The 70997-nt window shown below is 40.0% G+C and overlaps 5 protein-coding genes across 13 annotated transcripts in view; 3 read left to right on the forward strand and 2 right to left on the reverse strand.

Annotated features, from left to right (window-relative positions):
- The window catches only part of LOC102310381 (aquaporin-1), a 2067-nt gene extending 307 nt beyond the window's left edge, over positions 1 to 1760 (forward strand). Inside the window, exons 1-4 of the mRNA XM_005912556.3 lie at positions 1 to 74; positions 184 to 342; positions 1222 to 1302; positions 1403 to 1760. The exon at positions 1 to 74 is cut by the window's left edge and continues 307 nt beyond it. Of these exons, the coding sequence (XP_005912618.1) occupies positions 1 to 74; positions 184 to 342; positions 1222 to 1302; positions 1403 to 1591 (503 nt within the window). The 3' untranslated portion in view covers positions 1592 to 1760. The remainder of the gene's footprint in view (positions 75 to 183; positions 343 to 1221; positions 1303 to 1402) is intronic.
- Positions 1761 to 6676: 4916 nt separating this feature from the next.
- thoc1 (THO complex 1) lies at positions 6677 to 16558 on the forward strand. The gene is made up of 21 exons (XM_005912554.2): positions 6677 to 6787; positions 7007 to 7080; positions 7223 to 7283; positions 7392 to 7461; positions 8000 to 8118; positions 8212 to 8260; positions 8345 to 8440; positions 8594 to 8676; positions 8750 to 8823; positions 8932 to 9040; positions 9142 to 9276; positions 9774 to 9874; positions 9982 to 10048; positions 13094 to 13144; positions 13268 to 13338; positions 13482 to 13577; positions 13748 to 13813; positions 13902 to 13985; positions 14148 to 14295; positions 14404 to 14488; positions 16156 to 16558. The coding sequence occupies exons 1-21, from the start codon at positions 6740 to 6742 to the stop codon at positions 16431 to 16433; spliced, it is 1965 nt and encodes a 654-aa protein (XP_005912616.1). The 5' UTR covers positions 6677 to 6739; the 3' UTR covers positions 16434 to 16558.
- Positions 16559 to 16832: 274 nt separating this feature from the next.
- usp14 (ubiquitin specific peptidase 14 (tRNA-guanine transglycosylase)) lies at positions 16833 to 26581 on the reverse strand. The gene is made up of 16 exons (XM_005912552.3): positions 26193 to 26581; positions 25196 to 25341; positions 24893 to 24925; positions 24693 to 24797; positions 23507 to 23610; positions 23337 to 23395; positions 23127 to 23257; positions 22924 to 23004; positions 22745 to 22827; positions 22399 to 22513; positions 20432 to 20497; positions 20225 to 20317; positions 20012 to 20140; positions 19857 to 19917; positions 17749 to 17856; positions 16833 to 17642 (listed from the first exon to the last, which is right to left on the reverse strand). The coding sequence occupies exons 1-16, from the start codon at positions 26206 to 26208 to the stop codon at positions 17497 to 17499; spliced, it is 1476 nt and encodes a 491-aa protein (XP_005912614.1). The 5' UTR covers positions 26209 to 26581; the 3' UTR covers positions 16833 to 17496.
- A 344-nt stretch (positions 26582 to 26925) lies between these two features.
- rock1 (Rho-associated, coiled-coil containing protein kinase 1) lies at positions 26926 to 58068 on the reverse strand. Of its 2 annotated transcripts, none has more exons than XM_005912551.3 (33): positions 57209 to 58068; positions 47545 to 47626; positions 45913 to 46013; positions 45658 to 45795; positions 45331 to 45506; positions 44126 to 44210; positions 42897 to 43041; positions 42669 to 42807; positions 42356 to 42447; positions 39184 to 39343; positions 38878 to 38950; positions 38701 to 38789; positions 38204 to 38252; positions 37867 to 38002; positions 36589 to 36680; positions 36228 to 36474; positions 35885 to 35991; positions 35627 to 35777; positions 34933 to 35093; positions 34649 to 34833; positions 33985 to 34054; positions 33802 to 33905; positions 33462 to 33627; positions 33248 to 33341; positions 33078 to 33166; positions 32782 to 32973; positions 32529 to 32694; positions 30796 to 30866; positions 30613 to 30701; positions 30414 to 30492; positions 30022 to 30283; positions 29302 to 29509; positions 26926 to 28554 (listed from the first exon to the last, which is right to left on the reverse strand). In XM_005912551.3, the coding sequence occupies exons 1-33, from the start codon at positions 57317 to 57319 to the stop codon at positions 28551 to 28553; spliced, it is 4113 nt and encodes a 1370-aa protein (XP_005912613.1). In that variant the 5' UTR covers positions 57320 to 58068; the 3' UTR covers positions 26926 to 28550. The 2 variants fall into 2 exon arrangements, with proteins under 2 accessions (XP_005912613.1, XP_005912612.1); XM_005912550.3 differs by having other exon boundaries at positions 26926 to 29033.
- Positions 58069 to 60624: 2556 nt separating this feature from the next.
- Positions 60625 to 70997, forward strand: part of greb1l (GREB1 like retinoic acid receptor coactivator) — a 48846-nt gene continuing 38473 nt past the window's right edge. For 2 of the 8 annotated variants that reach the window (XM_042220033.1, XM_042220022.1), the window contains exon 1: positions 60625 to 60927. The gene's annotated coding sequence lies outside the window, so the exon portion shown is untranslated. Of the gene's footprint in view, positions 60928 to 67471; positions 70248 to 70352; positions 70415 to 70997 lie in introns of those variants that run through there. The other 6 variants (XM_042220029.1, XM_042220024.1, XM_014332129.2 and 3 more) reach the window with 5 other exon arrangements.

Genomic DNA, 70997 nt, shown 5'->3' on the forward strand with positions numbered 1-70997 from the left:
AAATGCTTGGGGCAATTGCAGCCAGCGCTGTTGTGAATGGATATAAGCCTGGAGAGTCTCTTGGTGTTAATGCGGTAAGAGGTTGCACTTGTCGTTTTGGTTTTCACACAACATAAACCAGCACATTCAGTCTAATCAAGCCTAACTCTAGTTGGACTAATGGACAGTAATTGTCTTTTGCAGCTAAATGTTAGTGTAGGAGCAGGTTTTGCCATCGAATTCTTTGCCACCCTTCAGCTGGTTCTGTGTATCATAGCAGTGACTGACAAGCGAAGGACTGATGTTACAGGCTCTGCACCCTTGGCTATTGGGCTGTCGGTGGGACTTGGGCATTTAACAGCTGTAAGTGAATCGCAATCAAAATCTGTGATTTTTTTTTTTACATGAGAAGCAGTCAGCTGATTGCAATCCATCCTCCTGAAATCTGTCATCTTAGAAGGATCAGGCACACGTGCATTCATTTTATATAAAACTGCTCAGAGCAGAGCATTAAAGGGTATTATTTATTATCAAGTTGAGGGTGAATAAATCGCTAAATAGCAACTGTTTGTCAAAGCATGCCTGAACCTTTTTGCACTATTTAAGCATCTTGATCATTTTTAAAGCAGCTTTGTTGTTGTAAATCAAATATCCTGTACAGTTAGCGTTGGTGGGTGTCACAGTTTCTCTCAATTTACGATTCAATATTTTCCCTACACTATGTTACCCAATTCTGCAGAGTATTTCTATGTGCGTCAGGGTGGTGTGGCAGGGGTTCAGCAAATCACAGTTTCAAAGGCGGCTACACAAGTGTCACATTGAGTCGAACACAAGTCAGCAACATATGTCGACTTTAATAAAAGTCTGCCAATAACCGTTTTAAATAGTGTTTGCCTGGAAACGTAACAGATGCAGATAAACAAGTCAGCGCCTTGGTTGTTGGTGCAAAAAGTAGTTCAATGAAGCTTCTTGGGCTGTTAACAGCTTTCAATATCTTTGTGATTTAATACACAGTTTAAAAAAAAAAAAGTTTATTGTGGTAAATCCGGCACATCTAAAACTCATTTTCTGTAGAGCTACTGCATTTCTTATGCATTTTATAAAAAGATATATGCGAGATTAGCCCCCTACCATCGTCTTTGTGTATGGATAAGATATTCCCATTCTAAATTATAACAAAAATTATTCCATCACATGAGTGTATTTACTTATAAATGATATGCTTTGTTTTTACATTTACAGATAAGTTTCACTGGATGTGGCATCAACCCTGCTCGTTCCTTTGGGCCGGCTTTGATACTGGGCAAAATGAAAAACCACTGGGTAGCCGTTTATCAAAACGCCTTTTATCCAAAAAAAAGAGCAATTTTCCTTATCCATTTCATTTTGTCAAAGATAAAACTCATTTCTGCTTTCGTTCCAGGTGTACTGGCTGGCACCGATGTGTGGTGGCATAGCGGCATCTCTTATCTATGATTTCCTTCTGTATCCACAAACACGCAACTTTAGTAGTCGCATTGGCATCCTGGTTCACGGTCCACAAGAAGAATATGTGGAGATAAATGGAGAGGAAAACAACAGTCCGGGGCCAAGTCACTGGCCAAAACAGTGAACAATGTGAAATTTTAGCTTTTCTATCTGTCAGCATTTTATTATTTTTTTTACTATACTTTAAAAAGGCCATCAGTTTTATTCTTATTTTGCAGTGTGTGTCTTCACAATCGCCTGTTCTATGTGTTGTTTGAACAATGACTCCTTTAATAAAGATGCTTTTTAGTCAAGTTTCTCTGTGTATTCATATTCATACAGTTTGGTACTGGACAAATTTCAAACTGAGGTCAGTGCATCCTCATTTGTTATATGTATTCACCAGAATAACGCAGTGTATGTTTACATCCCGCTGGCCTCGTCAGTGCTTCCTTTACAATGCATTCCAATCTGTATACATAATTTAGGTTTTTGGCAACAATCCCAAAATCATCTCATTGCACCTGTGAAACAACACAAGGATGTGGATCAGTTAATTGCGCATACAAGCACGTTAAAATTCCTCGCAGCTTGATTAGATAGCATGTGGCCATAATGGAGATTTCCTGTTTTGCCTGTGTCATAAGAATGTCCTTTCTCCATCTGTGCATGCGCCCCTCTCACATCCCATTTTTTATGGCTCGTAGATATTTGGTGGTCCCCAAATCATTGAATAACCATCATATGACTTTAAACTCCACAGGTGAATGTTTCCCAACAGGAACCCCGTAATGTGGGGGCAGTCAGCCAAAGTTGTATAAATATATGCGTGAATTATTGTAAGCTTAAAATCCAGTCTGGATGACTGATGCGTTTGGATGCACATCCCCTCGTTTCTTGCTCCGTGTTGGATGATCATTAACAAAGTGTCCCTGTCCCAAATAATTTTACAATGCCATGCGAAGCGGTAAAGCACTTGGCAGGTGAAAGCCATGATGGAAAATCACTACCATGATGATTACAAGACAACATACTTAATGCAGCATAATGCATGATTTCAATAAACTCAAATGCTGGCGTCACAAGCGAAGAGGAAATAGCTACACAAGCTGCATAGACTGCAAAAGTAATTGTATTTCATTAGATTTAAATGCAAATACCAGAACAATCAGATAAAAAATATTTATCTGTATTCAGTATGTGGTCGATGGCCCTCCTCACTATAAACAGTAGTTAATACTATTCTTCTACATAATGTATACGAGAGCAACCACATTCATTTTTCGTGAAGCTTGTATCGTGCATCAGTGGAAAATTCCCTTGATGGGTTTGTCTCCTTTGTATGACATGATGGCACTTCTTCACATTTTTCTTTTTTATGGTCAAATCGCAGAGGCTAGTCACATGACCACAGCTAGTCAAAAATCTCCTTCCTTTGTGTGCTTAACCTCGGGGGTCAGAGCATTGTGTTTAGCCTCTTGTTTTGAAGTTTGTCCCCAAAAACACAGACAAAGCTCTTTTTGTTGCCCTTCAGGCATTTCTGTCTGAAAGTGTTCTGCAAATTATTTGGCTCCCATGTTGCCCCGATTATTCTTGGCATTGGCGAGCATTCAGCAGACCTCTAATTATATTTATCTAGACAAAATAAACAACAGAGACAGAATGTCTGACCTGGTTTAAACTGATTTCAGAGTGCAAAATGAATATTCAGCCCAAAAGCACCCAGAGAAAACCATCATTTTATAAAATTCCTTCAAACAATTTCAATGTGATGCCCTTCACTTGCAATACAGACATGAAATATGCAATTTGAGTGCTCAAGTAGAGTAGAAAACCACTATATAAGAACTGGTCCATTACTATTACCAATAAATGTAAAAGTGTTTATAGGTTATTAGTTTAGTCTGAGTGTGTCTTTTAAAGTAACTTTCACAAAGATCAGGAAACATTTAGAAACCAGTCAGTGCAAAATCCTACAAATTCAAGTGTTCACAAGCTTTCTTGTCACTAACTAAGTGCTGGTCAGTTTGTGAAGCTTGTAGATTAGGTTGCCGGATTCTAATCTTCAAGCGAAGAATTTCTTACCAGTGCTTTCTGCTTTTTTGGCAAACATTCAAAAAAAAAAAACACAGCTGTGTCAGAAAGTGGGTGTTGCTGTGAGAGGGAGTGGAAAGGGGTTGCAGTTAGATATCTGGGGAACTGTGCACAGAAGCCTGTGTGAGAAACAAGGTGCCAATGAAAACTGCAGAGGAGCACACTTCTCACTTCCCCTTTTCATGACCAGTACGACAACGCAGTGATTAAAATGATCCCTCAGCTCTTTCTACGTGACACTGCTGGCCTACATTTTCACAGCTTTTTAGTGTTTTTTCCAAACATCAGCACAACAATCGTAGAACCAGTTAACAGACATCATAACAACAGGGTTTTGTCGAAGCGAGTGGCTGGTCCCGCATCTACAGAACTCCATAAGTTTAGAGTCTTTGGCATGTAAATAGGCATGTAAGACAAGAGATCAACACAGGACACAGTGTTCATGCAACTTGAAATGAACGAAATGAAGGCAGAAGAAATTCACCAAACGCTCGCTGAATGCCCAAGGTGCAGGGGCTTGCTATAACTCCAAAACAGGGGTGGCTATTAATATTGCCCACCCCTGCTCTATTATATCATCTTTTATTGCACAAACACATTACATTAGATACACATGCATTAACCGGATGCTTATTTTTCTTTATGATATATGTAAATACAGAATAAAATCTGTCTTGTATTTTACGCCACAAAGTAATACTTAAAGCAGCTTCAATCTATGAATAAAACAATGACAGACTGGATCATTAATGACTGACATAACAGCTCACTGTTCTGTGTGACCTTTTGAACAGTAGATCATATCAACGCATTCAAGTCCCGCAGCCCAGTAGTTGCAATGTCAATTGTATGGCCACAACACACGGAAATGTTCCTTCACAAAGACACACATGCACAAAACACATCAGCATGACTGCAGTGACCTCCGTTAGGTACTCATTAACACTGAATGCCAAACCTGAACACACTGGCCTGTCCCTGACCTGAACTCTAACTACGCAGGACGTCTACAATAGAATTTTAATTTCAGTACCACCTCTATGCTTCAGGTATAGAAATTAGGGTAAAAAAACACTAAAGGGACTTTGACCAGGAGAGAGTGAATGTCAAACATATAGGCTAAGAGCACACACATATACACATGCACCTTATGGTCTGTGTATGCAAATGGAAACTGAGCTTTTAAAGGGTCCAATTTAGAAATTTAAATGGATTTACAAAGTTTAAAAACTTCATTGAAGTTTTTATTATTTTATTATTTTATTTTATTATTATTTTTATTATTTTCATGCACATATAAAAGTATAAAGTATAAAGCATGTTTGTTGTTCTTGACAAATTTATTTGAGTCATACGGAGAAAAATAATATTGTACTTTAGACCTCAAATCTCTTCATCTGATGGTTTTATGCATTTCTAGACTCACTGTGATCTGTAATGCACATGCAATAAGACATACTGTTGAATCTGAACTTATTTTATTGTTATCCAACCGCTTCAACATGTTTTCTAAATAGATGGTCTAACAAATTGGAACTTTTCCTTACTTGAATTAAAGGTGCGTTGTTATGCAATTGTTTTACTGCTCTGGCCCATTTGAGATCAAATTGCCTTATATATGGTCCATTAACTAAACAGAGTTTGACACCCCCCTGCTTTTAACTGCAACGTGGGACTAAATGGTATGAAACACTGCCACCTTCTGGGCTAACTTGGGTTAACCCACATGGCTATACTGAGGGCAATCTGTGACTCCCAAGAGTCACAGGTTACAAAGATTAAACACATACACCAAAAAAAATGTCTTTCTATTCCAGATTCTGAGGAATCCGAAATGTTGTTTCCACTAATCTCCATGGCATATGCACTCTTCAGATATAGTTTTCAAATAATGTTGTGCATTGGAAAAGTTGAACTCACCATCCTGCTTTTTTCCTAAACTAATACTAATGTAGACTTATTTAGATTCTTTTGTAAAGGGGCTTTGGGTTTCTTGAAAGGCAGTGTATAAATCTAAGCTATTATTTTTAATGTCTGCATACACAGTTTGAAAGTGGAGAGAATAACTGAACGTTGTTCAGTCACAGTGGGTATGGTCAGAGGTTTTATTTGTACCATACTTGCACCCAAGAATGCTACAGCAAGGCTCATGTGTTCATTAGGGTTTGCAGTGGATTTGCAAAACCCTTCAGTTCGAGCCAAAAAAATGACACATTTTCATCAGTGCAACAGCTTTTTTCATGGCTTCTTAAAGCAAAAGGGGTGCCCAGGTCGCCCAACAATCCACCAGCTGCCTAATACCACACAGAAGGACATGCACCCAGAGATGTTTCTGCATTGTGCCACTTTTAGTAGGAATCTAGTCTGAGCAAAAGGACGAAAACCTTTTCGTCCTTTTGCTCAGACTAGATTCATGAAGAAACAGATAAAGTGTATATTACAAGGTAAATGTTCTATTTCATCTGGAATTTTGCATTCAGCAAGAAATATTAAATTATTTCTTTCATACACTTTGGTTTTGATATGACATTTAAGAAAGTCACATATCTCCCCATCCCATCTTCATGCCCACTTTAGCATATGTGCATGAAATTCAATAGCTAGGCCTTTTTGTAGTGGCCAGTACTGACACATGTTGCCTTTGCTTTCAAGGATGTAGAGGGTAAACCACCTTGTATGTTTTCAGTTTTCTTCATAGCACAGAAAAGTTCATATAAATGTGAAAAAAAAATCGAAAATGTAGAAAAAAGATCAAATCAGAGGAGACAAATAAATGAAAGTTTGAAAGGAGAAAAGGGAAAGGCCAGAGGAGAACTTTTTACATACTCAGTGTATGCATGAGATTCATGTGAACAGCCTATGTTATCTTCATCTGGTTATGTTCTCCAAAGGCTCCTGGACCTCCATTATTTCTTAAGTCCTTGTTATGACTCTCATGCACACTAAAAAGTGTTAGTTTACCAACTAGGCAAATATGATGTACTGTGAGGAAAATATTTTAAAATTACACCATTACCATAATAATTTGCATGATACGACTGCAATTGTTTTTAATGGTGGAAAGTGCGCTGGAGACATAAATTTTTACATGGCACCTTGACTGTAATTAATTTTAAATCCTGCACCGCTCTCGACCTTTTCCCACGCTCAAAGAAACCGGAACAACTTTATCGGCACTTCCGGTTTCCAAAAAGAGACGATGTCGCCGTCTTCATTTAATTTTGTCGACGCTAAAGACAAATTTACGGTAAGAAAACACAGAACCGCAGCAACTTATAAATATATGTGCAGTCATATATTTTAGATTACAGTTGAAATCCTAGCCTGGGTTTGTTAATGTAGCATGTCGCATGTTGTTACTATAGCAGGTAACAGATGAAGCTAAGCTAACGCAGATGCTAACCAACGATGTCGTTTGTTTCATGAATGTTTCTTCTTCGTCTTCTTCTTCTTCACACAATCTCAGGCGTCTGCCGTCCAGGCTTTGACTGGAAAAAGCATCAAACCTTTGATCAGTATTTTTAACCAGATCCCCGGCAAGTAAGTGAAGTTGTTAGTTCTTGCTAACTTATTGTAATGTAATTACTTATTGTATTGTAATCATTTCTGTTGGCTATTATAACCTATAATAACGGAGGAAGGGATGCAACCTTACTGATCGCTTGTTTTTCTCACGTTACAGTGAGGCGGAAAAGAAGACAACCCTCGATCAGGCTCTGAGGGGAGTTCTTGGTGATCTGATTGTAAGAAATGCTTTTTGTTTGTTTGTTTCTAGTACGCGTTTGTTCGCTTTTTTAAAAAAAATGAAATTACCCTCAAAATCCTCAAACGATATCTTCAAATGTTTCCAGGTTGAGCAGAAGGCGAGGTGTGATGACTACCTAGCTCTCATTTACCTGAGCATTGATGGCGTTACAGAAGGTATGTTACTCATCTAGGGGTCTCATAAGTAGATCCAGGTGATACACTGATTTTTAGGATAAAAAAAAAATGAATAGTTTATTCCTTTTGTGCCAGGGAACAAAACCTGTACCATAAATAAAAACAAAAACACTTTTGGATTAGTCTTTTAGCTCTTTAGTTCTCTATCTTTGAACATTCAGCCAGTGCAAAAATCTGTGACACAGCATATGAACATCAGCCACTGCCTTGTGAATGCCAAGTTATTTCCCATTAGTCTCATAGCATACATCACTCAAAATAAACACATAGTAGCATGTGGCTGATATATGTATTTTGGACATATATGTGTGAGAAATCCCGATTGCACATCTACTGAGGCGATTTGGCAGGTCTGTTATGCTGTGGGGGGTGTTTACAGATATGCTTCTGATCCACTTGCCCCTTTTTATTTATGAAAAGCATGCATTTTGTAAGCAGACTGCTCGGGTAATCTTCTGTAAGTCTTAGAGACAATGTGTCATGTATGAAGAAACTTAAGACTTGTGTTCCACTGCAGGTATCTGTTCTGCTACGACCCCTTTCGTCCTGCTGGGAGACGTGCTGGACTGTCTTCCTTTGGACCTGTGTGACAAAATCTTCTCTTTTGTCGAAGAGAACGTCTCCACCTGGAAATCGGTAAATAAATTCCAGCTGTTGAGTAAAGCCCCCGACAAATTTGCCCTGCGTTGATCACATGTTTACCAAAGCTGTGCTCTATTTTTCTCACAGAACTCCTTTTACACTGCAGGGAAGAATTATTTATTGAGGATGTGCAATGGTAAAGAGCTTATCTCATCATTCTGTGACATATGAAGCTTTTTATCTTTAAAATGCAGAGCAGTGTATTTTCCTGTCTGTGTAGATCTCTTAAGGAGGCTGTCCAAATCACAGAACACAGTTTTCTGCGGGCGAATCCAGCTCTTTCTGGCACGTCTCTTCCCTCTGTCTGAAAAATCAGGTAAGAACAGCAGTATTTTATCATTATAAATAAATAAACCAACACAAGCCTTTTGAAGATGGGGAGGTTTGCAATCATTCATGGCACTCTGTCAACCGCATTCACAGCTTCTCTGATCGAGTGATTGTTCTTTTTATTTTGTTTGCTTTCCAGGCCTAAATCTCCAGAGCCAGTTTAATCTAGACAATATAACAGTGTTCAACAAAAATGAACAAGAAAGCACTCTCGGCCAGAAGGTAAAGATCTGATTCTGAGCACTTTAGAAGTAATCAAAAACTGTGAATGTTAAATGTGTCACTGTGTTTATAGCACACAGAAGAAAAGGAGGATGGTATGGAAGTGGAGGAAGGAGAAATGGGGGAGGATGATGGCCCTGCACCGAGGTAAGTTAAAGGCTTTCTCAAGAATAAATCACAAGGTTTGTTTCTTTTGTTTATTTGTTGAAGTAAACATTTTGATCGGCCCTTTATCTGGTTTAATTGTTATTTCAGCTCCATTCCAATCGACTACAACCTGTACAGAAAGTTCTGGACACTGCAGGACTACTTCAGAAATCCAGTGCAGTGTTACGATAAATTCTCATGGATGACATTCCTTAAGGTAATGCACCTTACCGCAGATGCCTTTCCTCCTCATTTTTAAGATGGCAAGTATCCAAGTAGATGATTAAAAGTCAACGATCACTCTTTTGTCCTACGCAGTTCTCAGATGAGACTCTAGCAGTATTCAAAAGCTATAAGCTGGATGACATGCAGGCCTCTAAGAGGAAGCTGGAGGAGCTGAGAGCATCAAGTGGAGAACATGTTTACTTTGCCAAGTTCCTCACAAGTGAGAAGGTGAGAAGACTTCATTTTAAATTTCCATGCTACACTTAGTTTGTAAACCTCAAAGTTCTGGACCAAAACAGAGCACTGGGTAGGAGGAGGAAAACGGTAACGGCTGCCAGCTGTTTGCCTCTAAACAAAACTATCATCAAATATTAACACATGTTGATAAGCTTTTGTTGCCTTTGGAGTTCTACAGTGAGTTATTGTAAGTTTGAGTAACATTAGTCATATCTTCACTTGTCAAACACACGTAGGATAAAACATAGACACAAACAAATGTTGAAATGGCTAACAACGTGTGGCGCGCTGACAACGTTTGTTCCCTCACTGCTGCACTGCAGGCTCCATATCCATGGCATTTACTGCTTGTTTTGCTCATGCTGTGTCATTTGCTTTACGTTTCTGAGTTTGCTGTATTTATCTACATGTCGCTGATCTCCATTAAATATTTGTAAAGATCGGAGTTGCACATTACCTCACTTTGTTTCTTTCGTCTTTATCTCCAGCTGATGGACTTGCAGCTCAGCGACAGCAACTTCCGGCGGCACATACTGCTGCAGTACCTCATCCTCTTCCAGTACCTGAAGGGTCAGGTCAAGTTCAAAAGGTGAGCAGTGTCTCAGTGCTGACCTCGTAAATAAACTTTGTCTGATAAAGTATTGGTTATTCTGAAGTCTTATTTGTATTGTTTTTAATATTTTTCTCCTCCTGCAGTTCCAGCTGTGTTCTGAATGATGACCAGGCTGCGTGGATTGAAGAGACAACTAAACTGGTCTATCAGGTGAGTCCTAAGTTATGCTGACACACACAAATGTAAATCTATAAGAAATAAAATGGCCAAACTCTCTATAGAATGAATTTTAATTTTAGTGGAGAAAAAAAATGTCACCCAACAAACCACCCTGAGGTTTGTGCAACAGTATGCTATATAGGTACCAAAATGTCACAGTATTAACTGGTTGCAACAGGTGGCTGCTCCTCATTGAGCCTGGTTCTCCTGGAGGTTTCTTCCTGTTAAAAGGGAGTTTTTCCTTCCCGCTGTCATCAAGCACTCGCTTATATCAGCTCGTCTGATTGTTCGGAGTTTTCTCTGAATTATTGTAGGGTCTTTACAAAGTAAAGCACCTTCAGGTGATTGTTGTTGTTATTTGGCGCTATTGAATTAAACTGAATTAAATTATTCATGTTGTAAGTTTAGGAGAAAACAAGCAAATTATTCCCAGTTTTCATTTTTATTTTAACAAATATCAAGTTCATTTTCAGATAAGTATTGAATCAAACAAACAAATAACCCTGTGTGTGTCTATGTTCATGTGTGGGCTTGTCTGTATGTGCAGTTGTGTTTATGTGTCTGACACTGGTACTAATCTGTGTGGAGCTTCATGAATCAGAGGTGGATAGCACATTTAAACGTGTGTGTGTGTGTGCGTGTGCGTGTGTGTGTGCGTGTGCGTGCGCGTGCGTGCGTGCGTGCGTGGTTTTTAATTTGATACCTCCCAGATGTATGTTGTTTATATATTCTTGGGATTATAGCTCAGTTTGTGAGCTAAAATCCCTGTGTGGGACAGGCAAAAGAGACACAGCACGTTCATTTCACAACTGACATTTAGTTTTGTTTTTTTGTTTTTTTTATCACAGCGGGTAGAACAAAAACAAAGGGAGTTTGCACTCAAGCATGAAAGGTGACAGCCGAGTCCACCCAGTTTTGCCTGCAAGCATGTGATCCCAGATATTGTAAACATTAGCCACATTGTTTTGGGGGCATTGTCATTCAGAAATGAAACCAACACACTGGGTCTTCAGTTTGCTCTTGCAGCCAGCAGCAGAACATTTGGCATGATTTCCTCATATCTGACTTGTTTTCATTCTTGAGAGGAAATGACTCTGGGAAACTGCAGCTGTTCATTTGGAATTTAAAGTGTTGCCCCTGTGTTCATTCCCAAATGCATTTTTTTTTTTCTACTATTGGGTCCGCTGTCTGCAACAAACCATTTCAGCTTCCTGTAGGCTGGCCTCTTTTTAAGCCAGTTTTCTTGTTTTTATCCCTCTCTGCCTTGATTAGACTTAATTTTCCTTTTTGATAAAGTTTGTAGTTGGGGGCTGGATCAGGTGACCCTGAATCCTCTTTTAGTTATGCGGAAATAGGCTTAGGCTTCCCATGATGCACTGTTTCTTTTTCACTTACCTAGTGCTATATAAGCACCTCTGTGTTTATACACTACTCTGCATTTCCACAGTGTGTTTTGTCCTGTCTTCATTCCCCCACCCCTAAAGAGTGGCAGCCTGGTTCTGCTGGAGGTTTCTTCCTGTTAAAAAGGAGTTTTTCCTTCCCACTGTTGCCAAGTACTTGCTCATACAGTTGGTGATTGTTGGGGTTTTCTGTGTTATTGTCGGCTCAGTGTCTTACAATATAAAGCACCTTGAGGCAACTGTTGTCATTTGGCCCCACTGAAGCCTTGTGCTTTTTGCTCGCAAGAATTACTGGTGTGAAGTTAATATTTAAACTTTGGCCACGTTTAATAGGCATGCACCACTGTTACAATATATGTATGTACCGTATTTCCCGGACTACAAAGCGCACCTGAATATTAGCCGCACAAGCTAAAATCAGGGGAAAATCCTGTTTTGTACATACATTAGCCGCACCTGACTAAAAGCCGCAGGTGTTTCAATGTTGACTTATCATATGTAAGAGAATATGCACAAAGCGAATTGTCAGGAAAGAGATGGCTGTTTGGAGACACACCCCTTTTATTAATATTTTGAAAAACAAGTTATGGGTACATATTTGCATAACTTTTTAGGTATATGTACAAGTAGCGGTAATTACAAGTACGAAACATGTACTGTGCTTCATAAATGAGTAACAAATGTAGTACATAACAATAACCTACAGCACACCAGAAAAATAGATTCGGACTACCTTTTAGGCTCAGGTGCAGTGACACGGCTTTAACAAGAAGAAAAGTCAGTCATTCACCATCTTTCTCTTCTTCCTGCGCACTAAAACCACCAAAGTCCTCTTCTCCAGTGTCGGATACGAAACAGGCTCAGGATGGCTTCGTCATCCACTCTCGCTTCTTCCTTCGTTGTCACTTTCAAAACCAAAGAAATCCTCGTTGTCAGTGTCAGAGTCGAACACCCTCAGAAGGGCCGTGGCGGTGTCCTCCTCTCCATCATGCAGCAGTCCAGCCCTTCGAAATCCGTTGGTGATCGTGGATGTTTTCACACTTTTCCACGCTGTCAGATTCCACCGGTGGAGTTGAGCATAACTTGCTTTTCGCAAGTTTATCGCCGCTCGTCATCCACGCCTCCCGCTGAACGCGTAGCGCTACTTTGAAGTTTGTTTTTCGCGCTACTTGTACGGCACTATGTTGCCTGGCGGATGGACATGTGACCAACATACCACTCTTGAACCCCGATACTGTGTGTCTGATCACATGCCCTTCCGCCAGGCAACGTAGTGCCGTACAACAGCGGAACAAACAAAACAAATCGTCTTACGATATGACAAAAATCACGGACAATCCATAGAAAAGCCGCACCTGACTAAAAGCCGCAGGGTTCAAAGCTTGTGCAAAAAGTAGCGGCTTATAGCCCGACAATTACGGTATATGAAAACACTAGGGAAACCCTAATAGGTTCAATCTAAGTGGATGTCACAACAAGCTGTAAATCCTAATTTTCTGTTCTGTGAAGGAAAAAAAACAGAAATGGTCCTTTCTCATATTTTGTGCTCACCTACCTACTATGTAAAAAAACAAAACGGTGGTGAATCACGACTTTCTGTTATAAATCCCCTTTAATCTGTGCTCTGCTCTTGCAGCTGCTGAGGGAGATTCCTCCTGATGGTGACAAGTTTGCTGCCATGGTTGAGGTAAGCCATGCTTTGGGAATACCAGTATGATTAAATGAAGCTTTTGTTTACGCGCTCACAGCTTGTCAAGTCTTTTGTTCTCTATACACTGGTCCCACTATAAATGTTCATTATCTCTGACAGCACATCCTTAACACAGAGGAGAACTGGAATGCCTGGAAAAACGAAGGATGTCCGAGCTTTGTGAAAGAGAGGTACAGCAGTGTAATGTTTTGAAGTAGCCGTCCCAGATAATCATTTTATTTGATTTAGGGTTTAGTCAGTTTTTACAGCAGCATGGAATGCTGGATAGCATGCCAAAATAACAGGTGGTCCCACTTGTTTGCCTCTTTAACAGAACAGTAGATGACAAGCCCAAAAGACCCACAAGGAAAAGACAAGCTCCAGAAGACTTCCTTGGAAAAGGGCCAGACCGGAAGATTTTTATGGGAAAGTATGTGCTTGAATCTGGGGGTGGGATGGTGGAGTGGTGTGAAGTGTGGTTTGGTTTTTTTCGTTGGTCTTAGATTTCTCTCTGTATTGGTGTCCATCCTGCTGAAGTATTGTTGGAAATTTAGTGAAACTGTAAATTTTGGTCATTCAAGCTCTTCTCTTGTTTGCTAGTGATGAGTTGACCCGGCTGTGGAACCTCAATCATGACAACATGGAGGCCTGCAAGTCAGACAGCAGGTTAGAAAAGTCCTGAAATGAGTTCACGTTTGGCTTTTTGTATATACACCCTACATTTGTTATTTTACAACTGCGGCCTTTCTTTCAGAGAGTTCATGCCGTCATTGGATGAATTCTTCGCAGAAGCTATTGAACAGGCCGACCCAGCCAACATGGTCGAGGAGGAGTACAAGTAAGATGGCTTTTACAAAACCTTTCTTAACCATGGAGGGGGAAAATCCACTATTCCATCTCCTACCTGAGACTTATTTTTAATTGTATTTCTTTTATTTACTTTCCATATATTTACTATTTTCCTGATGTCTTTTATGTCTAATCCTGTAACTCCTTGTAGGGTTGTGCGAAATGCAAACTATGGCTGGCGGGCTTTGAGACTGCTGTCCAGGAGAAGTCCACACTTCTTTCAGCCAACAAACCAGAAGTTTAAGAGCCTGGCAGACTACCTCGACAGCATGGTCAGCAAGTTGGCCAAAGAGCTACCAGTAAGGATTTTATTTTATTAAAAAAAAGCAAAAACAAACTGGGAGTTTCCATTAGTCCATGAACCCATCCCTTTTCTTTCTTTTTTTTTTTTTTCTCCGTTCATGAAGAAGGACATCCCATCTGAAGAAATAAAGACAGGAGAAGAGGATGACGATGATAATGGAGACAATCTGCTCAAAGACAGCAATGACAGTAAGTCATCACATGTTCTGTATTTCACTCTAGATGTTTCTGACTTCACATATGTTTGTGTGTGTCAGCACTTAGACAAGGAAACTATTAGTATTATTAGATCATCCAAACGAAGGACCAGTGAGCTTATGTCATGGTGAAGTTCACAAGAATCACTACTCCTCCTATTATTTAGAATTTAATCAGACTTACAGTTAAAGATCAACTAATGTGTCTTCAGCTGTGCTTAAGGTCAAGGTCACCTTTGTTGTTACACAGGTGCAGGAATCGCTACACCTTGATTGTCATGATTATAAATTGAGTGTTTGTGTGTATTTAGACACAAATTCTGTCATTGGGTTAATAAAGGCTTAGGCATTCTTCATGGGAACCCATTCTTGGGTTCCCATGAAGAATGATATCACCCAGCATGAGGTTTCTCGACGTTGGTAAATTTTTGCACGCACAAAATGAACGAGAAAGAATCACTTTGGCACACATGTTGCAAACCAGTAGTGTGATGTTAGGAGGTGATGATCAGGATCTTAGTGATCATGATCATGGAGGAAATAGTCCTATTGGTTGGGGACTTCCTGTCACCATTATCAGTGACATGGCCACTGCTATCACATGATTTCATGCTTTTTATTGCATTTCTTTTATTTATTGACCGTGTTGTCATAAATCTCCTGACAATTTCACCTGGTGGAGAATGGTTTTAATTTGTCTCGGATGTGACTGTTTGACTTCTCAGTAGATTTTAATTCTCATTATTTCTCATTCTCGAGCAACTACACGCTTCATATGTTACGCTAACCTGTGGTCGATTGTTGGATTTCAGTGAGGTCAGTGTTCTAAATCAAACAATCAAGATGTGATTGAAGCAGAAGACAAAAATATTCCATCCACTGTAGTTAATGGAATAGAGGCTCAGATGTAACTGGAGCGGTCCGTTCCCTGGAAGCTGATCACTGAAAGCCTTAATGTAAGAGCCAAAGATTTTTCAATGCAAGTGAAAGAAGCCATCATTAGGATGAAGAGGCAAAATAAATTGTAGCAATTAGTGATGCCTGTTTGAGATCCAGGTATTAAAAACAGTAAATTTAAAATTGTTAGTTTGTCTGATTTAATTTTGAGCCTCGGAGAAAGGGAAGGAGCAAATGGGGGATCATTCATAAAAATAGCTGTTAAACCTCTTGAATTGTAGCTGAAACTCTACTTCAATCACATTTTGATTGACTTTAAACCCACTGTGGTTTCTTTAGAGAGTGAAATTACAAAAATTGTGTCATTGTCCAAGTATCTATGGACATGACTGTACCAGAAAGAGCAGGTGTTACTGATTTAACTTGTACTACTATATGAAAGTGATATCAATGAGCTAAAATGGAAAATACTGGACTGAAACAGAATTTGCTTCTGTACCTTTCCCCTTAATAACATTGCATATTCAATTTAACTATCAGTATGTTTGCTTTCCCTCTTTCATACGCTTAATTTAAGATGATGAAAGCATGACCCTCAGTTCCAACTTCACACATATTTCCATCTTAATGTCTTTAATCCAACTTGACCTCTGTATTTTACAAGCTCCCACTTCCCACAATGAATTGAGTTTATTGTGTTAGCGCAGTTCCAAGCCTGGAGCAGAGAGCTATTTATATCCTTCCTATTCCATTTTCTTCAAGGTCCGAGCATTCAGAGCAAACTTGTGACGAACCAGCAGATGGATGACGTAGCAGCCAAACTGGGCGCTCAGTGGAAGAACCTCGCTTCTCATTTTGAGATGAAGGCGGCAGAGTTGCGAGAAATCGAAACGGACAGCGAAGACGTCGACATGCAGGCCAAACTGCTGCTGGTGGCCTGGCAGGACAGAGAGGGAACACAAGCTACTGTGGAGAACCTGGTCGCAGCTCTGAACGCCGCAGGTTTCTCCCAGATTGCAGACGGCCTCAGTGAGGCTTAAAATCTGTATTTCCAGAACATTGTTTCACTTTTTTCATACAAAAATGTTGGAAACTAGTTTTTATATGTCAGATATTGGTTTTCCCCACTGTAGAGATTTCAATAAATGTTTTCGCCTTGTAAAAAGTTTAGTAGCACGTTTGTTTTGATACACAACAATCTCATTTTGGTGTAACACTTTATTTTCACCACCTATGAAACGAGTTCAGTCAATTAAGTTATTACAGAGAGTTGACGTTCAGGCCTTACAGACTGTGGCAGGGCGATCGGGAAAGCTGCACGGAGAAACAAGGTCAAGCACAGCATTTTTTTTTTTTCTTTTTGTAAAGGTATAGATTAAAGTCTGAGATCCGCATCAGCAAGAATGACGTTCAAAAGCTTATTGAGCAAACCATCACGGTTGAATCTCAAGCCTTTATTAAACCGCACACAGTTCACCACAAGGGCAACATGTTCTGAACAGTTTCCCCACACACCTCCCTGAAAAGAGCATTAGTGAAGATTTGGCAGAAAGAACCTCATCTGTCAATACATTTCAGAACAATTACAGGAGATGATGTGAGCCAAGCACTTAAAAGACCTGAGATTGAACCCAGATTACCCCGAGGGGGCCAACAGGTGAACAAGGGCAAGTCTTTACAGTGTTTTGTAATACGTCAGAGACAGCTTGGCTAGGCATTTCTGTACAAGATTAAATGACTAGAGAGAAACATTTTGCTTTAATGATATGAGCACCTCATCAAAGGCTTTAAAAAATATACAATGTGTATAAAACATTTAATGAAACTGCAGCGCTAGACTCAAAAACCTCTTGAGGATCCAGTCCAGAGATTGCCTCTCATCATCTCTCCATTTTCAAAGCCCACTGTGGTTGAATATTTAACACCATTTGACAGAATTTGTTTACAAGCATCTGTGTTGGTTACAAAAGAAAACAAAAAAATTAAGGTATTCAAATCTTTAAAGACACCAGTTTTATTGCACATCTATGCAGACAGTGCTTTGAAATGGCAATTTGTGTGTATATTGGATGTTGTCTTTGTCTTCTGAGAAGTCTGCCACAGCTATTGTTCCTCTTCAAGTATGTCCAGCCGCCGGGGGCCATACAGTAGAACATACGCTATATGCCAGTCTCCGCCACCTGACAGTCGCAGGATATCCTCTGGAGACACCACACTCACCTTGTCATCGTCAAACTTGACCCACTCATCTGTCAGAACGACACCAGAAGACACGACACATGAAGCGCTTGCACAGTATAAATTGACTGACTGATGTCAGGTGCGTGCCGATTACTGTCACACAAATGCGATTACCTTCTTTCCTTTTGACCCATCCCACATAGTGGCCTGAGGAGCTTGAGCGGCCTTGGTGCGTCAGCACAGCCTGCAGGTCGTAGTAGCCACTGTTGTTGGAACCAAGGTCTACAAGAAGAAAACGTGCCGTACCTTTAATTCTGACTCGTGAGCAAAAGAAAAATATCCACACAGAGAGAAAAAAAAAAAAAAAAAAAAGCATACTCAAATTTCACTCCAAAGATTTCATGACAAAAAAACATAACCGCGTTTGTTTTGACAGGAAAATGAAAGACGGGTCCAGCAATTTATTTAAACGTGGAAAAACAGAGTTTGTACCATTCAAACAAGCTTGAAATATTTGGTATGACCACCTTTATTCTTGGACAGCCTGACCTGTCTTTGGAGCTCTATTGTAATTTCTTTAAAGAGTCTTTAGGGATAGTTTTCCAGGTTTCTTGAAGGACATTTACACCTCTTTCGATCTTGGCTGTCTTTTGTTCGATTCTCTGTCAAAATGATTCTACACTGCTTCAATAATGTTGAGGTCTGGACTCCGGGGAGGGCGATCCATGACTGATAGTTAGGGGTGGGTTTAAAACTAATTGATTTCCCTGATTCAAATTGATTTTAGTTTGAATAATGAAATATCGACTCATGAAATCCATTTTTAAAAATAAATGTATTTTGCCAGAATCTCAGGTTAAAGCTCACGAAACCATTTCAACAACCGCCAAACAGCTAAAACAGCAAACGATTAAAGAGCAGGTAAATGGTGTCTGCAAAAAGATGTAAACACAGAGCACGGATCCACCCCGATGGCACGTATGCCGACATCCCGGGTGTTGAAAGCCGACGTCTCACAGATTCTGAAGCTGCAGGTTTCGTTGCTCTCAGACCAAAATTCACTGAACCAGCAGCAAGAAGATCAAAACTACACTTCACGTTTAGAAAACACTGTCATGAATTCCCTCTTACTTTTGCCATTTTGCTTCCACCACAATAAAATAAATAAATTTTTTTTAAAAAGCCACACTTCCTGTACAGTTCTTTCTCTCAGGAAGACCAGTTTACCATAAAAACAATCTGTTTTCTGCATTATTTGCTTGCTTATTATATAGCAGTTCACCATTGTGTACAGTATTTTCGCCTGCTGTTTTTTGCCTTAAAAAAAAAAAAAAAAAAAAGGACCCAACAAGAGAGCCTAATTTCTGCTGTTCAATACAGAAGAAATGTAAACTTTTACAAATTTTGCCAAATTGCAAAATGCTTAGCAGTGCCTCTAATCAAACCTCTGTAACTTTGCTCTGCTTCACTTCAGCAGCATCAGGTAATGTTCATATGTTGATTCATGGTTTTCTTCAGTTTTTGATCTACTGCAGAATATTTTTAAGGTTATCTGCTATAAAAACCAGGCCAGGAAAATTTTCATGTTTTTTTTTTTGCGTTTTATCATCAGTTACTTTGACACAAAGGCATCTGCTTGATGCTCACATCTCTGCTGAAGTGTCAGAAGTGTCAGCTTTCGATAGATAGAGTATTTTTCACCGCCATAGCGACAAAGCTATCAGACCCTTTCCAGACGATAGATCGTGTTTTCAAGCTTGCCATGTTTGTCATGCATTTGTCCAGTTTTCTAATTTTTTGTTTTTTAAAGGACGCCCTCTTGGTGCAAAAATACTATTTTATACCTGTCAAAATGTTATCTTTGGCATTTTTTGCAGATTCAAGTGAACTTTGCTTAGTTGACAATACTAGTTCATCACATGAGTTAGGCACCTTTTTTATGCTCGAATGATTCATAAGTCAGTCTTACCAAAAAAGTAAAATAAATAAAAGTAAAAGTCCTGTACTGAATGTCCTTCTTTCTATGTGTAAATTGAGTGAAAAAGCAGCCAATGTCCCAGGATAAAAGACCTTCAGAAAGCCTGGAGAACTGCTGCTCAGCCTGGCTCCTTGGAAACGGGGGTGATGACTCGAGACTTTGTCCGGTAAGGCAGGTGAATTTGTAGTGCATTTACATTTTTTCCCCCCCATCTACTTCCAACACCTGATTTCTTTAACTTATATTGTAAATGTATTTTTTCTACTCATGTAACGTTTCCTGCACTACTGTCACAGGTACATACCCTCTGAGAACGAGAAAGGCTCATATTTCACTTCTTTTGCTGCTTCTGCCTTCTTTATCAACTAGAAAAGAAAATCAAATAGAGTTTATGCTTTAAATAGGAGTTCATCTACTCCTAAATGTGTGTAAATGTCATGGCAAGCTGATCTGCTTTACCTTTTGCTGCTGTTTCTCTAGCTTCTTGTCCTCGACCTCCTTAAACTTTGACCTGATTGGTAACATCTTTTCCTGCAGCTCGGCAGTGCACAGCTCATAAACATCCAACATGAGCGGGAACTTGACATCCTAAAAAAATATACACAAATTCTGAGACTTTAGATCCTCAGCTACTGTGAGCACTGTAAGAAAGAACTGCAGCTGAAGACAAACCTTTAGAACTTTTGCATTGACAGACTCCTTCTCTTTGTAGAAAAACCTGACCATCTGAACAGTCAAGTAAGCAGGCAGGCGGCTAAGTTTTGACTAACAGGAGGAAAGAAAACCGAAATAAATGTCATACTCAAGTCCTACATTCACACAGTCCTGCAGGCAGTTTCAAATGACAAAAAGGAATATAAGAGCGAAAAGAGGACTTACGGATTTTATATACAGCGCATTTCTGTTCAGGGTCGGAGACATTTTTGTGATTTCTTCCTGCAGTCTCTGTTGGGGCAGAAAAATCAGAATTTAAAAAAACAAAACAAAAAAAACCAACTTGATCAGCTGTCTTATCATGTCTTGTGATAGAACATATCCTCTTTACTACACGAGCGTGTAACCACCAGTATCCTTGCACCTGTCCAATGCAAGCCATTTCATTTTGCACAAATCTTCCAAGTTTGTGCGGTTTTTCCTTCTGATGAAGTACGATTGGACCAACTCATCCATGTTGTAACCCATGCTGATTGACAGGCGTCCTGGCCCAAACAGCTGGAGTGGATCAGCATCTGCTAGAAGCATAACTGTGAGTCCTTCCCCCTGCAGAGGTCCTCTAATGACACTGCAGGGGTTGGGTGTATTGAGGATGGCCAGGAGTGGGAGTAAAGGGAGCTGTTGAGGAGTTTTATGGAGTGGTCTGGTAGATATCACCTCTTTGTGGACATGAGCAAGACAAAAGAGATGCTGGTTGATTTCCAATGTGAAAAAAAGAACTGTGACTAAGCCCATTACCATCATGTGTGAGGAGGCTGAAACAGTGGACTACTACAGGCACTAGGGTGTTCACTTGAATGGCAGACTAGACTTAAGGACCAAAAGTGATGCTGTGCGAAAGGGGGTGAGCAGACGCTACTTTCTGAGGAAACTCAGGTTCTTTAGTATCTGTAGCAAAATGCTGGAGATCTTCTACCATCCTGTGGTAGTGAGTGTCATTTACTTTGCTGTTGTGTACTTTGCTGGGGGACAGCATCAGTGCCAGAGATGCCCCCACGATCAACAACTAATTCACAAGGCTCGAACCATTGCTGGTCAGAATGTGCAGGTGTCTGAGTCAGTGAAGGACGGGAGGTCAATGACAAACTGCTGTCCACCATGGACAACCCACCATACCAGCTCCCCACTACAGAGGCAGCAGAGCTCATTCTCATTTGGACTGATTCAACCCTTCTACCATAAAGACCACTTCAGGAAAGCATTCCTACTATTCTCTACAAGACTGTATAACAGTTCCTGTTCTGGGCAGGTAAACACACGTGTCAGCATGCAAGAAATCACATTTTTCAACACAGATTTCTATACTATAGTTTCCTGCTGCAGTTTCTTGTGTTTACATATTTATTAATGACATCTGCAGTTGGTCTTATTTTTCTTTAACTTCATGTTTTGTTTTGGTTTTGTTTTTCACTTTTCCCAACTTTTATTTAACTTTTTTCCACAACAAATACAAGACTGGTTCACATCCAAAATAACACTGCACAGCACTAGAGTATTATAACATTATGTCCATAATTATTGTCCATTAGCATCCAGTTTACAGGTTACTCCCAGTGCTTCCAGTGGTTTCTTCCATTTGTCCACAAAAATTCGGGAGCTCCAATCAATATAATGTCCCAACCTGATCAGAGTCATAACATCAATGATGAGCGACTTCCATAGAGAAATGGAGGGAGGCTCAGCCCCCACCCATCTCAGCATAACTTCATGTTTTTGTTTTGTTGCATATAAATATTTTGCACTACCTCACATTATAAGCCCTTCACTGTCAGCTTGTGGTACTACTTTTTAATACTTTTACAACATTGCTTTTATCGTATTGTGTTCTATTGTTTTCATGCTGTTGTAACACAGTAATTTCCTTTGCGGGTTCAATAAACTGTCTGTCTTATTGGCTTGTTATGTAGGCCCAATTAGCTGATATGTGCCTGTGTATTGCACTCATACAGTTTGTGAATGAATCAAGCTTAGCATTAGCTCCTAACTGTAACCATAATAGTCAAAACACAAATGTTAAAGGTTAAAAATGTCCAGTCCAAAACCACTGTGTGATCTCAAGGTGGCTATATGCATCTTTCATACCATCTATGCACATCTTTGCACACAGACCTCAGCCTTTTCATGATACTTACCAGCCTTAGTCCTGTTGCCAGGTATTTCACTTCTTGGTTGATGAAGCAACTGAGCTGGAGCTGGCTTTCCTTGCCCTTGATTGGTTCCTCCTCCTCAGACTCTGTGCATTTCATGCTGAATAGTAGAGTTAAGAAGAAGCCCGGCTCATTAATGTTTCACCTCTAGATTTTATCTCATTACCAACAACTATGAAAGAACAGTGCAGTCTTTTAAAGTGAAACTTATACTTGTGTGTGTGTGTGTGTGTGTGTGTGTGTGTGTGTGTGTATATATATATATATATATATATATATATCTCAAGTATTAAAGTGCACAAAGATTTGATTGACAAAGACAGAAGGATACCTAGTTTCAAATTCTACACCAAAATACTGGTCGATGAAGTTCTTCTTTGCAGAGGCAGAGGCAGCTCCACCCTCAGATTCAGTCTGAAGATTAAAAATAACAAAATTTTCTCATGAATTTATGAGACAGCCATAATTAGATTACAAAATAACAGATTTGGTGGGGGTTTTAAGCATTACCTCCATGGTAGTCTCTGGTTCTAGTGGCTCCAGCTTTTGCTGAAGCACTCTCATCATCTGCAGCCAACATTCATTGGCATCCTGAATAAACAACAAAGCACAATAAATGTCATGAATTTGCTGCCATTATGAGACTGAGTTAAAGACACGTCACATGGCTAATCAAATTTAACAACGCAGAACCATAATTAAGAGTTTTTCACCTGCTGGAGGTACTGCCCCTGATCCCCCTTCTCAGCAAACTGTGGAAAGGCCATATGGAGGAACTGCAGCAAAATAATGGGAGGGAGGCTGGACGAGGTTTTATCCATAGTCTCATATAAATCACGAAGGGCTAAAAAACAAAGAAACCATTTTATTTGTATCAGTAAATTCACGACATTAATATGTCTATTTTTTGGCATGCTTCACACCTGCTGTGATGTACTGAGATGGTGCATTTGCCCCTGAAGATCGCAGAGCACCTGAATACCTGTAGCGGGAGAGTGATGTGAGGTGAACGGCAACTAAAACCAGTGGTGGTGAAATTATTCGTAATGATCTGAACACGTCACCGACAAACAGTAATAGCAGTAAAAATGACCTCCTGAGTGCAGTTTTGAGCTCTGGCACAGAGCGTAGACACTGCACTGTGGCGTTCATGTAGCAGGTGTTGCCCAAGTTCGTCAGTCCACAAGGCAGCTCCATCTGACAATGACAACATTCACAGTGGCATAGGTTCATCTCAAGGTATAACACTACGTGTAGGTAAGGGATACATAAATTTAGTTTCATTGTAGATCTGGGACTGTGCAGAAGGGACAATACAGAATCAACACATTACATTGAGTCCACTTCTTCTTTATCAAGTATGGTCATCTGATCTGTTCTAGATACATAAACTGTCTTTTTTTAAAAGCTCAAATTTGTTGAACTCTGTCCTTTCAATTCTTTTGGCGCGTCCAATTTCAGAAACGTTAATAAGTTCACACGTCAAACTCTATGAACCACTAAAGAGGCTTTGCTCATTTCTTTAATTTGTTCTTCCCTCCTGCCTGTGACCAAGACATCAATCTCAGTACTTCATGTTGCTGGAGGAGCTTTAATAAAAGACGCACAAGTGTATCCTTTTTAGGAAGTACTAAATAAATAAGTAAATATAATTCAGAGCAGCCCTAAACATAAACAAATATAAAGAACACTTGCTACATCTGAAAGTGTAAAATACAGTTGCACTATGATGCAGTTGTGCCAAACATGAGATTTGAATAAAATCTCCTTAAAAATGGGGCTCCAGAGGATGCATCTCTCTCTCTCCCTTTTTTTTTTTAAATGGCTGTTTTATCCACCAACTTCTCTCTCCTCATGTCTCTTCCTCGCCAATTCTGCTCACATCCCTGATGAGAGGAACCGAGGATCCACAGATGAACAAACTCATAATGAGAAAGCGGGTCTTTTGTTTGCCCATTTCCATCTTAAAGACATTTACCCAGTATTTATCATGTGGAAGTTTGTAATTCATACTGTATTTTGAGTCTGCTGCATATTTTCTCTTCAGTAAATAAATTATAAATTCATTACTACACCAAAACACCTAGCTTGCAAATGTCTCACTGAGCCACACACACAAAAAAAAGTTTTTAGTAACTAAATGATTCTGCACATTTAGTTTACCATTTTATACTTTATACTCAGTACATGAAAGCCCAATTCAATCAATCACATCCACACTAAAAGCTGTAATTGTTATATTTGTTCACCCCACAGTGGTAATTTTCAGGATTACTCACCGCTGAGGCCAGCTGCTCCTCAGTCATGTCCTCTACAAACATGGGTCGGACTGCAGGCTCCTCAGGTAGGGCATCTGCTGAGCCCATCATCAGCAGGGTCATTCCCTTCAAAAAGCAGAGAAATATTCATTTCAGTAATTTATGTGAAAATTTTGTGATGAAGCTCCCGTAAAAAACCACTTGGTATATGCGGTACTCACATTTTTCAGCTTAATATTTCCCCACTCGTCATCCTAGAATTCAGATAAAACATTGATTAGCAACCTTAAAATGGATAAGGTTTACTCATCTTACCTTTAACTTTACCTTATTTGTTTCAAAACAAATGAAAAGACAAAACCAATCCTATAATTAATCAAAAAGTCCCTTTCATTTTTGTAAGAGCCATAGCACAACCTTGAAACTGAACCGAAACTAAGCATGTTTAAATTAAAGGAACTATATGCGCTGGTGTGGTTCTCTGAGGATCTCCTTTTCTAGATTTTGGATGTTTATATTAGTACCTTGAGAGTGCCTCCCTTCACCATGACCTTCTGTCTGTCTGGCTGAACTCCTGTCAGGGCAAAGAGCTGCGCCTTGAACACCATGGGTGGTTCCTCAGTGTTGAGCTCTACTGCATCAAACTTCTCTTTGCCCCATTTCACATTTACTGAAAGAAACAGAAGCACTCAGTGTCAACATATTAGCCTTTCCTGGTTTGGGAAACAGTGACATGACACAGCACCTCCTTAGCATCAGGGTAAGTGCTCCAAGGAATAAGGCACCCGGTTAGTCAAGCTGACTGTCGGTGAATAAACACAAAGTGGGAGCCAACAAATATGCAGCAGTCTGAATGTCTATGAACCGTAATAAAGGCGCTCATTGGCGATTATAGAAATCAGTATAAGATCACTGACACAAAGAAAACAAACTGAGTGATCGCATGTCTTCAAGACGCAGTTGGAGTAAAGACGTATAACTGTACACTATGATTTAGCTAGCTTTGTTAGCAATGCTATCCTTTATAGTAAAAGGCACAAGTGCTCCCAATTCTGCTAAAAAATTTATAGGGAAATGTCTTCAGCGAGTAAAACCACAATTAAAGTGGTGACATTGCGGTGAGAATCAGTAGCTTTACATAATTAGTTAACTCACCTTACTTATTACCTGCTAACTGGGTAACTAAGCTAGCTGACAGCAGCAGACGCTCAGTTAGCTTGGACAGCTTTTTCACGTACTCAGTAAATAACGTTAACAAACAGCAAGCCGGATACAGTGGTGTAACAATTCTGTGCGCTTCCCTGTTTCAAAAAAGTGTCTTCTGAAATAACTCTACCACTAGTCTAAGAACAAGATGCTGTCAAGATAGCATGCTAACGGTTGTAGGCTAAATGCAAATCATGCTACACACAGCTAAGCTAACATGCTAATGTAATTTAAAACTAAAAACACGTGTAAGGGTTCCCGTTTTTAAAGTATTTTCTCCTTGGTGATAATCATGCTGTATTAAAAGTACTTTACCTGTAAACACCGGCATATTTAGAAACCTTTAATATCCTCAACTCGCTATTTTTCCTGTTTCGGTCCACTGGGGCGCGTATGAAGAGTTGCTAGTTCTCGGACTGAACTTCATTCAAACAGAATGACGCTGCAACAACACGCTGGGAACTTATCGATGCGCTCCGACATCTGCTAGTCGCCCTGCTGGCCTGCAGCAACATCCGAGATACACACACCCAGATCATTCAGACTTCTTTAATTACAGTATTTATAAGGCTGTAACTACACGGATTTCCAAGTGTGAGTGAATGATAGTTATCTCACAGCAAAGAGTGCACTGCTCTCACTGTGACACCATAAATAGACCAACTTTGGGGATGGAACCCCTTTGTTCCTTCCACTCCATATGATTAAAAAACACCAAGTATTTATTTTTTTTTTTTTAGAATATAAAAGCACAAAACTACAATTAATTGTGCCGCTATAGTTTAGTGATTAAGCAGAAGACCAATATGGTGAACCCTTGTGCAAAGGCCTGGGTTTGACTCCACAATAGGACATTTCCTGCATGTGTGCTCTGATGTCCTGTTCAAAATAAAAGTGAAAAAGGCCCAAAAATAAACCTGGTGAGAATAAAAGTGTCAAGATTAGCAGAATTAAATTAGCATTTAAAGATGTGTTTAGGGGTCCTTGAATCTGTCCCAGCTGGCCTGATACAAAAACATAAATGACATCTAAAGTGAAAACTACTATACAATTTATGACAGAGATATGTTTATTGACATATCCATCAGTGCGGATTCCAATGCAATTTAACCATGCAAATTATCCAAGACACGAGTAGATCATAGTTCCAGTGCTTTTTGTTTTTAACTGAACAAAACGTTACACATAAAAAGACTGTGGAGGTATTCCATAATCCTTATGTCTCTCTCATATTATACACTGTGGGGGTGTTTGCATTAGCGGGACATTACCATGTTAGAGAAAATGACTTGCAATCGAGGACAATCATTGACACGGGCTTGTTTTTAGATACATCCTCCTCAAATTTATGATATGAACCAAGAACGGGGACTTTGTTTTTACACAAACTCTATTGCTATGTGTTCATAAAGAGGTAATCTAATATATTTATTTATATATATAATTTTTTATATATATTCAAACCAGACAAAGCAAGTTCTGATAAAACCACACACTTGTGGCAAATTCTTAAAAAATAAATGATGGAAGAATTCAGATTTGTCTTGTTTCAACAAAAAAAAAAAAAAAGGAAAGAAAAACATATGGCAGTAAAATCAATATCCAAACGGTAAGGCACTAGGTGGGCCAAATGCTACACCTGTTTAGTCTTCTACAAATAATTTACAGTCAAGTCAAACAGTGCAGTTTTACATTTGTTAACTTAATGTTTTCCTTTTGAACCACTTATCTATGAATCAATGTAAGGCAATACATTACAAAGAAAAAATACACTGAATACACAAAAAAAAAAAAATATTACAGACAATGTACCAAATAAACAAAAAAAGTTTTAGGACTCCTATATACCATTACAATGGAATTTTCCTTATGGCTTGGAGCAATAAAAATAATTATAATAAAAACAATGCATAGATTTAAATGATGATCTTGCATGCTCCTCACTCAATACTCAAAACATCTAATACTCATGTCCCAATACGTTGTCCCAAACCTGATATAACTGACTTGCAGAGTGATAAGAATAAAGGCAAAAAGGCCAGAGACGTTAGATGAAGGCATCAGTCATTAAAAAAAACAACAACAACAACAAAACCAAAACAAAACAAAAGCATACTTGCATTAAAGCCCACGTTATCCGACAGGTGGGGGAAAGAAATTACTAAATAGATATCAATTTTCCGCCCCTGAGACACAACCTTTCGCCGCAGATCTGCAATCCCTGTATGACAGTACCTTAAACTGAACACATACATGCAGCAGTCCCAGCAAAACCCCCTTTTACCTTCCAGTTTCCATTCCAACTCTCACATGATATGAAGCACAGGATGTCTACATGACAGGAGTCCCTCTCTCCCTCTGTTGTCCATCTTTAGATCAAGACGTGTGCGCCATCTTCTGGTGAAAACGTAGAGCTGCAAGTTTGCTGAGTTGGTCAAGTGACTCCCTCCCCTTGTATCAGGCTTTTTTAATGTCCACGATGCCTTGTGTCTGAAGTGTGTTGCAATTTCTCCAGCGTTGGTTATTTGTCAATATACATATATTTTTTTTTAGCTTTGTTTTTTTTTTGTTTTTTAATGAATTATCTATGCAATACAGTTTCTTTCCATTTTTGAGGATGAGGAAGGAAGGGAAAGTTTAGAGTCCAGAGAAAAATCCCAACGGTTCAGATGGTTAGCTGAAAGAAGAAGAGAGACAGGTGTCCAGTAAAAGAAAGGCCTTTTCAAAATAAAATAAAAAAACCTTCGTTAGTAACCCAGTCTAACAACAGAAACAGAAAAGCTGGCTTACAGACACTATAACACCTTTTCATGATGTTTGACCAGTAATGTAAAAATCCTGAATATTGGTCTAATGAGAGTTGCCATGTAAGAATATGAAGTTAGTAACTGACCCCAACAACACATTAGTGCCAATTAGAAAATCCCAAGTGTCAACTGCACAGAGCCCAAGAGTCAACCAAGCAACCAGGAAGTGTCTCTTGAGTTTGAAACACCCAATAACACAATTAATAAATAGACAAGTTTAAAGTCATAGAAAAAAGTCTGTTTTTTAAAAACGCACACACACACACACACAAAAAAAACTTTCTGAAGAAGTTCCTGTCAACAAGTGCTCGATGTTGTGTCTGCTGCTTGGAGGGTGGACTGCGCTCTGCTACAACACAGGAGACAAACAGCAGGTCACATGACTGACTTGACCACATCTCAGCCCACAAGATGGGTTTGAGGAGAGAGAGAAAAAAAAAGGCTACTGACTGCAGCACACCCTGACTGACTGCCTGAAGAGAAAAAATACTCACGTTTTATCCCAGTTATCTAAAGTTATTTCACCATTAGTGAAAATATGTAAACGCAATCTGAGTTAATAAATAAATACAAATAAGGTCTGACGAGATGGGTTTATTTCAAAGTTATCAAGTTACCTCAGCTTTCCTGTATTGCTTTTAGGGTTCTTGCGGAAGGATTGGTTGGGTCCAGAGCGAGTGGACATGGACCGCGGCGAGGCTCTTGTGAATGTCGACGGCGGGGTCTTGGGAATCTTCTTTCCGAGGTGGCCGATCCATTTCTTCTGCTCGTCTTGGGTCAGAGCCAGCAGCAGCATGTCCCGGGCAGAGGTCACGTCGTAGTTTACTGGACAGGATGACACAATCAAGCCTTAAAAACATGACCTCGAACTATCCAAGTCCTCCAAATGACTTTGTTTACACATTAGCAGATGTGTGGTACAAAACCTGATCGTGCCAGTGGTTTCACACTATTTCACTGATGAACAAGTGGCAGTGACGTGTCAACATAAGCTGGAATTTGCCAAGGGAGGACGAAACAAGGATGTAAACAACGCAGGATTTAAAATACTTTCTTTCAACAAAAAGGCCTCAAGGATATAAACAATGTTTATATGACTGATACTGAAATTAAACAACAACAAGAACTCCCTTAGAAACCTCTGAGTTTAGCTGCAACAATAACCAATTTGTCCTGTTTACTTTGAGTATCCCAAAATGCTTCGTCAGTGAATTCCAACTTAGAGCCTGTACATAAACTAGAAAACACCTTCAAGGATTTATAGATACGGACTGTTCATTGTCTTAAAATGCTCGTGATACCAGCTTAGCCTGCAGAGATAAGAATTTGTGTTTTACCTTTGCAAGGAGCAATAACATCCTCCTTTTTGTCGAGGTGGTCCTTGTGGCACTTCACGTGGCAGCGGCGACACTCCAGGGCCGGAGGCGGCTTGAAGACGTGCCACAGAGGCTTGGCACAGGCCTCGCAGTTTGAAGGGAAGTGATATAACGTGGGGATGAACTCGTGGCCTTTGTGTGGGAGACAGTTGGTCTTGTCGCCCTGAGGGACTGTCTCTAGATCCGCCTCCTTCCTGCACTCTCCCTCATTAGCATACAAAATCTGAATAGTTAGAGAGAGATAGACAGGGCCTCGTTTCTGTGGCTGAGCAAACTCTATTCATGACTGCATGGAAATGTGAACATAAAAATAAAACTGCACATTAAAAAAACAACAACAAAAAAAAGCCTACCTGGAAAATCCTTGGAATCTCATCAGTCTCAGCTCGGTACACATCTCCTTGCGTGACTGGCCTCACATGAAACAGTTTGCTACACAAGAAGGTAAAAAAAGAGGAGAAATCCATTAACCTTTGTTACTTGTTTTCTTCTCTACATTTTTCAAGAAGACCGAGCTAGCAAGAAGAAGACGCCACAAAGAAAAACACTTACTCGATATCCAGTACCATCGAGGGGTTGGACTGCTCCTTATCCTGCTCGTCATTGTAGAACAGAATCTTCTTACTACTCACCACCACATACTGCAAATGTTGCAGAGACAAATGAGAGGGTTGGTGAAACCTCTTTCTGCATAATGAAAAATGTGAGCGAGCAAAGGAACCGTGCGACACACACCTGCTTCTTCCATCCGTATCTTTTGATGTTAGCACGATTAGGAATAGACAGCCAACCCTCCAATCTGGACTCTGAAAAGCAGCAAAGAAGAAAAACATGAAAAGAAAAATTCTGCGCAAGTATTTAGAGACACTAGATGAAGGCCATGCAGCAAATCAGGTCCAAACTCAACTGGGGAGAAAAATAAAGAACAAGTCAATAAATAAATGAATAAATAAATAAAACGCTGGTGAACTCCTCGGGAGTTTGCCAGCGTTAAGGTTAAGTACACTGGAGTAGGTGACAAGAGAAGACTGTAGCTATCCCAGGCTGCAACTTCACACACCCATGCAAGAAGAGAATATTAGTATGAGTAAGGCCTTCTTATAGCATGCTAAGAGAGCATGTAAGACTGCAAAAGTATGTTAAAAATCCTGATGTAGTATTTGTGCAGCTGGAATTCAATTAGCTTGATCACTCGCTCCTTTCACAGAAACAAATGTGTGTTATCTTTATTCAAAAATGAAATCATAAATGCAAGTGCATGCAGCTGAAACAACACAATCTAAACAGGTTCAGTAGGGAAAAAACAAAAAACAAAAAACAAAAAAGTGGGATTTGTCTACTACATGTGAGATCGTGAGGGAGGTCTTCGTGTCCAAACGAGCAGCGATTTGTGGTGAGCATGCCGACACAGACACAAGGGTGTTGCGTGTTTGAAGAACACGTTTGTTCCAGTGTTTGGAGACATTTAAAAGGTGCTGAGAGTGACGCGGCAGACCTCACACCGGGTGTTGTGTCAGTAAACTTTGTTCTAATTTGGCTGCTTCACTGCTCAGGTCGGCCTCGTGACATTAAACAAATTCACTCCCAGCGCTCTCTCTTAATATCTCGTCACTGTTAGTCATTACATTATTTTTTTCTCCTCTAGAGCTGATTCACTCCCCACACTCTGACAGGCTTCTTTCAAAAGTGCTGTTGAATTCTCCCAGCAGATATGGCCGTCACACCTCTGGCAAAACAATACTTGAGAAATTGGGTGGAGGGGAAAAAAAACAAAAAAACAAAAAACTACAGTACACACACATACAACAGCAGCAACGCAGGCCGGGCAAAAAGGGGCTGATTCACCGAGTTACTCACAGAGGAAAAGGAATGGAAGTTACAAAGATAAGAAGAGCAAGGAGAACCAACTGGGCATGAGGGAAATAAAGAAGAGATTGATTTAACCACAGCTACCAACAAACATGAAAACAGCCAGCACAACATATATTCATACACATGTTAGATGTCATTTAAGAAGGTGATGCATTAGAAAGAGAATTAAGTGAGTCAGTACAGCTGCTTCCCTGCCTTCTAACACCTTACTGTACTAAACTTAAACTGCTTGGAAAAAAATCATTCACATGATGCTCTAAATACAGATTCAGATCTTTTGGCTCACCAACTAAAAACAACACATTTAAAAGAATAAAACCTGAAAGGGAGACTTATTTTAGACGAGACAAAAGTCAAATGTGTCAAATAAACCAAAACAAAAATCATATTCAGAAGGTTATACTTGAGGAATCGAGTCCTCGTGGTACCTACGCTAACTGACACAAACAAAGTCAAGTTAAGTTTTCAACCAAGTAAAATCCCACACCGCATAACTTCGTCACCAGATCAAAGTTCACGAGTGTAGGTTTATTTGATTTTTAACTGTCACTGTGATCGATAAAGGCAACAGCAGCTGTGACGGGCTGGGAACATACCTGCGATATTACTGTCCGTCTCGTCTGTCTGCAGGCTGGTGACGCTGGAGTTATCCATGCGCTGCTGCAGGTCGTTCAGTTTCTCCCGGAGCTGCTCGATGTCGCTCTCCTTGCTGTCCAGCTGCATCTGCAACTCGTTGCGATACGTGCTTTCCTCTGCCAATTGCTGGTGGTAGGAAGGTCAAAGGTTAAAACCAAATAATAGTCCACAGATCATCATACTGGGCCGCAGCGCAACCAGACGTTCACGTACCGCCTGCATCTCGCTCAGCTCCTTCTGGTATTTGATGGCCATGTGGTTAAACTTTTCCTTCTCCTGATTAAGCTCCAGCTGAAGCTTGCGGTTTTCCTTCTCCTTTTTCCGCAGATCAGCTGTGCTACCCTTCTTCTTCTGGTCCAGCTTCATGTCTTTACGATTCATGATCTCTGCCAGTTTGTTCACCGCCTGACGGATGGAAAAGACCGAACAGTTGAACACATCGGCCGCATCTCTCCACTTGTTTACAGGAACAGTATGGAGTAACTTCTCGAAAAGTAAGAGGCTCTTACCTGAGTCTTCAGTGTGCGCTCTGTGTAGAGGATCTTCTCGTAGGTGGCCTTGGTTGATTTTTCAATTTCTTCCTTCTGAGCGACATATTCTGAGAGAGACAAGGGGAATAAGCTTGTACATCGACATTAATTACAACGCGGAGATGTGCGCATCATGAAAGGCACAGTACCTTCATCCTGAATACGAAGCTTTTCACTTAACTCCGTCTTCTCTCTGCTGAGATTCTCCACATCTTTGGTCAGAGTTTTATAGGATTCCTCAAGCTGTGCAAAAATATGAAGATGTTTATTTTCTCTACTTTAAGTTAACAGAATTAGAAATTGAGCAATGAATATGAGTGTGGGAATAAAGAAAATGCTGTCAGTGTGTGTTTGAAGGCTCACCCGTGCAATAGTAGCCTCTTTCTCCCCAATCTCCTGCTTATGCCTTGTCACTGCTTTCTTGTTCTCTTGGCTGAGCTCGAAATACTGCTCCTCCTGAAGCGCCCGAGCAAGCTGTTCTGACTCGGCCTTGGTCACTGTCAGATCCAGCTGTGCAGACAAGGAATCCCTGTGTGCAGGAAAAAGGAAGTTTGATTTTAAAAAAGAAAAAACCTCATCACTTGAATTTTCCCCTCATCAAACAGCAAAAGCTGAAAGAAATGAGGAATACTTACAAAAGGTTAAAGGTTATTTAGATATATAAGAAGGCTGCAATATGCATGAGGAGAACCGAGCCTCTTACCTTTCGTTGCACAAATCCTGCACCTTCTTATTAGCCTCCTGTATCTGCCGGTTCCTTTCCTCAATCTCCTCTTTTAGTTCTTTGACCTGAGTTTTGTAAAGCGTCTGAGGGAGAAAAAAACGAGATTAGCTGGAGCTTTTCACATTAAATGAGCACGACAGAGAAACTGTGACATATACTCACAGAAAAATACTGTTCAGCCTCAAGCTGGTCCTGAAGTTCCCTCATCTGTCCCTCGTTGCCTCTGTACTGTCTGTTAGCACGCCAAAACAAATATGTTAGATGTTTGATTTTTTTTTCTTTAGTAAATCCAACATGTATAATATTTTACACAGCAACCAAAACACTTCAGCCAGGAAAACAAAAAAGAGACCTGACATCTTAATTCAGCCTAGTCAGCCGACGCAGTAGAGCAAACTAGCCAGAGGATTAGCAATCAAGTAGATGGAGCTGGACTGAGAGTAAACGCTAATCCTGTGGTGTAAACACTGTAGCAGAACAGCTTTGAGAGTCACGCTCTAAGCTGGAATAACAGCACTTTTATGAAAATAGGAGGGAATTATAGGGCAATTTACACCCCGACTTCCAAGGAGCATTACTGGCCAGTGCAGCAGTAAGAGAAAATAAGCCCTCCTGGCTACAGCTACTGCCAGTTTGTTTCCAGGTTAAATTAACTGACACAATGGTGCAAATGCCCCATTTCATGTATATATAACTATTAATCATCAATTTTATCTCCATCATATTTGATAATGTTTAAGGCTCTATAACTAGTGAGCAGACAACATGGATAACATTTTAAGAGAAAAACAAACATTGAGTTTTCTAACTAAAAGGTGAAACTTACTTGGACAGCTGTGCCAGCTGAAACTCCAGTGAGCGTTTACTTTCCAGTGATGTGTTGATCTCTTGTTTGAGCTGTTTCTCTGAACACCTAAGACGGTCCATCTCCTGCATGCGGGTCTTCAGGTCGTTCTGAATCTGGATGCGTTTGCTTGACTCCTGCTCTACCTGAATCTGCAGATTCTTCACCTGGAGAAGAACGAGAGGGCGGGAAAGAATTCTAGGAATCACGGCACTGAAAGAAATAAAACGACACACAAAACTCCATTGTGAGGATCGCTCAGTTACCTCATCCTCCAGCCGTTCCTTCTGCTTCATCAGCTGCTCCATTTTCTGCACAGACTGCTTAAGGTCAAACTCCAACATTGAGCACTGCTTCTCAACCTCCACCACCCGGCTCTCTGCCCTCATCCTTGCTCCCGTCTCCTCTGACATCTTCTGCTGGACAGCTGGAGAACATATTTGAAAAAGCAGTTAGTGTAATGGCTGTTTGGTTTTCGGGGATAACTACCATTTAACAACTCTTCAAGTTCACTTCAGATAATATATGCAGGAATGAGGGAACAGAAAGACGGCAACAGGTTTCAACTGGCGTCTGTTCAAAGCTCGAAGATTGCATAGAGACATTTGATACAGAAAAGCTCATTTTAATTTTTTCTTTTTTGTATGTATCACCAAGCTGAGCCGTCTGGGTGAATCTTTTGCTGTATCATTCTATTGCAAAAAAAAACCCTGAATATGCAACAAGGCAATGTCCTAACACGCTCATTGCTTTGCACCATGAATTCCTCTCACCGAAAACAGAACCTGGAGGTGACTTCTTATAAGATAGTAGAAAATAACCATGACGCAGAGAGAAAAGGTAATAATATTTGAGACAAATAGAACAGTCAAAGCAAAAAAAGAATCTTAATGATTTGAATTAGAGGGGGGGAAACACAAGAAGTGAAGCAGGGCATGAGCGCACGTAGGCCTGACATACCAGACATGGCAGCTGATTTGGCTTCTTCGATAGACTCGTATTTGTCAGTGAGCTGTGCCCGCGTCACCCTGTGCTCCGTCTGTTCTTGCTCCAGACGCTGCTGCAAGGTCTTCAGTTTGTAATTCAGGTCTATCTCCAAATTGTTCTTTTCCTGTGGCGAGGGAAAACAACAAAAGAACACAACAACAAAAAAAATCAAACAACTTGCACACGTCTACAAATTGGATGCACAAATACCACTCAGTGTGACATGCATACCTTCTCCAAATTATTGCTTCTTTCCTGGGCCTGTTTGCGTTCCGCCTCCATCTTGGACAGACTAAGCTTCAAGTTTTTGTTATCCTCCTGCAACCCCGACAATCTCGCTAAGAGTGAAAGATAAAGGCAGACAGTTAAGACATGAAGCTGGGTTTTTTCCTCTTTTTTTTTTAAAGCCTTTTAAAGTAATTATTTCATACCAATTCAATTCTACTTTGGACTTTTAAATATGTATTTTAACTGTATGGTAACACTTGCTTTTTCAGTTATCAATAAGTGAAACTGTAATCTGGTCGAGCTATCGCAGATTTCACTTGTTTTCGAAGTGATATATCAGTGTCACCTTGCAGCTCCCTGATCTCCTCTGAGTCCTGACTGTAGTTCCTCCGTTCAGAGTCCAGGGTGCTCTGTAGAAGCAGGAGCTCCTTCTCCAGCTGCGCCTTCTCTCCTTCTACTGCGCGGCTCCTCTCCTGCAGCTCACGGTTCAAATTCTCCAAATGTGCCATTGACTTGGTCATCTCTGTGTGGCTCTTCCTCAGTCTCCCCGCCGTGTCTGACTCTGCACGCAGCAAGTCGTTGGCCTCTTCCAGCTGTCAATCCAAAATAAAAATTAAAGAAAAAAATCCAACACAAAGGGAGGGAAAAAACATTTAATGTTTTGTCCTTCAGTTTCCAGAGTGTGCATGCATGTGTCTTCTGTATACCTGATTCTGAAGCTGGGTAATCTTGTCATTTGAGGCTTGCGAGTTCTGACTGATTTTCTTCATATCTTCCAACTGCTCCTTCAAATTTGACACTAAGGGGAAATAAAGGAAATAAAGAATAAGAAAAAAAACTCAATCAACCTCATTTAAGCTCCTCTTTCCAATTACAGCAGAGTTAGATTTAGTTTCCCCAGTATAAATTATTTTATGTCAGCAGCCTAGAGCCAACACACATCATTAACTTTATTATATGAACATTAGATTTTACCACTACATAATAGCAGCTGCTTGTTTAGCTATGGGTGTGTTTATAAATGTAATGTGACATGGCTGAGGTGCCTTTTAGTAATTCATTATTCAGTAATTCATTTTTTTTCTCCAGAGTGATCAGACTAGGAGTGTCTGAGGCAGGTTTGTCTTTCTTCATTTTTAGACTTTATGTCTACAAAAACTATTAACTTTGGACAGCAAATTACTGCTAAAGGACTGAAAGAAAGTATTAGCACAAAGAACTTTCGTGACTTTTTTGTGTTTTTCTTCAAAAATAAATAAAATTAAATGTATAAAAAAAAAAAAAAAGAGCTGATAAGAGTAATTTCAAGTCAGAAGCCCATGTGCAGAAAGTCAGCAGTTAGGAAGATGAAGACGGTACGAGGTTATCAGGTAATCCAGTCAGCACATTAGGCTTCATCTGATAAAAAAAAAAGTACATACTTCATCTTACTCAACAATTAAAATTCTCCCCAATTTTGCTAGTACTGGGTTGAACACCAATTTGCCTTTAGAACTTCTTTCATTCTTCATGGTGCTCGAAACATTCCTCCGACGTTTTGCTCCATATTGATACGAAAGCATCACACAGTTTCTGCAATTTTGTCGCCTGGACATCCAAATTAAGAATCCCTCATTCATCAGATTCCAAAGTTGCATTTATTGGTTTGAGTCCTCCTGACTGTGGAGGCCATTGGAGTACAGTGAACTTCCTGCCATTTTTTTGCGGACCATTCTCTGAAACATCCCAGCTCATCTGGCACCAACAAACAAGCCATCTTCAAAGTCACTTATATCCCCTCTGTTTCCCATTCTGATGCCCAGTTTGAACTTTAGCAGGTCATCTTAACCATATCTACCGGCCTTCGTGCACCGACTTCCTGCTATGTGATTGATTAGATATTTGCATTAACAAGCAGTTGAACATGTGTACCTAATAAAGTGACCAGTGCGTGTATTTTGCAAGAAGTCTAACTCATAACCTCAGCAGCATTTCATTAAGTTCACCTTCGTTTTCCAAATTCCGTCTCTTCTCTGACTCCTGGTCGGCTTTTCTTTGGTACTCTGTGAATCTGTGCTGCTGCATAAGCTTGTCCTTCTCCAGCAGAGACAAGCTGGCATCGGCGCTCTTCCTCAAGTTTGCCTAAAGCGAGGAACAAAAGAGCAGCTTTGATGTGGATGGGGAACAAGCTCTAATCTAGCCACTGATCTGAAACAGTAATATATTTGACTTCATAGCTTGCTAGCGACACCACACTATATTAACAAAATCAAAGGAGTGTACTGCAAAGCTGATAACAGGAATTTATAATGCGAGGAAGAAATATTTTAAAAAGGCATTTACCTCTTCATCCAGCTCTTTCATAATCTTTTCAATCTTGTTGTTTGATGTCCTAGGGGCAACAAGAGAAAAAATAAATAAAAATAAATAAATAAACACTCTGAATGTCTCTCACAGAGATGAAACAATGAGGCTGAAGTTTGTAAAATCTTGTGAAAATTGTTTCATGGAAAACTCCAGTTTCCTCATAAAATCACAGAGGCACCAAGGGACAGAAGACACTTTGGGACCATGTCGTTATTAAGTGTCATTCAAGCTTATACATACCATTAATCCTCCCACGAAACAAAACTTTTTTTAGAGTTTGCAACTCATCAATTCTGTTCTCATCAGGCTCAACGTTTTTGCAAGATGTCTTTAGTCAGACTAACAGGCAGACTCATTTTCCCATCGTGGATTAAGAAATTTACATCTTCATTCTTTTCCTTCAAGCCGAGGCTTTGTCTTAATCTGTATTTTGGAAAGTGGCTATGAACGTAAGACAAAGGATTATTCCATACCTGCATTTCTGCTCCAACTCATCTTTCAACTGCATTTCACTGTGCAGCTGCTCCTCTAGCTGGTAGATTCGTTTTTGCAGGTTCTCCAACTGAACAGAAACATTCCATTTCAACTGATCAGATAAAGTTGCAGACATCCAACGTGTCAAAGACCTTGTCTTGAAGACTTGTACTCACATGACTCTTATCTTCTTTTGTGGAACTGCTACGCTTGTCACTGCTCTTCGTGTCAGCGGACCTTCGCAAAATGCTGGAAAAAAAAGCGTTAACAGACAATGAACTTTTCATAAGTCTGTGACATTTACTCTGAAATTTGTTGTTGTTTGTTTGGCTCCATGGCTAAAGCATCCTTGATGCACAATTAAAAACCTGTATTGACATAATATATACAGGTATAAATATAAAAATTCAAGAAAGATGAAGGGAAAAAAGCAGAACACACACATAATTTAGTGGTACAAAGAACAAGTCTGGCAGACTTACTGTTGATTACTGTAATAGGTGAAGCCTACAAACGGGAGCTGGTTGCCCACAAAGGCCTTTGGTATGGGAAAGGTCTCCTCCTCTCCCCGATCCTCCTCAATGTCATCAAAGTTACTGGTGTCAGTGTCACTGCTAAGTTCGGGGACTACAGGGGCAGCCGCTGCACAGTGCAGCAAAGGAGACAACAAAGAGGGGGGGGGGGGCAAGACACACCAAATTTTATTATACATAAAAGCCTCCATGTGTTAGAGGGCATGACAAAAATTCAGAGCACATGTTTTAGAAAACACTCCTAAAAGTGTGGTCTTTCACTACAGGGAATAACATAACACAAAGTCAGTCAATGTCCTGATACCATTCAAGTTTTGTTTAATATTAATTAATAAACACCAGGGATGTCATGAAAACTGATATTTCAGAACAAGTCAAAGCCAACACTGTGATTACTTAGTAATAACATAAAATAGTTTGCAAATGCAGCAACAGGTGTGGTGTGACTTGTGGGAAATTTTATATGGAGGAAATGATGAAGATCATCATAACAGATGAACTACACATTGAATTTAAGCTATGTTATAAGATGTACAGGGTGGGCCATTTATATGGATACACCGTAATAAAATGGGAATGGTTGGTGATATTAAAGTCCTGTTTGTGGCACATTAGTATATGTGAGGGGGCAAACTCCTCAAGATGGGTGGTGACCATGGTGGCCATTTAGAAGTCGGCCATCTTGGATACAACTTTTGTTTTTTTCAATAGGAAGAGGGCCATGTGACACATCAAACTTATTGGTAATGTCACAAGAAAAACAATGGTGTGCTTGGTTTCAACGTAACTTTATTCTTTCATGAGTTATTTACAAGTTTCTCTTTGTTCACAGCCATTGACATGTCGAAGAGGTTAACACGTGAGGAGCGGATCGAAATTGTGTTGATATCTGGTGAACGCAGTAACCGGGTCATTGCAGCAGATTTCAATGCAAGACACCCTACGAGACCACCCATCTCCCATGCTACAGTTAGCAAACTGCTTGCTAAGTTTCGTGAAACTGGTTCAGTGTTGGATTTGCCAAAATGTGGACGCAAGAAAACTGTCACTAATGAAGAAACATCAGTGGCTGTCCTAGCTTCATTCAGCAAGAGCCCACAGCGTAGCACTCGCCGCATGTCACTGGAGAGTGGCATTAGTCGAACATCCCTTCGGCGGATATTAGCTACTCACAAATGGCACCCTTACAAACTCCAGCTACTGCAGCATCTCAACGAGGATGACCCAGATCGGCGCACAGAATTTGCAGAATGGGCAAAACAAAAATTGGAACAGGACCCTCAGTTCACGCAGAAGATTTTGTTCAGTGATGAGGCAAACTTTTATGTGAATGGTGAAGTTAACAAACAAAACCACCGCTATTGGTCTGACACTAACCCACATTGGATGGATCCCTCCAAGACTGTTGGAACAACAAAAGTGATGGTTTGGTGTGGTATATGGGGTACAACGATAGTGGGTCCATTCTTCATCAATGGAAACCTCAAGGCCACTGGATATTTGAAATTGCTACATGATGATGTGTTTCCCTCTTTATGCACTGAAGCTGGCACGTTCCCTGAGTTTTTCCAGCAAGATGGTGCACCACCACATTATGGGTGCCAGGTCCGAGCATTCCTAGATGAACAGTTTCCTGGAAAGTGGATTGGTCGTCGTGGGCCAGTTGAATGGCCCCCAAGGTCTCCCGATCTGACCCCCTTAGACTTTTATCTTTGGGGTCATCTGAAGGCAATTGTCTATGGTGTGAAGATACGAGATGTGCAGCACCTGAAACTACGGATACTGGATGCCTGTGCTGGCATTTCTCCTGCGGTGTTGCTATCAGTGTGTGAAGAGTGGGAGAAGAGGGTTGCATTGACAATCCAACACAATGGGCAGCACATTGAACACATTTTATAAGTGGTCAGAAACTTGTAAATAACTCATGAAAGAATAAAGTTACGTTGAAACCAAGCACACCATTGTTTTTCTTGTGACATTACCAATAAGTTTGATGTGTCACATGGCCCTCTTCCTATTGAAAAAACAAAAGTTGTATCCAAGATGGCCGACTTCTAAATGGCCACCATGGTCACCACCCATCTTGAGGAGTTTGCCCCCTCACATATACTAATGTGCCACAAACAGGACTTTAATATCACCAACCATTCCCATTTTATTACGGTGTATCCATATAAATGGCCCACCCTGTATAAGTACACTTATAACTGAATGATAGTTTCAGGCTAGAAACACATAATGTTCACAAAGACTTATCCTGTACAACTGATTAAAAAAGCTGATTAAGTCAATGTTAACACTATGATCAGTATTTAAAGAGCTTGCATTTAATGTTTTAACAGTTAGGAATCATGATATTTCAGTATTAATTTCTACTGACAACCATATTTCTGATATCCTATGGCTAGTACATACTGAAGCAAAGTAAGTCTATTTTTTAAGTGCAAAAGCTTAAAAACTAAAATGTTCATTTTTTTTTTTAAAATAATACATGCAAACTAAGTCATTTATATAGTCAGTTAGCCCAAACCAAATAAAATTTCTTGGCTTCTTCTTATCACTGTGGTATATTATAAATATTTAAATCTGCTGTAACTATGATATAATTATCTTTTTCCCCCTCCGGAATGACTTTTTTCTTTCTTTGGAGACCCTCTTAAAAACAAGGGAAAGCAGCCAGCTAGTAGAGCTGGTCAGCCCCTGATACACGAACGGGGTGGGGGTGGCGGTGGCAACAAAGTGCTGACTTCAGTCTAGTAAAGTATTAAATATAAAGCCAGTAAAGAACCGACTATAGCTAGTGGATTTAGCACTACATTTCTAATCTCTCTTTGCTCCAGTGTCAATCCCAGCGCATTAACATTTGCTTTAAACTGCTTTCCCCATTGTTGGCCTCAAAAATGCTGCGCTGCAAGTTATTACTCTGAGCAGGAATCACGTTTAGTCTTAGAAAGGATACTGAATGAATGGCTCGTCTACAAGAATTTCCTGCAACTGTCTGCAGTAGGTCAAATGGAAAACATGATCGCAGGATCCATGATTGCAATAACAGTGAGCCGCAGCCAAATTAAAAGGGAGTTGTGAAAATAATCCTTAACATTAAGAGTGAAAACATTCGTACTCTCTCTGATGTTCTCCCACGTCCACTGGTCATTCTTGAAGAAGGGATGCCTCTTGATTTCATCTACACCATTACGGCCGAGTCGAACATCCCTGTGGGGGTCAGGAGGAGAAATTTAGTAATTTCAGCAATTCTGTATGGTAATGTCAGCCGAAGACAGCAAGTATCTGAATGCAAAGAGAGCCATTATCTCTGCTATTAAGATTTTTTGTTTTTCACAGAGGGTTCTCTACATCTGAAAACAATTTATGCAAAGAAAAGGATCTCTGACAAAAAGCTTCGTGATTCGCTGCTCGGTCTGTGGCCATCTAACCTGTCAGTCAGGAAAGCACAGATCAGATTCTTGGCGTCATTGGATATGTCGCTGTCATCAGGGAAGGTCAGCGCATTCTTGTGGTTCATAATTTTGCTATAGGTCCCCACTAGTGAGTCTGCATAGAAAGGAGTGTCGCCTATGCACGGGACAAACGAGAGCAACAGGTAAGTAATATGTCTGGCTCTAAATATGTAAAATAAGTCATCTTTCAATGCAAATACTCACCAACTAACATTTCGTACAGAAACACTCCCACTGACCACCAGTCGCACTCTCTGCCATAATACCCATCTCCTCCTTGGGATTTCAGTACCTCAGGTGAAATGTAGTCTGGAGTTCCCACTGCTGTGTCACATCGTACCATACCGTCCTGAAGGGCACGAGCATCATAAACATTAACAACTCCAACACTTTACTTCAAAAAAATTATCATTATTACAGGGATATGGTAAATAGACTCATTCTTATATAGCACCTTTTCACTTTGCCAGAGCACTCAAAGCACTTTACACAAGATGCCTCATTCACCCATTCATATAAGCACTTAAGCACTTTTGTCTATGCTTAAGTACTTTCTAGCTAATATTCACACAGACTCATACTCCGATAGATGCGTCAGAGAGCAATATGGGGTTAGAGTCTTGCCTAAAGATATTTGGCATGCAGACTGGAGAGCCAGGAATCAAACCACCAACCTTCCAATCAATAAATGACCAGCTCTACTGAGCTACAGCCAACCTGCCATCCCAGTAATTACTATTATTAATGTTGTTGTTTATTTAATTCTATAAAAGTGGATGAAAACAACGACTAAGTGATTTATCAGATTTTAACCTAAATTACAATTTTGGCTTTCAACAATTAGATCAAAATAAAACTATGATAATAATACAAATACTCTTCTTGCAGTGTTATTTGTATGCCAGCTATGTCCAGACACTTAAACTCAGCTATTAATCTTTAACTCCTCGAGATCTATCTTGAAGTAAAACTCTTAAAGTAGATTTATGCGATTTTTATAAAAATGTTGAGGTGTCGAGTATGAGCTGCAAATAATCTAAAGCATTATTCACATCTTTCTGGCAACAAAACCGCCTCCCAGCTTTCTAAGTTAGAATTTTCCCCTCTCTCTAAGTAAACAATTAATCAACAGGTGCTGAGCTAAAGATCTGACAATAAATTCAGAACGGGTCCCCAAAAAAACCACCTCGACACCTCCACCTCATTTTTCCTTATACAAGGACACATTCTTAAAGTTCAGTAACTCCATACTCGTTGTTAAGATAATGTCTAATATTGCTCAATAATCAAGATTAAAATACAGACCAGAATAATCATGACTGGGATTCTCACTATAACTGAGCAGCATTAACTTACAACACAGAAATTTTTAAAATAATCTTATCAACATCATCTGACAATATGGCTGTGTTGAAAGAAAGTGAATCTGATACCTTGTTCATTTTCATGCAGGTCCCAAAGTCTGCGAGCTTTAAGTGGCCTGCTTTGTCAAGCAACATGTTATCAGGCTTGACATCTCTGAGGAAACAAAAACATCGTTAGACATCAGTTCAAGCACGATGCCAATAAAAACATCCAAATCAAACACACGCATCACAAGGAAACTAAACTCATCCAAAACATTCAAAGGCTTCAGCAGCGTTCTCAGGCTGAGCCGATGCATGGGCATTAGCGTTAAGGTTAGAGAAACAAAACAAAAAACAACACAGTCAGATCTGTCTGAACGCTGTAGCAGCGACAGATCAGATGGCATGAGGTATGTGGGCAGCTGTTAATGAGAATAGTGTTCATGTTTCTCTGCACATCGTGCAAATCTGAGCACGTCAGGAAATCCTTTATACAAGCTGTTATAAGACCATTTAATGCACATTAACGTTAACTTTATTAGAAATTAACATTGTTTTGCTGTTTGGGATGTGTTGTGTCTGGGTTAAAGCTGCCGTGGAAATGTGATTTCCTGCAAAAGGATTAATAAAGGATATATCCATCTAAAAAATGCTCTACTCCAATTAGAAGAAAACTGATGGAAAAAAAATTCCACCACTGTACCCAGTAATGTTATGAACTCAAAGTGCTTCAGGGCTGTTGTGTGGAGAAACAATTTGATGTTCAGATGCATGCCATACTTGTTGCTCTGCTATTGACTATATAAAGCTCCCTCTGGCCCACGCCATTTCACACATTGGCAAACATGTTTGTTGCACTGGATGCCATGAGAAAAAAAAAAAAAAAAAAAAAAAAAAAAACAGTGCATGTCTACCCAACTTATCTTTAGCAATCTTTTACATATTAGAAAGAAAAATGAAGCTGACAGTGTGGAAAAATGTTTTGGGTTTTTTTTTTTCCAAAGTTCTGAGAAGCAGTTGTGAAGTCTCTTAAAACCGATAGCACCTAGCAACGTTACTTCCTGCTTATTACAATGCTTCCTTAGATCACAGGTTGCCACCAAACCTCTTTGATTACGCTACAAATCTCACACAATTACAACGGGAAAAAATGCCTTGTGGGGAAAAAAAAAAAAACAGAACTAGAAATGACGATGTAATGTTAATAAGTCTTTTTAAATAACGAAAATAGCTTCTTTTTCAACATATATGAACACCACAAACAAAGAAAAATACAAATGTTGTACTGTCACCTGTGAATGAAGCCCATAGAGTGGATTCCATCCAGGGCCAGGACTACCTCGGCTGTGTAAAAGCGAGCCCACTTCTCTGGGACGTCATAGTTGCTCATCAAGTTTACCAAATCACCACCAGGCATGTACTCCATCACCATGTAGAGGTAGCGGTCATCTTGGAATGCAAAAAAGAGCTGTAGAAGGACAGAATTCAAACAATTAGGAAAAGGATTCAAAAGTATCCCAACAATTTATGTCAGACACATGAATGAGGCTGGATTTATGTGGTCTGAACCATGTCTGACTAATAACTGCATGTTTAGACACTCCTCTGTCCCATCATACCTGAACGACCCATGAACTATTGGCAAAGGCCATGATGTCCCTCTCCTCCCAGAAGAAAGCAGAGTCTGACCTCTTGATCATCTCAAACTTACTCAGCAGCTTCATGGCATATACTTTGCTTGTCGCTTTATGTCTTACCTGAAAAACGATAATGAGGCAGCAATCAAGTCAGACTTATTCATCAATGTGCTACATTTATAGCTACTGCGCTATTCAAAGAAATAAAGAAATAAAAAGACAGAATGGCACTCTTACCAACTGCACCTCTCCAAATGCACCCCTCCCAATAACTTTAACCACCTCATAGTCCTCCGCTTTCATTCGCAGATCACGAATGTTACTAATCGTCTCTTTGTCTGGGGGGGAAGAAAAAAAAAAAACATGCAAAGTTACCAGGAGAAATGCACAAAGCTCTTGTTATGGTGTTGACCTTTGAGAGAAGGTGTATCTCCATCACTGAGGGATCACAGCCTCCCTGTTTATGCAATCTCAGAGGTTACTTTCATAGGACATCCACATTGTTGGCAAGCAAAGCAGAACAAGTTGACAGCGTACTGCAACTGCACAGCTGAGTGACGCCGTTTAGGGAAAGTTTGTTGCTTACTGAGAGTTGGCCTTTCCCTGATGTAATAATTCTAGCTCCCCTTGGGGAGTCAGTATCCACTGTTCAGCCAAATTTGGTCAAAGCAGTACTAGTGGGATAATTTTCAATTCACATGACTCACAACTAGCACGGGAATGCATGGAAAAGCGGGGTGCGGGGGGGCATCCAAGTTCAAGTGATCTAAAAATAAAAAGAAAGTACTAAGCTATTAGAATAAGAACATTTGTGAGTCATTTCCACCACGCATGAGTTCCTGGGATCATGATCCCTACTTGAAAAATCCCAGGCAACCCTGAAGACATAAAAAAAAAAAACATGTTTAGAAATGCAACAAATAGGAACTCCAGTTACTGTTATAGATAATATACCGTGTGAGTATATCTGCTCACGAGGCCGGGTGATGGATTAATGTCAGTAGGTCTTGGCATACATACAGTAGAGCAAACAGCTGATTTGATTGTGGTGCAAACCACAATGCATGGCTGGGGATTCAGAGCTAGAAGTGCTTCAGGCAAGTCATGCTACTGAAGATCACTGTCTTGGTAGATAGCGCCATTATTCCATATCCATCAATGCCTTTCACGAAAATACGGAACCAAGAGTAATTGAGAAGATGCCTAATGGCAGTTTTTGCCTAGGGGTTTACAGTAGGTCACTTGATATTCAAATATGACACGTTATATTCTAGTTGTCCTCAAAACTTTTTAAAAAAACCTGTTAAGAATGCACAAAGAGTTACAACATGCACCATGACATTAATATCCTGCACAATCTTAGCAGTATCTCATGCATTTCTGATTCATTAAGATGGACACTTGAGATCCCATAAAAACCACCACATGATCAATACAGTATGAGTACAGATTTGAGTGCAAATTCTGGGGTACACACTATAACTCACCATTGTCCCATATATTAAGTGCTGGAAATTGAGCAGTTTGACCAGATACATTAAGGAAAGAGAGAAACCTTTGATTTATAGATTTTTTTTTCATCATATTTATAGCAGCTTCCCCCATTCTGGGGACACAGTGAAAAAGAGAAGCCAGCCTTGACAGACATCAGGCGGGTCACCAACCATTTATGAAAGCCCCTTTGTTGGGGACACTAAACAGCAGACACCTATTGTGTCCAAGCCCACATACACGCCGTGACCCAAAAAACTGCTCCTCCCCCCTCCCTGAATCTAGGCTTATACCCATACATAACTGTGAACACAAATAGTTAATGAGAAAGACACAGGGAGCTCTCATAAGGGGGAAAGCTTGATGCAGTGTACTTACATCTATTCAAAAAGTTGTCAATACTCTTGTTTTTCCTCAGGGCAGGGAAGTCAAGGTCATATACCAGTGCATCCAAGCCATCCTGGAAGAAAAGCAGAAGGGTGACCATGCATGAAAGCAAAATTAAAAGGCTGCTACAACGTCACAGATCGGTCATCTCACACGGCATGAGAAAAGCGAACTTTGAAACCGCTCTGTGCAGAAATGTCTGCATAACACTGGCAGTTGGCTTCCAGTCTGGATCATGTTACTGTTGGGGAGCACTTGAGCATTTTGTTGAAAAACAAAACAAATTTTAAAAAAAGTTTTAAAAAGCATGACTTGCATATTGCATGACACTTATGACGGGGATGCACCAGGTTATCGGCCAGTAACTGCACATGTTATGACATCAACCAATGGCCGAGAGTTTTTCTGTTCCAGTTTCAAATGTGAAGACACAGGGAGCTCTCTACCAAATTGCAACTTTAAACATCAGAATTGGAATCAGATGAGAATTTTGCATCCATAATGTTTAGCACCAACATAGTGAATTCAAAAACATTATCTTTGGTCAATACAATTTTTGCCATCTATAAATGAATGCAATGACTTTTTTAGCTTTTGTCTTTTCAAGCAAAAAGTATATTATTCCAAACTGACATCACAAGTTTGTATAAGCAGTTGCAGCATCACGGATGCAAAAAAGCTAAATGTCAAAAGAACCTAAGAAATATATGTAAGTAATGACGACTGCACACTTCCCTATCATAGGCATTACAGCGATGTTCCTGGCCCTCCACAGAGTCATAACTTGATTACCATCATCTCTGCTAGGGTACGACTTGGATCAATGATTGAAAGCAAATAAAATAAACAGACATAAAGTATTTGTTGCCATTTTGTTTACAGTACAATTTTTGTGATTTCAAGAACTATAAACATGGAGAGAAACAGTCTTGCCTTCGGCTAGGCTACAGCACAAGTGCCACTGGCAGGGTTTAATCTAATCTTCCATAATCCAGAATGGCTGAAAAAACACGGGCACACAAACCCTCGAATGTACGTCAACTGTTATGAAGTCCCTCGCGCAGGTGTGAGCCAGATGTTTTCAAGGGGTGAGCTAACCTACATATGCTTTCCTTTAAAAAGGTCAGAGGTACATGTTCCAATATAAAGCTGGTAAGAGCTACAATTAAAATATGCAATAAAATGTATTTATTGGCCAAATCATCTCTGAACTTTCCATCATAGCATGAAATCTTGTCATTCCCGCAGTGTCTGTGTTTCTCTGAGCAAAGCAACGATGACACATGGTGAATCAGCAGCTTGGGAATCCTCTTAAGTCACTCTGCTGTTTCTGCTCAACAGTGGAGGACACAGACATAAAACAAGCAAGTGCCCTGCAGGATGGGCGGTACAAGGAAAACGCAGGTGGGAGGGGAAAAGGAAAAAGTAAAAGGTGTAGAATGGTTGTTAGGAAGAAGAAAAACAACTTCAAAATTTACCAGGACAGAACACTGGAAAATTAATACTTTGGAAGCTCTTCTGCTCAGTTTAGAAACCTTCAGAAGTCAACATTCAGGAGAGAGTATTTACAGAAGAGGCTGGGAGGGGGAAAAGAAAGACGCCCTTTGAGCCATATAGTATCCAGCCAGCTTACACTGGGAAAAAAAATGCTGAAGAACTGAGTCCTTCAGGACCTTAATCACAAGGCTTTGCGCTCAGCAATGCACGTTTGCATAACTTCCTGCCGCAGAAAACTCTGGACAGCCACAGTAACATTCCTCAACAGGACTGTACACGTCAGAGAGCTATTTTAGTTATGTGGCCAAGCAAGTTCTCAACAAAAAAGTGAAGGAGAGGAAAGAGAAAAAATAATAATAATCTATCCCAAGTGCAGAGTCACATAGAGAGCCTCATTTTCAATCATCAGCACAACTGTAAAACACTATGACGGAAAGGCAGAGGGAGTGGAGAGAGCTGGTGCATGTTGTGCTAGCTAGCCCAATAGGAGAACAAATAAAGGAAGCAACAAAGAAAAGCCAGCCATCCTAAGGAAACACCAGAGCAATAACAGAGCCAGGTAGGGAAAATACAAATACAATATAGGATAAAATCATGAAACAAGAATGTGAAAGCTAACTGATTAACAAACAAAATAATGTCAGTTTGATAAAGTCTAAATGACCAGCACTGGCTGTGAGCATCGGTGTCTGAATTTCGGCATTTGCATGTTTGCTGTGGTGTCACCTATCCTCATAGAGAGAAACTGAGGGCAAGCTGATATAGACATACCAGGAGGAACAATATATATGGCATTTTAATCAACTGGCAAACTATTAATAAATAAGGTAGCTTAGCAACATTAAATACCCCTAATGGATGTTTATGCATTGATATACAACAGAACCTAGAATTAATGGCCTTCCACTCATGAGCGATAGAGGAAGTAGGATGACCAACCAGGTAAGTGTAGTCAAAATAAAATTGTAAAGCAACAAAACAGTGTACAAGTGATTTCCTGTATGCATGATTTTGCACGTACCATGAAGGGGAAAAAATGGAACTACTTTAACAACCTATCAACAACAAACGGCAGTTTTAGGGCTACAGCTACCGATTATTTTCGTAATCGATTATAGGACGACTGCCGTCTACTCTCAGCAATTTAAACATCATATTAGACTAAGTTCAAATTTCATCTGCGTATACTTTAATTTTAATTTCTACAGCTTTACTGCAGATATTTTACTGTGTAAAACAAATGTGGTGGAAATGGGGGTTTGCTACAAAATTCACTTTTCTTCACATTAGAGCTTGCTGAAGAGGTGGTTTGATTCTCGCCACGTGACTCCTGCCAACTTTTTTCCCCGTAAAGGTTATTATGGCAATTGCTGCAGTTTCAGACACTTTTGTTTCACTCCATTCGAGTTTACCGTCTCAGTAGCGGCTACGCGCTTTGTGTATGTAGACAAAATTCGGCTACATGTTTAACTACTTACATGGTGACAGCTGAGGGCTACAAAGTTAAACTGCGCGTCGAAGCAAAAACATTTACACTGAGGAATTTTTTGTTAGAAATCGATTTAATTGATGAATCGCTGCAGCCCTAGTCTGTTTGCTGAGCTAAAAGGCTTCTTGGCCAGCTGTCAAAGTGGAGAAGTTGAGAGCTGTCTTTTAATAGGAGCAAAGTTGTTAAGAGCCCTTTGCTTCAGTTTTATTCTGATAGTGGCGTAGACAGTGGCACTTGTTTTGCTCTGAAGATCCACTATAAGCTAGAGGGCTACCTTAACTTCATACACAACCACACTACCACCGGATTTAATCCAATATGGCAGGGTTGAAATGGAATACGCAACTCGCTGACAGAAGAACTTGGGGAAATATAAATATTTGCAGAAAAGAAACTTAAACAGATTTTTTTTTTTATTCACTTATTCAGCTTTTCAGCAACACCACACAAACACACACATTAACATAACCATTTATACCACAGATAGAAAATAAATCTGTGGGAAACTGATTATCACCGCACAATTCAGCATTGGGTGGGAAGCAGCATAGAGAGGTTAGACTGTGCCGACTACAGCAGAGCAGAGCATCCAGATCACCTGCACATACATGTAAGACGGCCAAGCAGGAGTCATTTTTGTCACAATTTTGTCACAACCTTTAATAACATGCATCAAGAGGACCACCAGTGATTTTTATATTCAGCCAATACCAATAGCCAGTTGCAGCTTCCTGCACATTGGAGAGGCATCAAGACTTGTGTAGCTTAACAGTGCATGTCATGATAGGCAATTTCAAAGAAAACTGTCAGAATCTGAGAAGTGCTTTACATTATCGGGGCTTGTTGCCAGCTCTCTGAACTAATGTGGATTGTAATGCTTCCAAAGTATTATCACCGTTCCACCTACACAGCTGTGCTGCCAAGGAGAGAAAAAAACAAAACACTGCAAGATGACTGCAACGCCTGGCATGAATGGAGAGTTTGGAAAATACCGCTGGAAGATATCCCTTGAACTTGTCAGCACATCATGGATCAACCCATTTATGCGAGTCTGTTTTCTTTCAGATGAAAATCATCAACTCAAACAACAGACACACAAAGACCACCTAGTGGATTTCAACCAGCTCCTATTGCCTGTTTGGTGTCTGCATATTAAATTCCTATTTGCAATACAGTTTTCATTGCAAACTGCTCCAGGCTACAGTACCAAATATGAGGCTGTTAGTACAGGAATACTTGAAATACTTTTTCATCATGAGTAATTTAGAATACTTTGCAGTAATGAGCACTTTCCAGGCAAACTGAATGAAAAAAGGTGCACACACACTATAAATTAACACCAAGGATCCAAGTTGTTATCATAGCCTTCAGCCAAAAGGCAAAAATGTGACACTATTAATTAAAATGATACAATTACTGAGATTATATGCTGCTATGAACTTAACAAGATGTGCCTGCAATCTATGTTATAAGGAAAATCACAAATACGATTAACTCAACTCGAAAGGGGCTGGGCAGTAGCCGTGCACAGGATGTTTTATTATGTGGCAGTCTTGGGAAAAATTGCAAGGAAAACAAACCAGAGCGTGAAGTTTCTGCTGATGCTGCTTCAGCCAGTGGGTGACACATCCCTGGGATTACTAACTAATCATATGAAAAACCGTCTCATCGCCCTATTCATGAAATGCGATAGTTATGTTTAAAATAAATAATTTTTAAAAAATGTATGGTTATACGGAACACACCAATGCATTGGCTGACATTACATATGATAATTATTTCCTTTATATCTTAATCCTTAAGGGATAAAAATACACACACACACAAGCACAAGCTCTTTTCCAGACATTAAAGTCTGAGTTAAAATTTCCATGAGAGACTCGGCCACATCATCCCCTCTCAGCATGCCAGCACAAGGCATGTGGACCGGCCTAAGTTGAGCCCTTCTTCTCACGTCCTTTTCTGCCACCTCTTCAAGACAATATGCTTTCCACATGTGAGCAGCTGAGCAGACAGCCTATTCCACAGCGGGGTGTGCCCGTGTAAACGTGAATGTGATCATACAAACCAGTGAAGCCATTCAAAGCATGAAATAACACATCACTTCCTCTCAGGTAAAGACATTCCAAGAGAGTTAACGCTGATCCCTCTAGTACACTTAGAAACCACCACTGAGACTTTAGCTGGAGTTTTTCTAACCAAGCACTTTGTCTGGACTACTTCTTACACACTCTGGCTGCAGATAATATCTACTGACAGGAAATCCCATGTGCCTTGAGAGACTGCATATCTAACAACTCTGCTGGATAAATGGCTGTGACAGTAAGCCCAGGAGTGGCAAAACAGGGGTATTTGAGTTTCTTATGAGGTCCCAGTGAGCGAGAATTACTGTCACAAAAGCTTTCATGTGAAAGTAGAATGGAGTAATTCCAACAGTGGCCATCGCTCACTGGTTTCCAATGACTGAGCGGTGGATTCTCAAGCAAAACTGTGCTCCTCTGCCTGCACGGCACACGCCAGCAAATGACCAGTTCATTAAAGGAGGGAATATAGACCACTATGTACGCAGGAGCGCCCAACGGGCATTTTAGCCCTTAGTAAACAAGACAGATTCTGAATGGGCTCATTTCAAAAAAAAGAAAAGAAAAGAAAAAAAAAAGAAAGAGGAGTTCCATTTTTAAAAGATTGGACCATTTTAGTATGCATTCCTGCACATAATCAGTCAGTTGAGGGAAAGCACTGCTACAAATAGCTCAGTCAATTGTTGTTCCCATAACTGAATAGCTGAGGAGAGCAGTTTACAACTGACAGCCCTGAACCTTCTGACAATAGGGGTAGATGAAATGCTGACCGTAACCTTCACCACAAATATGTTTTCCAAATCAAGACGATACAGTTCATTATCAAAAAAGCTCCAGACGGGTGTTGCTTTGTTTTAAATTCAAAACAAATCAACAGAGCCCACACATTTCGCGTGCATCTTCCAAAGTATTACATACCTTACTTAAATACCTTTGTTACTTCCGGGGAGCAATGGACAAATCAAACTTAAATGAATGCTGTAGGTGATTGCCCCCATGAAAATACGGCCACTGCAGTACTTTTTGTCAGAGTTACATTAGCCCTGCAGGGGATGCAGCTGTGAGAAAGAGCAGATGCAAAAACAACCGGTGGTGCATTCAAGGTTCCTGCATTCACCAGTGTCGCCTTTATGGTGAAAAGACTGATTTTGTTCATAGTATATATTTGTCACAATTAACAAATGTTCAACAGATAAATGGCACATGTGATGCTGTGGTTTAGAATGAAAGGTCATTACACAGCGCAGTTTGTTTTGGTTGACTAACACAAAACAGAAGTAGCTTAGAGGACTGGTATATCATGATAACAATGGCCTGGAAAATCTTGCCTTGTCATATACCCCTTACACAGGCCTATATGCTAACTGAGAACACCACAAAAGGGTGAGTATTATGTCCTCCTGTCAAAAAATCTCTGGTAAATCTAGAACGACACTGAATTTTGCTGCATTATCAGTGCAAGACAACACCTTAAGAGGCAGGGCAGGTCCATTAAAGGCAAAGGTCGTGAAGGCAGGACAAGGATTCACTGGCTGTTTTTCAAAAGTTGGGCCTTGGCAAATCAACCATGCAAGGAAATCAGAACGCAGGCCACAAACATGTTTATGCTAGACGCTCAGAACAACTGTTTTTCAAGGTAAGCTTCTATAAGGCCTTGTTTTATTGTATGATAGTTTCCCTTAATTGGGCTATATCCAGCATTAGACCTTAGTCCGAATTGGACTTTAAACAATAAATACAAGTTTTCACACCAGCTGTTTTTATACCAAAGTTTCTTTATCATTTCATTATAAGGCATAAGAATCACTCACTCAGTTCTGATGTTTTAAGACCAAATCTAAACTAAGTAGAAAAAACTGGCTGATGTTGACCTCCAAATGTGATTTCAACAAAATAAATCTCTTTGTCTCATACTCATCTAAATGTATAGGAATCTCACCCCAAAGCTAATTTATCTATTGCCATCTCCTACACGAACTGAAATATATGCAGCATTTCTGATTTTAGCTCACACTCTAAATCAAAGTCAGAGCATCCACCCTGACGTGCAGTACTCGCACAGTCGCCATCGTATGAATCTGGTTTATTGGCCTTGCCGTTTCCTGTAATTACTCTTATTACAGATTTAAAGCCCAAATAACAGATGAAAGAGGGATCAAACTCAGAGGCGCTGACGTAGTCCAAGTGTCAAAGGAAGAACGAAGATGATGGCAGGAAGCCTTTATGTAGTGCACCTCAATTATCGCTCACAGCGAGTCCTAACACATCGATTCATTTATTATAATGCACTAGATGATAAACAGACTCCACTTTAATACTCTAGCGCCAAGTGCGAGGGTACCTGGGACATTTTTCAGTACTTTGACAAATACACAACCAATTTTCATTTTTCTAAAGACTTCGATACAAACCGGTCATTGCTGGTTGACAGAAGAATAAAATATATTAACAATGCTTAGACCTTTAATGGCAACTGAGCTTTCACATCACAATGTCAGGAATTCTGTCTGTTCAGATTGGCTCTGTAGAAGCCAATGTAGAGCACAATGATTGGGGAGGGGGCTGCCCATCTAGATAAGGCTCTCTTCACTCTGAGCAGGATTTATTTAGCGGGTGAAGATAAGGGCAGCAGGACTGGAGAACAGTGAATGGTTATGCAAGCCCAGAGCTGAGCACTAAGGTACAGGCCAAATGTCACCATCACACATATCACAGACCAAGCTCCTATAAGGGAAAAGTGTAATCCCAACGGTCCTATACTTCAGAGTGCTATGCCAGGTACAGAAACACAGCCAGTAAAAGGCTTGCATTGTGCATTCTGATGGAGCCTATTACTCATAGCCAAGCATGTTGGCTGTTTCATGCGTTAAATGTCCTGATTCACAGCCCTCAGAAACATGAGTCTTCAGTCCACATAATTTTGGTTTATGGGTAGAGAGCAGAGCCCACACCCAGCTACCTCAGAGCTGCCTGCTTGGGCTCAACTCTCCAGACATGCAGAATGGCTCTGGGACACACAGGGAACTCCAGGCCAGTCAAAGACAAGAGGTTATTTGATTAGCATGGAATTTTATTAAGCTGTGGGTGGAGTTGCATGGTGGCAGAGAGCGCCTCAGCAAAAGGCCTCCATTCATTGATCAGGGGCGATTGCAGAGAGGGGAAGAAAAAGAAGAAAAAAAACGAAAAAAAAAAAACGAACAACACCCTTGTGTGTGAGGCTGCCAGTGGGAACAGTCCCCACAGCTTTTTGCCATTAGAAATGCAGAGCATGTGCACCTCTAGGTGAGTTTAAGAGCCCCTTTTCTGCAACACGATGGGAGGTCAGTGCTAAGCAATTTTTCTTAACTAAAGACCACTATCTGTAGCACCCTGAACACAAACACTCTGGGATGTGTGGGTGGGGTTTTGGGACAAGCCCCTTTTCCTATAGGGCTTTCCTTACTTCATTTGTTTAGGACATTAGTCCACTCCTATATCATAAAGTCAAGAGGAATCAATCAAAGAGCCACGTAGCCTCAAGAACTATTAGGATATACATAATAATATGGGAACTGTTTATTTCTTGCCACTTCAGTGGTGTGCCCAAGGCGAAAAAGTAGGTCAGACACGAAAACCCAAAACATAGGTTTCAAGTCAGTAACTGGAAATTCAAGGCAAGTCCATCCGTCCCCCCAGCCGATTACCTACACTCATTTTGATTCTACCACAACAAACATCTGAGCATAACCGCTCCCTTTAGTCACAAAGACGCAAATCCGTGCGAAAACACGCAGCACGGCTGTCACTGAACCTGAAACGCTCCTCATATCAACACACCCTCGACGTAACAACATCCCCTCCACGATGAGTCAGTTTCTGGGACTGCTGCACGTAATAAAAACCAATAAAGGTGTTGCTCCAGGCTGAAGCACGTGGCAACAGCCGCCTTTCTTTTAAGATAGGAGTCATTTCGTGAGTTGTCATCCACAGGCAGGAAAAACTCTAGCCAACAGGTGTACTGATGCAGCTGAAGCTCTGCAGGTTAAAACAGGCTTGAAGAGGGCCTATCACTTTATATGAAGCTGAAACAAACAACACATCTAACTGGTCACCTTTTAAATGCTCTAAGCTGCACACTGGTGACCAAAAATATATATATCACAATCGGTTTGCAGCGCAAGGCAGGAAACTCACTAGTTGATGGGTTTTAACTTGCCTAAAACAAAAATATTGTAACGAAGTGTGTGTCTCTGTGCCATCTGTCCAACTTCTTAGTCATTACGTTACAATTATTCGTTATTTTTATTTTAAACTAGCAGAATACCGCAGTTAAAGATTGTTATTTCCACCCTATTATAGTGTGCGTTTTTGCCTTCGATTTTGTAAAGTATCTGGAGGTGTTAAAATTAATACCCCTAGTTTTTACATGCCAGTGCACAGGTGTTCAAGCTAACTAAATGTCTGTATATTCTGTGTCAGCAATTCTTCAGTGACAAGATGAAGTGTGCTGGTCTCGGAAAGAATTTCTGTTCCAAGGACTACACTGACCCCGAAATTGGCTGAATCGCTATGTTAGCCACTTTAGCCCGCTACTATGCTACAAACTTACCAGCAGACAATCCGTGTTTATTTCTGACTTTGGGTCTTTCAACATGGCATCGATCTTTTCAAATCGAGCCTCCATCGTATCCCCAGCAGACATTTTTGCTGCAAAACTCATTCCCGACGTTGAGTTATGAACAAAACAGCCCAATGGCGAGTGGCTAGCTAGCTTTAGCAGCTAGCGATAGCTAGCTAGCTAGCCAAATGTCCCTTTCTTCTTCTGAACTTTCCGCCGCACTTCAAAGAAAACACATCGTTCTCCTGGAGCTTCCACACGCTTTAAGGTTGCATTGAACATGCAAAAGCCACATTTTCGGATTTGAAGTATGTGTCCCCGGTACGAGTGGCAAACAACTTTAGTGGCAAAGATAAATGTGGCGACAGATTAGTCAGCCTCCGTGGGATGCCGCTGAGGATAAGGGCTTAAAATGTTGGTGCATCCAAACAAAAGGCAGTTAAAACGTGAATGCACCGTCTCTCTGAAAAAAAGCACAATTTGTTGGAAAGCTAGTCCTGTGCCGTTCCCATATCTATGCCAGGCCCCTGCAGAAAATGACAAACCAATCTGACAGCTCAAAAGTAGAAGTGGTGGGAAAAAAAACTTCTGCTTCTTCCAAATTTCGATGAGTGTAAAGACGGAGTCGTTACAACGTTTAAAGGCAGTCCATCCGTAGCGTTGCGTGCGCTGTCACTGAGCCTCGATTGCCTCCCCGTCCGAACTGCTTTATCCCTCAGATGGAATACAGACAGATTGGGTTTGATGTGTGTTACTTTTCAGAAAACAATCGCAGACGATGCCCGATTTTCTCCAACAGTCTAGCCAATATGTCCGCCTTCCTGTTCAAACACCCCTGAGAAGATACTTCAAATGTCAGGTACTGGGCATGCGCAAGTCTACATCACAAACTGGAAGGCAACACGTTGCTGCTCCCAAACGTTAAAAAGTTGCCTAAACGTTATGATCTCACTGAAAATCTACCATCTGAGGAAGAATAAACTTAAATTAAGTTTAAAATTATTTATCTTTAATGTTGATATATAGAGATTCTATTTGGTTCTTTTTTCTTTTTTTTAAAGACTTTTAGAAATACTGTTGGTTAGACTGTTAATAAAAAATAATGGTCACGACATAAACAGCAAAACCATTCATCCGAATATCCATAGGAAGTACTATAAACACTGTATCTAAATGTTATGACAATTACATAATAATAATAATAATAATAATAATAATAATAATAATAATAATAATATAGCATATTAGAAATAATATATTTAGAATAATTTTATTAATTGTGATGAATTATATATTATTACTAATCTATATATATTATAATTATATAATATATATTATTATTTAATCTTGTTTCTGTATGATCTGACTAGATTAATAACTGCCAATTTTTTTTTTTTTTTTTTTTTTTTTTTTTTTTTTTTTTTTAAATTGGGAGTATAATTTTTACAGTTAAAGCTGAGCTTTAACTAGCTTAATCTATTCTCCACTGGCTTACATTATGTGCAACAAAACCACACACTCTCAAAATTATTCTTTCATAACTAACATGTACAGTCAGTTATGAAAGTTTACATAGACTCATCTTGCCCATAACTGTCATGGCAATTTGGAACTTTTACTTATTTCTTTGGATGGTTCTTTTTCCAGAGTGCAATGGTTGAGCAGCATACATCTAAAGAAACACTTGGGTGCGCAAATTTGAATTTATTTTAGATTTTCTCTACTCCACACAGTGTCAAGAGTACATATACAGGCTCAAATATATACGTACACTCAGTTAAATCTTTTAATAAGTTGTGCTGAGGTTCAACAGTGTGTTAAAAGACATAATCTGGGAATGTCTCTTGGAGCTATTTCTAAACAACTGCAAACTCAGATCTGCAGTTCAAACCAATATACTTAAGTGTAAGTTATTCTGATGTATCATCACCTTGGCTCATCTTCCAGACTTTGGCTTTCACCCTCACATGAGAGGAAATTGGTTAGGATGTCCAGGAACAACCAAAAGAGCCAAACAAGAACCACCAAGGCTACGGCCTGGAAAGTTTTGGAATACAGTGAAGCTTTAGAAGTGTTACATTGGCATGGACTGAGAAGATGCTGACCAAGAAAGACCTTCAACATCTTCAAGCTTGACTGAAATTTGCAGCTGCCCACATGGGCAAGCCAAATGCTTTCTGGCAAAAAGTTTTATGCTCACACAAAACAAAGACTGGGATTTTTGGAAGAGTAAAGGTGGGGTTTTAAAACCTAAGAAACCTATACCAGCTGTCAAACATGGTGGTAGTAGCATCAGGCTTTGTGGCTGTTTTGCTGCCAGTGGCAGCAAAGGTTAAAATATCAATACTACAGGCACATACTGGCACATTACACAAAGTAGATGGAGTAGACAGAATTATGCCAATAGAATAGAAAATTCTAAATAGATTAAAAAAATATTTCTTTCCTAATGTTTCAAAGTAATTAAATATGTTTGTTGCACAACCATTCTACCTTGGAAAATGTATAGTATAGATATAAGAATACATGTTCCTGCAAGGTCGTTATAATTCTGGGAAGCCCCTATATGTCAATACAGGTTCTAGGAAGAGGTGCATTTTGTATCTAGCCTGTCCGGCAGTGATTAACGCCCTCGGCCTATGGATCGTGCACATATGCACTTCTCTCTCTGATTTAATGTCTGTTCATTTGTTTCCTGTAAATGCTGCACATTTTTAAAAGCGCATCTATTGCACAAGAATTGTTTGCTGTACTGCGTAATAACTTGAGTGCTTACCTTCAATGTAATTTTTTTTATTCTTGATGTCATACGACAGGGGGCGATGTTTTACAATTTATCGAGAGAGCTCACTCGTTTTCAAGAACTTGAATAAGCCCATTGAGCTTGACTTTATGACAAGGGGTGCAAAGTCCACATGTCGCGTATGTTTCGTATTCATATTCCTTTATATGACCAGAAGTATCTATCAAAGCTATGCAGCATTATTAAGACCATGCTTTCGTGTACCCCCAATGTATTAATGATTTGTACATACAGAGGGATCTGACAGCATTTTGATCTGAAAACCAAAAGCAGGTTTTGAACAGTTTGCGCAATCACCATACAATCACCTAAAGGTGTAAGTATGCATGTTTTAAAAAAAAATGCAACTTAAACATAACCTTCATTTTCAGGTGTGTGTAGATGTATGTTCGTGTTTCGGTGAGATTGTTGACTCGTTCTTTTCACTTTCTTGGCATGTTTATCATTAGTCTTTCGTGCAAACTGTTTATTTTTCTTATATCTGCGAATCAACCGAGCAAATATCATGCTGTCGACGCTATATTGTAACGTAAAGTTAGTAGTACCTAATATAGTTCTTGCACGTTTAAACTATAATAAAATAAAAAACAAAAAACTACTTATACATATCGTCGATGGTTACTATTCATTTACTAGCTTTGGACGACCTCTTTTGCCTTTTTCCTCCCATTTGATAAACAAGCGATCACAAAGAACAACCTTAGCCGAACTTCCGCTGATTTGAACCAAACGGTACGTACTGTAGCTTCCTGACGTCACGTTGTTGCTTCGTCGGCTGTGATCAGCTGTGAGCAGCCGAGCGCCCAAAGCAGCAGCAACGTTGGTACTGGCGTCGGAACCGGAGAGCGCAAGTTTACACACGGACCCCAATCCCCGTGGAAATGTGACTTTCTGCGTTACATATAAGGTAGGCTACGTTTTTTTTATTTCTTATTTTCCTCGAGGCCTTAATTTGTTTTGGTGCAGTATAATTGGCACAAACCAGCAAGCCTTCTAAATCGGGATGTCATTGATGTTCAGCTGTAAACGCTGGCTCTGTGTGTGTGTGTGTGTGTGTGTGTGTGTGTGTGTGTGTGTGTGTGTGTGTGTGTGTGTTTATATCTTTGTGGCCACCAAAAATTGGAAGTTTGCTATACTTGTGGGGAACAACAGCCCTTGGACCATAATCCTTGTCCTCACAGGTTGGAAGGTTGTTTGTTTGTTTTTTTGAGAGGTTTTAGGGGTTACAATTGGGTTATGGTTAGGTTTAGGATAAGGGATATGGTTGGGCATTCATTTTTCATGGTTAGGATTGGGGTAAGGGGCTAGGGTAAGCATTATGTCAATTAGATGTCCCCACAAGATGTGTGAGAGAGAGTGCAGCCAAGCTTTAACATGATCATTTTAGCAATCAGTCCATTTATCCACTGTGATTGCTTCAGTACTTGTTGGTAATTATTCATTGTTAGGAAAGCCATGCCGACTGTGCCTGGAGCCAGGTCACTAATACTTGTGCGTGTGTCTGCTGAATACTGTTACAGTTGCCTAAGGCTTGGTGTTGAAACAAGCTTCAACAGCTTAGATAAAGTCATATCAGATAAGAGTGAGCAGCAGGTTTATGTGGAGCCTGTGCATATTACAACATTCTTCCATCCACAGCACATTTGGCACTGTACCAGATGCACGGGGGTGCTTACAGTAGACTTTCTGCTTATTTTTTACTGCTTCACAGCAGGAACTTTACATGAGTACAGTATCACATGAGTAATCATTCATTTGTCAATTAGCTGGGTGGCCTGTCTTGCGTGGAGCACGCGCAGCCCTGTCAAAGAGGACAAGGAATGGAGGGGTCAGGGGGGCTCTGAGCGCTGACCATCTGGCCCTTGGGGGGCTGGTTTCCTCACTGGCTGCCTTTGTTCCTGGTGAACAATTGGGACTTAATCTTGGTGGAGATAACTAAGGCCCCATGACAGCATTCGTGCACTAGGACAGGTCTCTCTCTTTAGCCTTGAAGGAGATGTCTCTTTCTCATGTTGCTTTGTGAAGGCTCTGACTGGCTTGCTTTCAGTGACTTTTGCATCTTAACTTTTTAATCTGCAGTCTCAAGTAAAGCTTTAAAAATTTCTAAGCTGTTGTTTCATTAAACACCTGAAGGTTCCCTCCCTTTTTCATAAAACCATGCACATTGGATCGTTCAAAACTACAAATTAAGTAAGATGCACCTCATTTCTGTTTGCCTTCAAACAATGTCCTATTTAAAATAATAACGCATCTTATTTGGGCGGAGCATTATCCGACCTTTTCTTTCCTTACGATGCTGGTCTACCTTCCTTTTCTTCCCCATCTTCTCATCCATTGTTTTATTGTGTTGGAAACCTGTTATGAGGCAAAGAGGTTTTCCAAAAATGCAGCATGACATTTCGCTTGTGAAAAAAAAAAAATTAACCAAGTTGTGGATAAATGACTATGTCACATCCATTCGTGCTCAGGCAATTGTCACCAGGGTAACAGATTGATTTATTTTCCTGTTATTATTCTCTCACTGTAATTTTTGGGGCTCTGCTTTTGGTGTTCATGTCGTGTTGTTTACTCAGTTGGCCTTGTGCCTTTCTCTTTTTTTCCTTCACAAAGAAGATTTGTGTTCATATGCTGTTATGATAAACCGGGCTCTGTCAGATCACTGAGGGTTGTATTCACTGTCATAACAAAAAGATTCAAACCGACTGACTATCCATTTAATCAGTAACACAGTGGATTCAGATTCCATGGTGGCTTCAAGCAAATTTTATATACCGATCAATGAAACTAAATCAGATCATCCATGATACCAGTTTTGAGATCACAAAAACACCTCCGGGGGTAACCAGCAGATGTTTCTGTTGATCCTTTCTGAAGTACTTTTCAGTGAATGTGCCCTTTTCTGATCACGAGTGCAGATGGCACGAGGGACAAAATCCCAACTAAAGAGATCAGCACTATTGTTTTCACACTTCTTCGGCTGCAGTGTGACAAGCCCCAGAAAACAGGTGGTCCTCAATATAGGCGCCATTCATCAAATTGCTGAGGCAGAAGTCATGACCCTCTATTCAGGTTTTATCCTCATATCCCGTGTTGTCAAAACGATTGTGTCACCAAAACCTGTTCTGTCATCAAAAACGTAGTTCATTAAAATATCAGTGTTTCCATCAGTGCCACAGCAAGAAAAAGTAAGCACTAAAATTTGACTTGCTTACTTAAACAAAAGTGTGTAAATTTTGTCAGCAGAACATCCTAAAAATATAAAAAGTTAAAATATTCAGTATATAAAATGTGTGTTTTTACATTTATTTGTATTATTGAAATTATTACTGCATCTGCATTAATATCTCGGCAGCTTAACTGTTGCCGTTGTTTGAGGTTCAAGCTAATTGATATTGTTTTATATGTATTTTGTAGCTTTTTTAATTAAAGAAAAATTCAATTTAATGCATTTGTCTCACATATGTTGTTCTGTAGTGTGACTACAAGCTGGAAATGCAGTAAATTTCCATCCCTCCCTCGTAAAGAAGCATTACGTCCCACTTCTTGCAAACAGAGGTCAGGTCTCCTACAAAAAAAATGCTTGTTGGTAAATGCAAATAAATTACAGATAAATCGAGGTTCACTTTCAGGAGAAGAAGATGTTTTCTGATTCCTAATGAGATCTCTTTAGTGCTTTTTAGCAGTAACTGTGTCTGATGTGACTAGCTAACCTTACCGTGTCACTGTATATCAAAGATTAACTGGCCCTTTTCAGCAAAACATAAAAATTCAAAGAGCATCTCAGCCATGATGTGCGAAGCCAAACGTGTTCCACATGGATGCTCGTAAACCTTTAACCTGTCTTTTTGTTTATTTTTATTGGGGGCCAAGAATGCCAGGAACACTGTGTTCACTTGTAATGTTGTGAGTCTAAATAAATGAAAGCAAATATTCAGACTACAGGGGCCACGTAAGGGCTGTATGTTTTTCTTTCTTCTGCAGAGAATCACATCTGTCTCCCATTCTATTCACTTAAAAAGCAGCAGAAAGAACAGTTCACCGTGTGTTTTGAAGCTCTCATTCATCCGAGTGAATATTTAATATTTGGCATCTTGCTAATTTTAATTTTTCAATATCATCTCTGCGGAACCATGGAAACAGCAAACACTGTAGAAAGTGGTCCTCCATGTTTCCTTTTTAATGATTGTCTCTTGAAAAATGCATCATGAAAGGAAGAAGAGGAGAAGCACAAATAAGGTTTGAGAAGAGCTGGTGAGCCTCCAGAGGGGAAGAGATGGGAGAAAAGGGTGAAAAAAGAAGTGGGAGTGATGAAGCTAGAAACAAGGCAGCTGGATGCAGACAGAATATTACTTTTCTTTATCCAAACCTGACACTTGTTGCTGTTGGATTAGTTAAATGTGTAAAACCTGAGTGTGAAGAGGAAAGACCTAAAATTGTAAATTGAAACTGTATGTACTGTATACTGGTGTATGACACGCCTGACAACTGGATCATTAAAGCCAATTTCACAAAGGCCTGTGCCCCTCCCCCGGCTGAAAGGAGATGTCAAAGGTCTGTGACCTCTTCCATTTATGTGCATTGATCCTGCTACCGGGGGAGGGCTTCCTCCTCTAAGCCCTCCACCATCAGCTGTTATGTCTTAGTTTCACCTGCAGGAAACTGAGCAATTATATCTGTTTTTTTTATTTACTTCAGTACACATTTCTTCTCTCTTTACCAACCATTGTCACTACAGTACATACACGTAAACAGAAATTAGTACATAGTACTAGTAAAGGAGGGTTGTACGTATTCAGTAGCACACTATAAGGTTTGATGAACAAAAAATTAAGTGGGCATCAAAATCCAGAGCAATTTAATTTAAAACTTAGGCTACGTCCACATGTACCCGGGTATTTTTGAAAATGCAGGTTTTTCTATGCGTTTGTACCTTTCGTCCACACGTAAACGGCGTTTTTGGTCACTGAAAACTGAGATTTTTAAAAACTCCGGCCAGGGTGGATATTTTTGAAAACTCAGTTTTTGCATTTATGTGTGGACGAGAAAAACGGAGAAAACGCAGCATCAAAGGTGTGCGCATTTTTTGATGTCACACTGTGCGCTACGTTATTGTTTCGGTGAAATTAATTTCTACAATACTATTACTGTTAATTTTACTGTCTGCAGTGTTTAAATGCTTACATATACACACACAATTACTGTCCCTCCACACATACGACTGGTTCTGCTTCTATTAGTGGTGTGCGGATCGATACTGAAATATCGATTCTTCCGATACCAGCAATTTATGTTCTAGAATCGATTCTCATATTATAATATCAATATTTTAGTACTCTGGGGTAAATTTGTAGTTTTTCCATTAAAATGAACGCAGTGGAAAGAAACTATACAATTCGGATCGTCTAATTTGGAAGGAACTACTTCCTCTTACGCCTTTCATAGTCATATGCGGAATACGGCTGTATAAATGTGTGGCAGCCCCTGGCGTGCACACTCACAACAATGGCTGAGCGCAAACAGAGTCCTGTGTGGACACGTTGTTGTGGCAACACCACTGACCTCGTCAAACACCTCGGAGTAAATCACATCACAGAATATGATAAGCTTATGTTGAGGCGAACTGAAGAGGAGGACAGGGACAGGTGCTGCTAGGGCGAGACAGACGTCTCTCGCAGAGTCCTTTAGTGCTGCAGGCAGGCAACATGCTCAAATAGCGCACAACGTCAGTTTTTTTTATTTCTATATGATTATTCTGCATTATTAAGCAATAAAAACAAGTTGTCTGATGTCCTCTAATCATTTGAAAACGCATCGTTTTCTCTCCGTTTTGGCCTCCCGTCCACACTGAGACGGCCTTTTCCCCAGGGAAACACGCAGCGTTTTGAAAACTCTCTCAAAAACATACAAACATTCAAAACGGATCTGTCCCGTCGCAGTGTGGACACTCGAAAATGCAGACTTTCTAAAACGATGACGCATTTTAGTCATGTGATGCATTCATGTGACCAATTAAACAAAGATAGTGGAGTGCATTATACAGCAGTTGTTTTGATTGCTCTCAATTTTGACAGCCCTAAAAAAGATTAATATCAGTTTGTACATGCTCCAGATAGCTTTTGTTCAAGTTCTTTAATTCTCATTCGCTTTTGCGCATGCACAGTACTGGAACGTAAGCGTTTTCGGCCGTTTCAATGTGGACACACAACTCTGACAACGACTAAAAACACTAGTGTGGACATAGCCTTAGGCTGAACTTAATTTAACTCACCCCTTAAATAAAATGCAGATAATTAACTGTTTAACGTTATCCCCTCAGCCGACCATGAATTTGTGCTTCTGGGTGAGAGTCTGCTTCACACCTCAGTGTTTACGGCCTGCTCAGGAGCAAAGGGGAAACGGAAACGATGTAAGGATGAAATTCCTCTGAGCTGAAAGAATGCCCCCTTTTTTTTCTCTCTCTCAGTCCTAGAGTGATCTGGCTTTTTGGGATGGATGAAAGGAACTTATAGTCAAGAATGTAGGACATGTAAAATGTAGAGGTTAGTGATGGGATTTCCGGCTCTTTTTAGAGATCCGGCTCTTTCGGCTTGGCTCACTAAAAAGAGCCGGCTCTTTCAGCTCCGAACCGGCTCTTCAGGTTGTTTTGTTGCTTTAATTAATTTATCATTAACAATAATATAAAATTATGCAGAAAAGGAATTATTAATGTAAAAAAGTGGTTTTATTTATATATGTTTATATATGGCCCCTAGAGACAAAGCACGTACAAACTCCAAAACACATTTCTAGCGTTAACTGAACTTCCAAAACAGAGCTACTCAGATCACTTAAATTACACAATTGAAAGCATGTGTGTATTGTTTGTGTATTTATAGACAAGCACTCATATTTATTCAAATAATTTAAAAAAAAAAAAAAGTTCTTGTACCTCTTACTACCACACACCAAATCCGGTTGTTGATACTTCCTGGCTTGTGTAGCCACTGGGTAACAAAAGTTCAACACTGCGCCCTAGCATCCTGGAGCACTTCTGTTGTCTTTTGTACGTGATTCTGAGTTTGTACGTGCTTCTGAGTTTTTACGTGTTTTGGAGTTTGTACATGTAGGTTTGTGTTTGAGTTTGTACGTGCTTTGTCTCTAAGGGCCACCATAAATATACTTTATTTATTCACTCCACATAAAATGTAATAAATAAATCATATAATACAAAAAACAACTATTTACATTTTAAACTTTTAACTATTTAAATTTTCAGCTTTTTCCTTTTAAACAAATTTAAAGTGAAACAACACAAAACACTGCAAACCACAACACAATTAAATATAAATTAAAATATGAAAACAAAAAGAAGATGCACATTCTCTGTCATATGGGCCTGCATGAATAAACTTTCTGAATCCTTTATCATCTGCAACTGAAAATAGTGGATGATTACTATACCTTTCTAATGTGATGTTGTTGTCCCTTGCTCTTTTTCTCTCTGGCTCTGTTCCTGTGCTACTGCGAGTGTAACTAACGCCCCTCCCCCCTCTGCCCAGCGCAAAGTACAGGCCGCGCGTGCGGCGTTTAGCGGAAAAAAGGGCGAGAGAGAGGGTGAGAGAAAGGGGGGGAAAAAAAGGCTCGCGTCGTTCACTTCAAAGAGTCGGCTCTAAGAGCCATTTCGTTCGCGAACGACCCATCACTAGTAGAGGTGCAGCCAAAACGCTGGGCTGAACATCCTGTTCTTTGTTGCAAAAGGAGATCTATGATGCTAATCTTGGTGGTGTGTCTGTGTGTGTGTACATTTATGCATGAGTGCTACGCAACCACAGTAGACACCACTTCCTGTTGTCCTGTTATCTATGATTCTGACATGCAGGGCAGGCTCTTATCTGTCACTGCTGGATTTTGTGCTTGACTAACCAAATGACTTAGTGAACCTAATCCTTAGTTTATTTAAGCCTCCTGTTACCATGCTCAACCTCTATTCATACACTCCTTTTTGTGGTGCAGTTACAGAATATTATCATCCAGACTTTTATGCTCTTTTCATCTGCACATGAACCCCCAGAAATGAATGAAAATGAGCTGGTTGTGCCCTCGAGTCAATCGCCAGGAAGTGTGTCAGAGGTTCACCATGAAAGCGGGAGTTCATGCACGTGTTTGTGGGGGAGTGATGGCATGTCAAGGTGAAGGAGAGACTCTCGCTGAACTCTTGGAAAAAGAAATTAGGTTGTGTCTTGCAAATCACATCACAGTAGGATTGTGGCACGAAGTACAGACTCATGTCTACACTGTTCCTCCTTTTTTTTTTTTTAAGATCAATCTCTCAGATTTTTGTGGACTCCATTACAGCAATATGAACTCACGAAGCGCAAATTGTGCGTGTGTCTCCACTGAGAGCACTCAGTCATAATATATCCTCATTCTTGCCACTGAAACCTCGAAAGCATTCAGCGGAGAATCCCTTCTTGCACAGCAGTGTTATGGAACAGTGTGTTCTCACAGGGTGTACTGCTGTATTCCCTGCCCATGCACAGATGCCAGCTCCAGCGGTACAGTACCTGCAGACAGAAATTTCAGCCAGCAGCTTCATGTTCGTTTTAAAGAGCACAGCATGTGCTGTGCCACAGTCTGGATCACAGCACAATACTGTGAAGGAAAATTTATGGTTTTGCTTTCCAAATCCTCCAGATAAAATGATCTTATTGTGTTTTTGCTCATACCATCTTGAAGTAAGCCATTTAAGCATTCTTGAAACAATAAACTGGAGTGTTTCTAGTTTAAAGGGGCAATAAAGTAAGTGCTGGCAGCACAAGCATGTGACTTTAAAAAAGGGAGAGTTGTTGATGTCACTTGTTTTAAATCTTTTTTTTTTCTTTCTTGATTTACTTCATCTTTACAGACCAGTTTTACTTGGGCAGGATTAGTAAAAGATTAGACATTTTCACAACATCAACACGTTTGAAGGCTTGAGTTGCCTGAGTTATGACACTATTTTTCCAATTGGCCACATATTAAAATTTCCTGTCTAATAGTATGTTGGCCCAACTGCGTCCTGCTAAAATAGCATGGAAACATGATCTCTGGAGGTGCTTTTGGTGTCTGGCAAGGGACTTTGGCAGAAATCCACTCAGTAGGTTGTGGTCTGCATTTAAGACGCTGATTGGTGAGCCACAGCTGAGCCCAGCATCCTTGTGCAACACTTTCAATTTTACTTGACAATGCATAAGGAGCTTCAGTTTCTTGCTTCTGAACAACTTTTTGAACAGAACAACACTGTTTAAAAACTGCTTTTTTCCAGCAGCCATTAGTCAGATAAACATATCATAGCTTTGCTACATGTGTCTGTGTCTCTGCTGAAAATGTGAGTATAGATGACTCACTGCTGCAAAGTAAATCTACCTATGGGTACAAATAAAGTAACCTGAGCCTGAACCATTGCAATGAGATGAAAGAACAGCGGGTAGCTCTTCATGTTTGATTTGGCAGATTTTTTTGTTGTTGAATGTTCTTCCTGATAACAACCCCAAAAGGATTTGTATCTTCACCTGGGATCGAACCGGCTTTAGGCGATTGTCTAAAACACTATATTATGTCATAACTAAAGCAATTTCACTTCATCTGTCTGAATGTTCTGTTCACACAAGCAAGCAAAAGATTTTTTTTTTTTTAGCATTTACTGCTTTACATTTTGATTGGCATTGCAGCTTAGCTTTAAATTTTTCTTCTTATTACTCCCTCAGCTCCACCAAGCCCATTTAACACATACAGAAGTGCTCTGTTTTTGACTGCATGTCACATTTTATGTGACACAACAGCTTTAATTGCATACAGCATTGCATATGATCATTAGTGTGTCTCTTAACTGCAGTGTTAATGGGTTTGGGTGTAGTGCTGTTTTTTTCCCCTCCAGATGAGGAAATAAAACAATCAGAGTTAGTCTATAAAATGCAATCACCCGCATGTATCAGGAGAGAGCCGTTGGAGACAAAGGCCAGGGGTCGGGTGGTACTCTGAAAGCCACGCCCACTGCAACCGAGGCCCAAAAAGTAAATAAGATCGCTTAATATTAGCTGGCTCAAAAATGTGAGCTTTTGCTATGTTAGCAAGCACTGTTATACGGCTAATGTTGTTTAAAATGCTTTAACTCGATTGACAGACGTTCAGTAGGCTAAAACTGACCTGTTAATATTTATGACCAAGAAAAAAAATACTTCACACGCACACACACAGGCAGTGGGTTAGGTTGGTATAAGTTTTTCCTCTTGAAGTCTCAATTTTTCAGTTTAGCATGCTAAAAGTTTTTTAGTTATTTACCCAGGTTGTATTCAACTGCTCTACAACTTTCAGCCATTTGGTTTATTTTCAATTTATAACGAGAGGACGGAGTTGGAGTTGGATCAACAACAAAGGTAAAAGTATACCATGGCGTAGTGTACTGAAATGCTAAAAATGTGATTGAGTCGGGTAGCTAATGATGAGCTAGCTTCCTCTAATGCTAGCTGAAACTAGCATCACTCTTTACTGTTATTGTTGGTACAGTAACAGTAAAGAGTATCAAAAAAGACTGTTTTAACTCAGTTGTAACTGGTTCTTGTTTTTTATTTAGATTATAGGGCTTCTCCGAGGACTAATTTTTATCAAATAAGTTGTTCATATTTTAGTACTTTTGAGCCACTATGTTGTTTGTTGCTGCATTGTGAATTTCCTGTGTCCTCTTCCAAATTAAAAGCTCTGTAAGACAGAAGTCATTTCTGTCCCAGCAAGGCTTTTCTTGTGAAACAATTGCAGGAACCCTGTGTCAAAAAATTCAACCCAGTTTTAATATGAGAAAATGGGGTGTATGGAATTATTTATGGGTTTAACCAGCGGACCTTTGATGACTGATTACTAATTCACGTGTTATTCTGTCACCTTGTAAAATTAATGAGGGGGGTGAGAGGGCTTCAGAGAGGGAGAGAGTGATTATCCATCCCACAGGGATATTAGCAGAGT

The sequence above is a fragment of the Haplochromis burtoni genome, unplaced genomic scaffold (genome assembly GCF_018398535.1).
Source record: "Haplochromis burtoni strain Fernald_Lab_line unplaced genomic scaffold, NCSU_Asbu1 Contig_3, whole genome shotgun sequence".
NCBI classification, from domain to species: domain Eukaryota; kingdom Metazoa; phylum Chordata; class Actinopteri; order Cichliformes; family Cichlidae; genus Haplochromis; species Haplochromis burtoni.

Excerpts from the sequence above, each read along its gene's own strand:
- thoc1 (XM_005912554.2), top strand. The coding sequence starts at position 6,740 with ATGTCGCCGTCTTCATTTAATTTTGTCGACGCTAAAGACAAATTTACG. Across the intron at positions 13,814-13,901 it reads GCCTGCAAGTCAGACAGCAG|AGAGTTCATGCCGTCATTGG; the intron begins GTTAGAAAAGTC and ends CCTTTCTTTCAG. Across the intron at positions 14,296-14,403 it reads AGTTGGCCAAAGAGCTACCA|AAGGACATCCCATCTGAAGA; the intron begins GTAAGGATTTTA and ends CCGTTCATGAAG.
- usp14 (XM_005912552.3), bottom strand. Across the intron at positions 20,141-20,224 it reads TCAATGCAAAAGTTCTAAAG|GATGTCAAGTTCCCGCTCAT; the intron begins GTTTGTCTTCAG and ends ATATTTTTTTAG. Across the intron at positions 17,643-17,748 it reads ATGGGTCAAAAGGAAAGAAG|ATGAGTGGGTCAAGTTTGAC; the intron begins GTAATCGCATTT and ends TCGTTCTGACAG.
- rock1 (XM_005912550.3), bottom strand. The coding sequence starts at position 57,319 with ATGAGTTTTGCAGCAAAAATGTCTGCTGGGGATACGATGGAGGCTCGA. Across the intron at positions 30,493-30,612 it reads TCGATGGTACTGGATATCGA|CAAACTGTTTCATGTGAGGC; the intron begins GTAAGTGTTTTT and ends CTTCTTGTGTAG. Across the intron at positions 30,284-30,413 it reads AGATTCCAAGGATTTTCCAG|ATTTTGTATGCTAATGAGGG; the intron begins GTAGGCTTTTTT and ends CTAACTATTCAG.